This window comes from Candoia aspera, chromosome 12 (genome assembly GCF_035149785.1).
Source record: "Candoia aspera isolate rCanAsp1 chromosome 12, rCanAsp1.hap2, whole genome shotgun sequence".
NCBI classification, from domain to species: Eukaryota; Metazoa; Chordata; class Lepidosauria; order Squamata; family Boidae; genus Candoia; species Candoia aspera.
The window spans coordinates 14121274-14193362 of record NC_086164.1 but is presented as its reverse complement, the minus strand read 5'-3'; the positions used below and the strand labels follow the sequence as shown (position 1 = coordinate 14193362).

The 72089-nt window shown below is 40.6% G+C and overlaps 4 protein-coding genes across 6 annotated transcripts in view; 3 read left to right on the top strand and 1 right to left on the bottom strand.

The window, feature by feature from the left end:
- Positions 1-601, top strand: part of LOC134504414 (putative P2Y purinoceptor 10) — a 6540-nt gene extending 5939 nt beyond the window's left edge. For both annotated transcript variants that reach the window (XM_063313616.1, XM_063313615.1), the window contains exon 2: positions 1-601. This exon is cut by the window's left edge and continues 2031 nt beyond it. The gene's annotated coding sequence lies outside the window, so the exon portion shown is untranslated.
- Positions 602-2471: 1870 nt separating this feature from the next.
- On the top strand, positions 2472-11493 carry LOC134504351 (putative P2Y purinoceptor 10). Of its 2 annotated transcripts, XM_063313524.1 has the most exons (3): positions 2473-3060; positions 8116-8585; positions 8735-11493. In XM_063313524.1, exon 3 carries the CDS (start codon positions 8785-8787, stop codon positions 9877-9879), a length of 1095 nt encoding a protein of 364 aa, XP_063169594.1. In that variant the 5' UTR covers positions 2473-3060; positions 8116-8585; positions 8735-8784; the 3' UTR covers positions 9880-11493. The 2 variants fall into 2 exon arrangements, with proteins under 2 accessions (XP_063169595.1, XP_063169594.1); XM_063313525.1 differs by lacking the exon at positions 8116-8585 and having other exon boundaries at positions 2472-3060.
- A 15846-nt stretch (positions 11494-27339) lies between these two features.
- GPR174 (G protein-coupled receptor 174) lies at positions 27340-29466 on the top strand. Its single transcript, XM_063313367.1, has one exon. It carries the CDS (start codon positions 27396-27398, stop codon positions 28380-28382), a length of 987 nt encoding a protein of 328 aa, XP_063169437.1. The 5' UTR covers positions 27340-27395; the 3' UTR covers positions 28383-29466.
- Positions 29467-41185: 11719 nt separating this feature from the next.
- ITM2A (integral membrane protein 2A) lies at positions 41186-56077 on the bottom strand. The gene is made up of 6 exons (XM_063313464.1): positions 55895-56077; positions 49399-49530; positions 46960-47148; positions 45277-45387; positions 44778-44928; positions 41186-42239 (listed from the first exon to the last, which is right to left on the bottom strand). The coding sequence occupies exons 1-6, from the start codon at positions 55976-55978 to the stop codon at positions 42151-42153; spliced, it is 756 nt and encodes a 251-aa protein (XP_063169534.1). The 5' UTR covers positions 55979-56077; the 3' UTR covers positions 41186-42150.
- Between the last annotated feature and the right edge of the window lie 16012 nt (positions 56078-72089).

Sequence of the window (72089 nt, the reverse complement as noted above, 5' to 3'; positions counted from 1 at the left end):
TAAGCCTTCACATAGATTGAGCATACTGAAAACTTGCAAAAGAGAATGGGAATAAATTGGAATAAATTCCACAGGTATAAACAGGAGTTCTTCTCTGGGCTTCTCTTGATCTGCAACCTTCAGCTTATTGGTCATATGAATTAATTGCATTTTTTGTCCTATTAAAATGTATAATTTCACCAGTGAATTAATTGATCACAACTTTATAAATATGTACATACCCTATAAGTAAATAAAATAATTGCTCCAAAAGGGAAACGAAACAAGGGTTCTGTTTTCAGTATGTTCATTGCTTTTCAAGGAAGATGACTCCTATTCAGATATTTATTTTCTGTATTTGCATGCTTCCTATTCCCAAAGGCTCATGTGGTGCAAACCTATATGACACTAAGTGTGCAAGGCTATGTATTCAATTAGCAGTGATACAACTGTCTTAAAGAATCTCCCTTACTTGCAGCTACTCTTAAAGAGCAGGTGGCAGGGGTAGCTGTGGCCAGGAGGGCCTCTGCCCAGGTTCATCTTGGGTGCCAGATACGCCCTTTCCTTGACTGGGAGGCCCTTCAGACAGTTATTCATGCCCTGGTCACCTCACAATTGAATTATTGCAATGTGCTCTACATGGGGCTGCCTTGAAGACCACCTGGAAGCTACGGCTGGTTCAAAATGCAGTGGCATAAGCAGTAACAGGCAGTTTTTGGGATGCCCATCTGTCATCACTGCTGTGCAAGTTGCATTGGTTGCCAGCTTCTGAGTGCAATTCAAAGTGCTGGTTATGTCCTATAAAGCCCTGCATGGCATACAGCCTGGATATCTGAGGGATCCTTTGTCGCCAATCATTTTTGCCTGCCCAGTACGTACCAGCAGAGTGGGTGCATTCCAGGTCTGCTCCATTAAATGTCATCATCTTGGGGACCTGGGATGCGTGCCTTCACTGTCATGGCCCCTGCCTCTGGAACAGCATCCCCCAGAGATAAGGACTGCACTCTCTCTCCTGGGGTTCCAAAAGGCTCTGAAAATCCAGCTTTGGTCCCAGGCCTGGGGTTGATGTATTAATGTACTATTGTATGGAGTGGGGCTGTTTAGTTTGATCTGTGTTATTTATGAGGTCGTTGGGCAGTCGCAATACATTCAAATAAATAAATAAATAAATAAATAAATACCCTTCTTTTCTCAAAGTCTGCAAATTGTTCAGTAATCTGGAAAGAGATTGAAATTCTGTTCAATGGAACCACCACTGGATGCTTGGATAATTAGCGTTCAATGGCAGAACTGGTGGCCCTGTTATCATGCCTACTGAGATTGTAGCTCTGAAGGCAGGGACGGTCTGACTTAACATTATTGTGTATGCCAGTCTGGGAGTCTTTCAGACTGAAGAGAGAAGTATAAAAATGCTACAAACTTGGAAAGTTTGCCTAAGTTTCTAGTACAGTCCACATTGCAATTATTCATCCCCCATCTTAACAAAGTGATCTGGGTAAGTATGCACTTTCAAATATATACATGCGTTCTGGTTTCTCTCTCTGTGTGTGTGTGCGTGTGTGTGCTTATTTCTCTTTGTAGTTCTTTTTTTTTCTCCCTTTTTCATTCAGGTGCATCCTGGTAGTTATTTTTATCTTTTGACAGCCCAGCCGGCTGTTGAAAGAAAATACTTGCCATCTTGCTTGAGCAAAGAAAAAAAGCCACATTTTATGCATCCCACTGCCTATCCATGGCCAGAACTTTTAAAAAGCAAATCCAAGCAATGACAGTGGTTTAATATTATTAATACACACCAATGGGTGAGAAAAACTGAAATTCCAAATATTCTTTAAAAAAATCTGATTACTACCTATACCCAAATTAGCCAATCATGAAGAATAATCTGAATGATGCCACAATCCTACATCATGCCAATACAGCAGAAGTAAAGGATCATACAAGGACTAAAAACAATATATTTTTAGATAACTGGACTCTGGACCACTGACTTATGGGGAACCTATTTAGACAAATAAGTTTTACTTGGAAATAAACCAACTTAACCAACCTTGATGGATTTTGAAAACAGAGTGTGATCTGGTAACCACATTAGACCACCAGAAATCCCAGTGGTGTAGGCCAATCTGGGAAGTCAAAAAGTCAAGGAAAAAAATCCCAGAAGGTAATTTCAAATCACTTCTGATTCATGCCAAGAAACCCGCAGGAATGTGTTCATATAAGCTATCAAGACCCAAAGATGACTTAATTTATTTTTATGAATTAAATAACAAAGAAAAGAATGCCACATCCAAAAGAAAACAAAACCCAATTGGAGAAAGTCCCAGCTTCTCCAAGGAACGAAACTGCAGCTCTCAGGCCGTAAAATGTTGCTGCCCATCCTTATATACCAGCTCTACAAATTCTGTCTGCAAATAGATTTCTATTTCCTCTTCCTTCCAAGAGCTCGCAATGGCATGCATGATTCTCTCTCTCTCTCTCTCTCCTGCTGTACTGTAGCATTGTCAACCTCTGTTGTGAATTAGGTTGAGAGATAGCCCTTAGCTCCAAGTCTCCCAACAAAATTACGCAACAACAGACAGCAAGCCTGGAAGATAAGTGACTGAAGGTGGCCAGATGGCTTTGGATTGAAATGAGACTTGCAATTCGTCAACACAGTTCCTCTCTCTTGGGCGGGCTTTACAGCACAACCAGCTTCTAATGAGAAAATAGTTAGAAACTGTAAACTTGGACATCATGTGAAGAAGTGGGCAGCTTCTCAAGGGAAAGCTATCGTGGTGATGTCATCTGTTGTTTTGCCTCCTCTCCAGAAAGCTGTGGCCGTATTTTAAGAGGGGCAGAGAAACAAGATGCAGGATTTCCTTTCGCAGAGTCACAGCTCCGTTTGGAGTGCCACTCGCCTTTCTGAAGAACTTTTCAAGATGATGTTCAACTCGAGATGACCATGAAGAGGTTGAAGCTGCATGAGAAATCTCACAACTGAAATGAGTAAAACAGCAAGGCTCAAAGGAAGTTTCTTTTGATTTTTGTTGCTAATTCCTTTCTGCGGTCATCGTCATTTCAAAGAATGGAAACTGCTAGGAGGTAAGTCTGTTCTCCTAATACCTAGAGTGGGCTTCCTCTGGCAAAAAGCTGCAAACCGAGGCATCCTTATGTCTAGCCGATTCCTCTGAAAGCAAAGTACCTGATTTCAAAGGGAGTGTGCAGGGTTGCAAACAGGAAAGAGTTCAGTTATTGGATACACAGAAATATGTCACAGCATTTCTGAATACACTGCAAACCAGCGGGAAGCCCCACCCTTAATTAATTGCACCCATATCATAGATTTACAGTGGAAAACAAGGTTTTCCTGCCAAGGAAATCAACTGAGCAGCAAGGCTGTTTCTTTTCTTCAAAACGATTGCCCATTAGCAGTGACTTCCACATTTCACTCTTTAACTTAAAAATGTCCTGTTTTATATTACTGTAAAATTAAGATTTTCTTCAGTTTTTTTTTTCTTTATCTGGTGGAAAAACAGCACTTTACAAAATAAAAGAAGAATCTTTACCAAATCTTTAGAAGGATTTCTGTTCCATCTCTGTTGGAATAAATTTGTGACTATTGAGGATCAGAGGAAAGGTGGCATTTGGCTAAAAAAAGGATTAGGCTAAACTTCTGGTTTAGTATTTTCTTGGCAGCTAATGTTAATTTAAACTGTGGGTATGTGTCTCACTGGGTGTCTAAGGTCTACCGTATCTGGGATGCAAAAATGCAGAAGAAAGTATTAGACAACAATAAAAAGAAACAAATAATACTCATTCTCTTTTCCCCTTTAGTGGCTGTCTGGATTTTTGCAGTCCAGTTGTGGTAGCCCTTCCCTAAAGCTTCTGATTCATGCAGGGTTGATCCTTGAGGATAATGGCCATGAGTAATAGTGATCACAGTCCTTACTGCTGTGATCCCCTTAATTCAAAGGCTCCAGGAGCTTTACTTGGAATGGGTCCTGCATCTTGTTCCTTCCTCAAGTGTGCAAAATGGCACTTCTGCGCATGCCCATTTCAAAGAGGTCTGAAAGGACCTGGAGACACAGCCATACAGCTGTGTTATTGCTTTTTCTCCTGTGAGCCAGCAAAAAACTCTGCTGGTATAATTTGTGGCACCCTCTTTGCTGATCTCCATTCTGAGATGTTGAGAGTGAAGAAGGACAGAGGGAAGATCCATTTCCAAGGCAATGATCAGAAACTGTAAATGTAGCTTGAATCCAGATCAAGAAAGTGGTTGATGAAAATGCTCAGACAGCATCCCCCTCCCCTTAGTTCTCATAAAGATACAAGAAAAAGGAAGGAAAGCATATTCAGAATTACATGATTTTGTTACTGTAGACTCACCACTTTCTCAAGGATCTCACCCTGCTTGCTTGCTTAGGTTGAACTCATACTGAGTTTCATGAGACCTGAGTTTAGGTCAAGGTCCATCAAGTTCCCATAGTTTTCCTGAATGGAGAGTCGTGATCTTTTTGGAGGAAGGGGTACGTGACTGTTTAGCTACACAGTTTTGGAAAAGATCATAACCCCACATTGCAGAAGGGAAGTGCTCTCCCAGAGCAGTTGACGATCAGGCAAGTGGGGGAAAACATCTCTCCGAACAGTACAGTGAAAAACATCCCACTATGAAAAACATAAACAAATTAAAACCATCCATGGAAAACTGAAAGCTAATACAGCAGCTTAGAAATATCAGAATGTTGGGCTACCAACCAGGAAAGGGGTGGGGAGGATCCTTCAAAGTTAAATAATAGTTAAGCCAACCCCCCAACTATGCTCTTGAAGGGTTTGGATGAATCAGCAGCAAGAGAAAGAGAAGGAAAGTTGAACCTTTAGACTCACATAGCGCTGAGATACAAATGTATAAAAGTAGTCTGTAAACAAACAGACCCAAAATGGAAATGGGTTGACTTGGATGATTCCTGCAAATACAAATAACTTCTGTTCCTAGATGCATTTTATTTATTTATTTATTTATTAAATTTACATAGCCACTCATCTCAGTTGCATGTGACTCTGGGTGGAGACATAGTTAAAGCCCAAATAAAATCATAGGCTTCTACCTTTAAAAACAATTAAAAAATTAAAAGCTACATTTAAAAATACAATAATAAAAAGACAGAGGGGGGTGCACTCTAACCATATACAATATAACCATCTAACAGTTTCCACCGGCACATACACATTTTGAGGGCCTTCCAGAAGGTGGCAGAGTTGGAGCCAGTCTCACCTTGTGGGGAATGATGCCCCACTGGAGGGTGGGTGCATGGCAGAAAAGGCTGTCTTTCTGGATCCCACAGAATGAAGGTCCTTGGCCAACAGGACCTGCAACTTGCCCCTTCTGCCAGACCTTATGGGAAATGTAAATGGGGAGAGGAGGCTCCTCAAATATCCTGGCCCCATGCCATACTATTATTGTTCTTTTTCCAGAACATCTTCAAGTAAGGATGGACACCCTTCAGCCCCAGGACCACATGAGACCCCTTTTGTGGCTCCTGAACCCCCTACCCCTTGACCATGATGGTTTGACCCTTCATGGCAATTTTTTTTGCCAAATTGAGGTGAGCAGCACCCAAAAGCCAAAATGTTAGCATAATACAGAGTTCAAAGATATCTACACTTGTTCCCACAAAAACAGGGAAGAGGAAAAGCCCCCTTCCACCCACATGTGGAATGGGGCTCCGCATGCTGCAATCTCTATCCTTCAAATATTAAATGAAGTTCTCAGCCATCAATAGGATAGAAAGAGATCCTTAACCACAGTTGAGAGTACAGGCTAGCTTGGAGAAACTCCAATATGAGAAGACAATAGGGAGAGCAAGGCTAGATCAGACTAGAGGCTGATCTTGCCCAGCATTTTGCTCCCACGCTGGCCAACCATATGCCTTTTGGGAAACATACGGGAGGACACAAGCGTAATATCGTCATTCAGGCCCAGCATCAACAGGTACAGAGAAAATGTCTGACTTCTATAGAGGAGATGAAATATAGGCTGCTTAACCCATAGCCATCAGTTGCCTCAGCCTCTGTGGATTAGGTGCTTGAGAAGGACCCTTTCCTCCAAGAGTGAAGAAGAACCATTTTATTGGTTAGTAGGTTGGTTTAATGATTGATGGATTGATTATGTGCCATCAAGTCGTTTTCAACCTCTAGAAACCATGTAGATAGATTTCCTCCATGGCAATCTGTCCCCAACCTAGTCTTCTGGGTCTTCCAACAGTGCACCCATCACCACTGTACCCAAGTCCTTGCTCAGTCCCTGCTCAGTCCCCTTGCTGGTGGCCATCGTCTTCTTCTCTTTCCTTCCACCTTTCCCAGCATTAGAGCCTTTTCCAGAGAGCTAGGTCTTCACATAATGTGTCTGAGTGGTTTGTTTAATATCCCACTTTCGTTTTATACAACTCAAAGCAGCGTACATAATGCTCCCTACTCCTATTCCCCTCACAACTTCCCCTATGAGCTGGGTTGGGCTGAGAGAGAGAATAACTCACCCCAGGTACCCAGATGGCTTCCATGCTTAAGCAAGGAAGTCTTCCAGCTTCTAGCCCACCACCTTAACCACCAGCCACAACTCCCATGTCCAAAATCTACCCAGCCATTTGTATTATTTTGCTTAATAGTTGGCTGGCTCCAGATGTGTGTCCTGATCCAAACCAGGCCACTTGAGAGAGACTATCTGAATCGGAACTTTGCTGACACTTCTTGAAAGTTTCCCCTCTTCAAAGGGATTCTGAAAGGCTGGTGGCAGTATTGCTTTTGCTTTTACTTTTTAATGGGTTTCAAGAAGAAAAGGACAGAAAAACGCGATTTATCGTAGACCAGGGTAGCGGGACATGAATGGAAACAGAGTGATTTTCATACTGCAATCAAAGAGAATACCAGGGATTCTCCCATTAGAACGCTTTGGGGAAGGAGGGAGTCATATGGATGGTTATCGGCACTCTATTTTCTGCTTTTGTAATTTTTTTCTCATTTAAGCAGGAAAGCTTGAAGAGATTTGAGCTTCTCAGTGGAATATGAGGGCTTCAGAATTTTTTGCTGGCTTGTGATCCTCCTTGAGTTCGTACCCTTCCAGACAATTCCTATGCCAGAGCCCCACTCCTTTTTCCTAAAACCTTTCCTTTTTGATTTCAGCCCACTCATTCAGGCCTAATTGTTCCTCCCCCCCCCCCCCTGCTGTTCAATTGTGTCAGATCCTCAGTGACTGCCTGGACCAGTCCCTGCAGTTCTCTTGGCAAGATTTCAGAAGTGGTTTGCCATTGTCTCTTTCCTAGGGCTGAGTGAGAGTGACTGGCCCAAGGTCACCCAGCTGGCTTCGTGCCTAAGACAGGGCTAGAACTCACAGTCTCCCGGTTTCTAGCTTGATTCCTTAACCACTAGACCAAACTGGCTCTCAATTGTTCCATTAGAACAAGGGTAAAATCCTTCTAGTGATGAGGAATCACATCACACTTGGCAGAGGGAGCATGAGTCACAATGGTCAGAGCAATGTTGTTGCGAATGCTGAAATACTTACTTCTTTTATTTTTAAATTGATGTGGATGTGTTCATTTTACCCTGGATACTTTAATGGTGAACGTTATATGGATATTATTGTGTATATGTTTACCATGGGTATGTTACCTTACCATATATTTTTATCACGGATAGTGATGCCGCTACTAAGGTTGTTTGAATTGTGATTCCGAAAGCTGCCATAAGTTGAAATGGATTCGGCAGCATATAAATTGAATACATAAATAACTAATCAGTAATCAGTAATCAGTAATAAGCAACCCAATGTGAGTGGGGCTGCATTACGCACTTGGATAGGGCAAGGATTTTCTGCTTTCTTCCCAGGTAATTTTGGGGTGTGTGTGTCTATTTTCTAAACTGCGCAAATTTTATTGTAGGGCTTACCGCAGCCCTCAACACTCTTCAGCCTTGATTGAGATGGCTAAAGCTGTTGAGAATTTTAATTTGACAGTAACTAGAAGAGTATCAGCCCTGTTTATTTGCATTTGAAAATGTTGATCCAAAGAGGAAGAGCAGAGTACAAAGTTGAAATGTCCCCCACTCAAAAAAAGACAATTTGATTGACTCTGTACATTGTATTCCTTTTATCTATTCTGATAGGAGCCATCCTCTGTCTTCCCTAACTTGAATCCTGTGTTGATCCTTTTGATGAGAGTTTGAGACTTCTGCTATATAACTCATACAGCATCCTCAGGAGGAACAATCATTATGGCATCTTAGAATCAGCAGACAGGAAGGAAGAGAACTTATTTAAGGCTGGCTCATCTGGAAATGAATGAACGTGCCTGCCATTCATACTCCACCCTTTGGCATATAACAGACTTTTAACTCCCTGGTTAAAAATAATTATAACTTAGGTTCCTTCCTTATTTTAACATTGGTCACTCCTTCACTTCCTCCTTGTGATTTAATCCATGGAGCTTGCAGAAACAAAGAAGCCAGAAAACTGTGCCTTAAAAAAAAAAGAATTATGGATAAGAACATGGACAGCAGTTTTCTCAACCTCCAGATGTGTTGGACTTCAAATCGCACAAGTAGTTCCCAACCAGCCTGGGAAAGGTTGAAGTAAGGTATGTCTAGCTGAGCAGGGGTTTCTTGTTAAGGGACAACATGGTTTGATCAATGAACTTAGTATGGGTGCTCAAGGCTGCAGCCTTCCTCTCTCATCTGTCTTCCTATAGAAGGAAATAAGCATTTTCTCCTTTTTCTGTCCTTACAGGGATCTTCTCAGCCACAACTGTGTTCAGAAAGCCCACTGACCTGATCAAAATGCTGGGTGATAATTCTTCTGAAAATTGTTCTGATACTTCATTGGGTTTCCAGGCCTCCTTATATGCAGCTACTTACGTTATCATATTTATTCCTGGTCTGGTGGGGAACAGCCTTGCTCTCTGGGTTTTATGTTGTTTCATCAGGAAGGAAAGGAAAGCCATCATTTTCATGATGAATTTGGCCACTGCTGATCTGGCTCATGTCCTCTCCTTGCCTTTGAGGATGTATTACTATATCAATCACAGCTGGCCTTTTGGGAGCTTCCTCTGTCAATTCTGTCTCTACCTGAAGTACCTCAACATGTACGCAAGCATCTGCTTCCTCACCTGCATCAGTATCCAGAGGTATCTCTTTCTGCTTCATCCCTTTCGAACCAACAGCTGGAAATGCAGACATGACGTTGCCGTAAGTGCTACCATCTGGATAGTGGTAGGGGCTGCTTGCCTATCCCTCCCAATCCTAAGAAATCCTAGCTTAACCAACAACACCAATACCTGTTTTGCTGACCTTGGAGTAAAACAGATAACCAAGGGAGACTCCATACCACTGATGGTAGTAGCTGAGCTCTCTGGATTTTTGCTCCCTCTTGTAATAATCATTTATTGCACGTGGAAAATGAGACAGTCCCTGAAGGATCCTCAAGCTCCGTTGCAACAAGCCAGTGAGAAGCAGAAAGCTTGGCGTCTGATCTTGGGGTGCGCAGCCGTGTTCTTCATCTGCTTCACTCCCTATCATGTGAACTTCCCTGTCTTTATGATGGTCAAACAAGGTGTCTTTGGAAGCTGCTTGGTCCGTCACCGAATTTTGAATTTCCACGCCATTTCTTTGTGCCTTGCAAGCCTTAATTGCTGCTTGGATCCAATTCTCTACTATTTCATGACATCAGAGTTTCAGCAAAAGCTATTCCAACACAGCAGGGCTGCCATCCTGCACCGGTTCATCCGCTTAGAGAGCAGTAGGACTGCAGTTTCCACTATCAAGGAGCAGGAGGAAGGTGGGAAGAAAAATGAAAATATTTTAATGGCCTATTTTTGGTCTCTTCGGCCTCAAAGACTTGAAGGTGATAGCATGGAGACCCCTCTGTCTTCTTAGCTAATAATTGAGTCATAGAGGTCCATATCAGATAAATTCCCATCATTTGATTACTCAATCTTGATGATTCTCAGCTGGATAAATAGACTTGGATCTACTGAAAATGACTGTCTTTGATTTGTTGATGAGTGAGGTACAAGTTCCACTCTGGATGGCTCACAGCAGATGGTTCAAAGTGGTCATTGCTTGATGCAACAACCAATGAATTAAGCTTTGGAACCAACCTCTGATTCTTGAAGTAGGAGCCTAGTTCATGATGTGTGCGCTGCAGCCACAGATAATGTGAGAGATTGGGGGTTTGCTTTACAACAAGGCTTAAAAATATATCAGGTGGGTCAGGGAACCTGTGAGATCCTAAAGGGGAATCCATAAGCACACTGGGGTCCACAGACATCACATGGGCAATGTTAATTTCCTTGAACCCTAGGAAAAGGTTTCCAGGTCAGGTTTGTTTTTTTTTTCTGGGCAAATGCATTAAGAACCAAAAGGAACAACACCCTATAATATGGGCAAATAAAAAATAGGCTTTGTCAAATTGCTTACATGAATATAATGGCTGCAGATCCATCAGACAGGCAAGAGAGACTAAATTAGAAGGGGAATTATTTGCATCACTTTTCAGAACTTGCAACTTGAAAAAAGAAATAATCTGGGGAAATGCATATATATATGCAAAGATAAAAGCACATGCTGAGGAAAGAAATGCTTACCAATCCCCATGCCCCCCACATGCATTCAAGCATGCAGAATTATATCCCTTCAAGGAAATATGCACAAAATGCATGTGGTTAGCTGTGCAAACTTTTTCTGCAAATCTGTAAATGGCCATTATGGTGAGAAATTTAGAGCAAATGAAATTGGCCACTCCCATTTTTACCACCATTGCTAGCAAAACTTTCTCACTCCAGTGTTCCAGTTTAGGGAATCAGTGGTAAGAAATGAACAGCCCAAACCAAACCATTTATTTCTTTCATTAATCGTCATCAGTTAATCATCCCTTTTAATTGTGATGAGATGGAACTGCACTATTCTAATATTCTGCATTTTGTTCTTAGCTCTGAGATGCCAGGAAGTTGAGAAGGTTAGTGTAAAAAACTGAAAAAAGTGGGGTGGGAATTTGGTAAGTTTTTGTTTCTCAAAACAACACAATTTATTACAAGAAAGGAAATGACTGTATTGTTATGAGAAACAGAAACTTATCAAAATTCTGTTTTCCTCTTGATTAAGATGTTGGGAGGAATCTTTGCTTCTTTCCATATAAACAAATGCAAGTGGGAAGCCACAGCAGGGTTGGGTTGCATTCTTGGAAAAAGAAAGAAATCAGAAAGAAGGAGTGACAGGCTAGTCAGATGCCAAAAAAAGGAGATACTGAGTCAAATTTGCCAATGGATAAATCCAGCCATTCCAATCTGTTACTCTACAGATCTGTTAGGACTACATTTTTCACAAATTTGGAGATGGATGGCCACTAAGTATGAATTTACATCAAAACTGGTGGTGGGAGATACTATTTAATATATCTTATGGTAAGCACGGAATAGATTCAAACTTCCCAAATCAGTCTGTGAAATGGAATACAGTGTTCAGCGTCCGCAGGTATGCAGTGCGTACCTTAATGTGTATATTAGGAAAAAGGTGGGAGAGATGCTCAAACCTTAATTACAAACACACATGGGTTAAGCAAATCTGCATTCAAGGCATCTACAAAATGTATATGAATTTAGAAGTGTTCTTTGTGGGAATGATACAATGGAAACATTTGCCCAGTGGACCTAAATTTAGATGGGTGGTTTTTCTTACATCATTTTGAAATTGCTTTTATGATTTACTGCTAAATGAGTTTGTTTGAAGGAGGGGGGAAAAAAGGAAATCTGGATTTTAAAAAATGATTGCTAAGGAGATGTATCTTTAATGTCTGTTTTACAAAACCTATAATAAAATAGAAATTTGGTGTTGAAGGAAACAGTGGTATATGGCCTTCATTTTCCATCCTCTGCAATAAGGTGGTGGCTTCAGTAAGTCAACTACTGGGGATGCAGGTTTTGTTTTAATGGAGGCGGTGAGAGAATAAAACTTTCCAGTTGATGGCAGTGGTGTGAACATAAGGAGTTAAATGAATTTGATGATCTTCTGACAATGCAGGCTGCAGTTCACCTTGTCACTGGAAGGAATGAAAAGGATTGAAACATTTTCAACAAGAGCAGCAAACAGTCTTGTGGCATCTTAAACATTAACAAACGTATTATTACATAGGTTTTTGCAGATTAGATACTTGCATGTCTCTACTGAAACTATTTCACTGGATGAAAAAATCTCCACTGATTGCCAATGTTTTACCAGGCTAAGGTAAGGGAGGCAAAAAGGAAGACTTGGGAATTAGAAATTGAAGAGATCCTGAGACTGTAAATACTGTAATAAACTCATACTGTATTTCCAGGGCAGCCATTAGCTTCATCTACCCCCAAAGAATTCTGGATTATTTGACTATAGTTCCCTAACTATACCTGATGCCAGTTTAAGCCATAGGTCCCTTTGCTATCACAACAGCTCTAAAGTTACGCTGATAAAATGAAGAAATTGTGGGGAGAACTCAGAGTGAATTTTTCATGGAAGAAAGGACTGTAGATCATACCCTTCTTCACACGTCACATCAAAATTTCCTAGGAAGTTGGTCAAGAGTCAAAATGGTGAGTGCAACTAAATGATTGAAGCCCTGCATATGATTGAACCTTGTTCTGCATATATATGGAATCCAGCTACAAGCCAACTGTGTGTCAGTTTTTCATTGATGATAGTTAATGGCAAGTGGAGGTGTTTATCAGTTTCTTCGAAATAAAATCTGTTAAATTTCTCATTTTATGTAAGATATTATGCACACACTGCATGGATCTCTTCCAATATATTATTAAATTTAACTCAGAGTTCACCCCTAAGTCTCATATTCATACCATTCCAGATAATTTTTCATATAGCAACTTCTTTTTGCTACTTTTACCCCTTTTGGATTACTAGCTTTTAACTTTATGCAGGAGATTGTTTCCAAGCAGTTTCTTAATAAAATTTGCTGATAGGCAATTTACTATAGAAATCCACCAGCACACCACTGCCAATTTTTTAATGTGGCTTCCGAGGCCACACAAGTACTTCAGTGTGGCCGGATGACACCTGCAACGGTTGCCCATTGCTGCTGTAGAGGAGAATCACATATTTTGAGAATCATATATTTTGTTCTTTGCAAAATACAGTTTCAGGTCCTGGATTCTACTGCAGGCAGTATAAACAATCACTGTTTAAACAAGGGATGTTCCCTGTTAAATGCTGAGAAGATTCAGCTGTGTGCAATATTAGCAGAAAAAGTAAGCTGTAAGAAGCAGGGGATTGTAGATTTACTGCCAAATCATGGTCTGGGAAGCCTGACAGTAGGGTGCATGAATGTTATGTTTTCATACAAACTTAACATGTCTTTTAATATTTTATCTGAACAAGACCAATCCTGCACTCCTAGATGGCACCCACGGCATGCAAAACAATAGTGGTTTTTAGCCATGGGTTACTGAATAAACCACAGTAAGTTGGACTTGCACAATATACCAAGCCATATCCATGGTTTACAAACTACAGTCTCTGGATTTATCCAACACATTAAACCCAAAACAAAACACATCACATTTTGATGCAATGGGTGAAGCCAGCCACCATCTGAGCTGTTATGCTACTTACATGTCTACAAAGTTTTATTGAAATCCATTCCAATGGATAGTGCCTTGGGGACTGCAGACCCTTCCATCCAGCAGAACTACAGGTCTGTGCCTGATGTGATGTTAGAAAGAGAAGGATATGCTTGGGTTAGTCCCACTGATCAACCAAATGCTAATGTTTTGGGAGGTTCAATGGATGCCTATATCTAAGAGAAACCATGTAAAGCAAAACAGGATGACAAATGCATTAGTCTTTTCTTAATCATGTATTTTATCATTGCCACAGTAAAAGCATCTAATGTTAAGTCTGCCACTGATGCTCTTCATTTCAAGGGAAGCCAAATGTATTCTTGTATTTATTTATTTTAAATGATTTCTATGGCCACCCATCTCACAACAATGACTCCGGGCAGCATACAAGAATTAAAACATGAACCACCGCATACAACCCATGGCACTCAAGGATGTAGCACTGATTCCAATCTCTCTCACCCACACAAATACAGCAACAGCAGCACAGCTTCCATAACCCAAACTCATGGGGAAACAGCCAGGTTTTCAATGCCTTGCAAAAGGCTAACAGGAACAGGGCCGTTTGGAACTCAAAGAAAATTCATTTTAATATGAATGCTTAGTATCTCTCACCATCTCTGTGTGGTTTGCTTTGAGTCTCAGGAATCCATAAAAGTATCACATGACATTTTGAAAATGTTGCTGCCTAGTTCCACAGCTCAAACCCAGACATGCCTAGAAGCAATATTGGTTGTAGAAAAGGTTGATCCTGACCTAGATATATAGGGCTGGACAAGATCTTTTGGGCCCTAGAGGTTAGTTGGCTCTTTTGCTCTGATATTCTAATACTGTATTTATGAAAAGCAAGGCAAGAGGTTGAGCTTTTGAATAAAAAATGGGATAGAAATCTAACAAACAAGTTATTTGTGGATCTATTTTAGTTTGTCTGCTATTTGTTTTCAAGGAAGGCGGGGGAGATGGGCAGTGATAAATCTGATAAATAAATAAAAATAAATAAATAAATAAATATTTGTTCCTTGCGAAGCATGTTGTGAGACCAAATGCAAATAATGGGCAGTGCAGGAACAAAAGCTTCAATGTAATTTAAGGTCTGTTTGCATTTCAGTTTTAAAAATCTAATTACTTTCTACTTGAATTAAAAAAATAATAATAATTTAAACAAATGAATATGATTTCTTCTACATCATTTCCCTGTTTGTCATATGCAAAGAGACAATTTGGCAACTTTGGGTGTGGCCCTGGAGAATTGCACCCCCAAGACTTTGGAGGGCTCCATGCAAACCTTGCAAAAATTCTTGGGTCAGCTGTGACTGAGAGTATTCCAGGTCCTCAAGCAGAAGACTGTCCCCATCTCTGTTCTCTGATCTTCTTTAAATGGCAACTTTGAAGCAGTGGCCTTCTGCATGTAAACAGATGTTCTACAACTTGACCTATAGCCATCCCCAGAATAATGCTTTGGAGTTAAGGATGGATGAGAATGTCACTGTCCTTACTCTTTGATCAGAACTGAGCAACCTCGGCAAATTCTTTCATGAATGGGAGCAAAAAAGCTTCAGATGTGTGAGAGAGAGTGAAACCAGCAGATTCATCAGTCAATGCAGAGAACTTTCATTTCTTCAGTCTGGTGTTGAATTTCTGGGTATTCAGCCATGTTTTTGGTGCTGAGGCAGAGTGCCCATTTCTTTTTTTCCTAAAGAGGCTCCTCTTCATTCGCTGCGTCATACCATGAGAGCACATCATGCCACCCTACTACCAAGATGATAGCCATAACTACATGTACTGCATTAGGCTAACTAGTAGAAGTTGTTGTTGTTGTTGTTGTTGTTGTTAAATTCACCTGAAATTTGTAAATTTGGTGCCTTCCAGGTATGTTGGGACCACAACTCACAAAATTAACACCTACATGGGAAATAGAAGGAGGATACTAGGTTGAAGGATAGGAAGTTGGACTTCACTAACAGGATTCTTGTGTATTAGGCATTCACAAGAACTGCAAGATTGCAAGGTGTCTGTTTCCGAGATAGAAAGATAGATAGAATACCTTATTGAAACTGCCTATAGCTGCTACATCACACAATGCCCACACATACATACATTTATTGGGGCAAAAATGCAAGACTTCGGGGCAAATGCAAGACTTTGGCAAGACTGGAGGGGGGCTTATAGTGGAGAATCCATACCCACAATGACTAAACTGAAACTGAGAAATGTTATTCTTCTATTTAAAATGAGAACTTTATTCACTTTCAACGTATATAGTTGAAATTCAAGAAAGTATATCTATAGAACAAAGAAGAAGCTATAAAAGCGAAGAAACAAAAGATGGTATGACAATAAAAAAATATTTAGGTCATACAGATGGAGACTGAATGAATCTCTTTTACAAAAAGAAAAAGTAGTCAAAGAATGCAAGAAGTTAAAGGGCTACTTTGAGATTAACCTGGAAATGTTATTCTTCTAAAGGTCTTACCTTTTTCCTCCTGGCTTCGCAGGAGCAGAATGACCTGTGACATGGTGACATAATTTTCTGCTCTTTTTACATGTTTAATGGCTACAAGACTGCAGAGAAACCAATGAGTGCACCTCTTTTATTGCTTAAGTTGCTAGTGTTGTTAAAGTGGGCCACCCAACATCATTTGGCCCCTGAATTTCAGCAGTGTTAAATCCAAGGTCCCTGTTGGCCAACAGGCTGGGGAATTGCCTAGCCCTGATCTGAGCCAGTTTAGAAAGGAGGAACAAAACCAGCCTTTGAGCATTTCATTGCTGCAAGGACATCTTTTGCTAGCTGATAGGAAGAAGTCTCATCATCAAGCATGCCAACATGTTAAAAGCCCAAGCTGCTTTCAGTCTTAGGATTCTCATTAAGGTGCATTAAGTGATCACCAGGCAATAGCCACAAAGAATGAAAAATAGCTCTAATAGGCTCAATCAGCTAGCTTCTTGAGGGCCTCTGAGTTCATCTCAATGCAATAAAGTCTTGACCTTTGCCCTAGAATTGATTTTTAAAAAACAGATTTAGAAAGTGCAACTTGCAATAAAAGAATTGCAGTATAGAGAAGCTAGATAACTGATGCACTTCTGAGAAACCAAGCAAGGATTTCCCACAACCCAGCAAGGGTGTATGTTGATTTGCATAGCACTTAGTGGTCTTTGTACATTTTCTCACTTTCTTGATATGCACACAACACATAGTACACACACACACACTGCATTTTGTAAGCCACACAGAGCAGCACCTAACATTTTCCTATAAAATGAAGAAATGACCACATGAAATAAAGAAAATCTATCAAGTAGAAGAGACATAAATAAAACAAAATCCTTAATCTGAATGATAAATATTGAACAGTGAGGTATTGCTATCAGACCATCAGAGAGAGAACTGAGGCAGAAGAATATTTGGTGGTGGTGTTTTGTTTTTTAAAAAGATCCTAAAAGAAGAACAGAACAACTTCAGCTTAGTGGCAAAATGTATGTATCAAGTTAAGCTGTAAACTTAAGTTCCCAAAGCCCATTTTCTGGGTTCACACAGTATGTGGTGCCCAGACAAATAAACCATATTATTTCATGAGCCACAAATGATGCAATCCCGTTTTACCTGATCTCCATTAAAACTTTTTAAAAAGAAAATACAAACTTTTTTCTTTTTGTATATCCATTCAGTTGTATCTGATTCCTGGAGACTGCCTGGACAAGTCCCTGCAGTTTTCTAAGCAAGGTTTTTCAAAAGTGGTTTGCCATTGCCTCATTCCAAGGGCTGAGAGGGAGTGACTGGCCCAAGGTCACCCAGCTGGTTTTGTGCCCAAGGCAGGACTAGAACTCCCAGTCTCCCAGTTTCTAGCCTGATGCCTTAACTGCTACACCAAACTGGCTCTTACACCTCAAAATACCTCCACCCAAACTCTTACTCTCTTACAAACTAATATAAAGGAAGGAAGAAAAAAGAAAAAGAAAGAAAGCAAAGAGAAAGCAAAAAGTGCAAGAAAAGAAAAAAAAAGTCAACAAAAAAGAAATAAAGAAATAAAAAAGATACAAAGCAGCGGCTTCTGATCTTCTTCACAGCAGTTATAAGTACAATTATATTTTAACCCCCTCTCTAAAGTTACATCATAATACTCTCCTTTCTATAATCTATCCTGTCTAATCATCAAAGCCATATATCACAAGTTCGTTTTTTTTTCATTTTTACACAAAAAGGCCATAAGAGGTTTCCAGTCACCAATACATGCAGATAGTGTCTTTTCTCTAATCCAAAACAAGTTAGAAATAAGCCATATTATAGCTGAGCCAACTTCTCTGATGGCATCCCGTTTTACCGTTGCCTAGCTTTCTGCACAAATCCACCCATTAAAGACTTTTTAATCACTCAGCTGTCTTGGTATGGTAGAGGCTCCTGGTTCCTCTCTTTCCCCCAAACACATTCAGTTGGGATGAACATGTCCCCACACTGTTTATTCTAGTGACAGTGAGAACAAGGTCGGGGGCCAGCTCTTGGTCAGAACGTTGCACCTAAGGGCTTCCCAGACACTACTCAGGGCGATCCTAAAAAGGTGCCTTATAACATCAACGTGAATTTGCCCATCTTTGTGGCTTATGCACCACGAATTAGATACCCATTGATCTCCCCCCTAGCATGAGATCACCAGCAAAGAGGAAAACAGTGGCCTATATATAGACTTAACCACTTTCCACCTCAGCCATGCTGCAAGAGCAGAACTGTGAGCCTTGGGTGGGTTCTGCTTCACACTGCTTTCTGAAAATGGTCATCTCCCAGTATTAGTCACAAGGTGAGCATTGCCCCCTGGAAAACGTGCATCTGCCGTGCAGCTCCCATGAGAGGTTGGCGAGTGTCTCACTCTGACAGTTTTAACATCAGTGTTTCTTCGCCCGCTGTTTCAGCCACACGTCAAAAGCCTTCAGGAGTTGCAGTTTTGCTTTCTATAATAGGCAGAGGAGGAAAAAGCATTGCAGCAACAAGCTTCTGTTCTTACTGAGGACCTAAAGAATGCATCTGAAGCCAGGAGAGAAATTGAAAAGGTAGGATCCATGCTCTTTCATTTTATGCACTGGCTATCTAGCACACTGGTATTTCTTGTAAGGAGTTGGTAATCCTTCGTTCGAACTCCATTGGGTTTTCTTCACAGCATTTATATTTGTGAATGGAATAAAAATGGGGGCAGGGAGGAGAAGGGTTCAGTTCATCAGGAAAGAGTGGGGGAAACCCATCCTAGGAAATTCTTTCACAACACCCAGTAGGACAACTGCAAAGATCTATAGACTATGATACATTTAAATATCTCATCTATGGATGCACAATCTTTTTGGAGAAGGAAGCAAACAGTTAAATCTATTTGTAAGTATAATAGCGTATTTGCTATACAGTGTTCTGTTTCTGAAATGCAGCAGGCAAATGGGTTGGATTCTTTCTTTCTTTCTTGAGATCAGAAACTAAATTTGTGTCGGAGGGGAGGAAATAATTAAAGTAATATTGCTTAAGAGTTGCTATTTGCTTTCTTCATCCCATATATATATATATGTGTGTGTGTGTGTATAATACATACATACATAGTGTGTGTGTGTATATATATATATATTTAAAAATAATTGTAATGAGTTATCTGCAGATTGAGCTATGCTTAGAGTAGATCTATTTAAGTCGAAATGACAAGCCTGAAGTTTTATGAAATTACTGAATCTGCTCTAAGCCATAGTTAAATCTGGCTTAGATTTCCTCAAGGCTTTCCCACTTGATAAAGGAACTTAACTTTGGAGAAGAAATCATGCACTTGGAAAAGGGTTGACTCACAGTAGTTTCTTTTTGTTACTCTTGTTTGTAATATTTGCCATAGAAGCATAGCAGAAAAGAATTCCATCTCTCCACTTTGAAGAAGTGGTTTCATAGCCCACTTTCTTTCAATAATATCACTGTTGCCAGAATACCAGTTTGGTTAGGAACCACACATTTAACAAAGAAAAAAAATGGAAGCAAGCATTTGGGACGCATTTAATTTTTTTTTATTATCATTAAATTTTTCTATTGCCCATCTCTCATATAATGACTCTGGGTGGCTTACAGATAATAAAAATAACAATTGCTAAAAACAATTCAATATAATTATAACTATATATGTATATATATAATATAAAATATAGAATTCAAGATGGGAGATGAGTAGTAGATGAGTAGTTAATCAGTAGAACTTCCACATAGCTGTCATAAGTAAAAAAAATGCATTCATAATATGCAAAATTGCTTCTTATACAGTCTTCTGTGTGTCAACTGTTATCTTCTTTCTTAATTGCATTGATAACCCCCTTTCCACTAAAGAACCTACCAAGTGGCATGTGTAGCTCTCTGGCTCCTCAGCCCAATTTTTATCACTGCCACAATCTAATGAGGCAACTTAGCTTGAGAAATAGGATCTGACCCCACATGACCCAGTAACTGAAGGCCTTTTCTCACTGCTGAGTTACTCAGAGTTAGCAGAATGGTGTACTGGAATAACCAGATGTTATCCTCATTGCTCTACTGCCCCAGTAACAAGGTCAGCAAATAGTGTTGCTTTATTTAGTTATGGTGGATCAGGATAAGGAAAGGGGCGGTAAGAAAACCACCACCAATCCCTCCCCAAACTAAAGGTTAGACCAGGGTTTCTCAAACCTGACATGCTGGCTGGGGAATTCTGGGAGTTGAAGTATACATGTCTGAAAGTTGCCAAGTTTGAGAAACATTGGGTTAGACGGATACTTAGAGCGGTGGGCTTAGGGTCCCAAGGGCGGGATGCAGGGAGAAGTGGGAGGGAGCTCTTCCAGTGTTCCTCACTCCTTCTTTGTAATGATGACCTATGAGGTGGGCTGTTTCGGAACCTAGGTATACAGCTGTTATGAAAGAGCACCTAATCTGCGTGCAGAAATAGCCCAGTAGACAGGTAATGGATGCAGAGGAGGAGGATGGATGACACAGGAAGGAGCCATCCTGTTATGCTAACAGCAAATGGCCAAGAGGTCCAGTTCTGACCTTTTCGCCAGCAGCATCCAGAAGTAATCAATGAACAGTAGCCACAGAAAACCTGTGGTACAGCAGACTTCCAGAATCTTGCAATTGTTGTTTTTACACGTGGGTCAGTCTTCAACCTGGCACCTAGTGTCACCAAACCGAAGATGAAATGGATAAAATGATGCCCACCTCTGACCAAGGAGTATATAAGACACTGTGGGGTACAACTAGTCCTCCTTTAGCAATCACAATTGGGACTGGCAACTTGGTTGTTCAGTGCAGTGGTCTTTAAGTGAACCCACAACTGTATATATGATCTTACTTCAGTTTTCCTTTGCTTTACAGACCTGGTAAAGGTCATAAATGTGAGGATTGGTCCTAAAGTTACTTTTTCATCACTGTTGTATCTGCAAACAGTTGCAAAACAAAACAGTTACTAAATGAGGACTACCTGCATTGCATGAATGGCTATGGAAACTGCAGCTGCATCAGGCTGTCACCAGGAACTTTGCCTCATCAAGGAGGTAGTTGTAGCACTCTTGCATGAGTTCTCAGAGATAATCAAAACCATAAAAACAGCAAAAAGTACAGCCACAGAAAACTGCCAGATTGGAGATGGGGGAAGGATTGTACTTTCAGACTTGCAAGATTCTGTCAATGTAGCTTTGCAATAAAGTAGAATTAGCTCATCTGGTTGTGATTCCTATCTGGTTTATCTTGCAAAGCCAACATCAATCTTGCAAGTCTGAAAGTACAGTCTACCCCCTCTCATTTCCTTTACAGCCTGAGAAACTAGGGATGGTCTCTTTGGAGCTTCTTGCCCCACCCACTGTTCAGTTGTGGGCTATGCTGTCTCTTATCTGACTGTTCCCGTGGAAGCATCCCTTGACCCAGTCTCCCAAGGTCTTTCCCACACACCATTACATCCCCTTAAGGTTAAACAACTACAATTTGTTTTAAATGGGGCTGCCTTTGAAGACTTTGAGAAGCTGCAATGAGTGTGCAAGTGTGGTTATGCACCTTCTCATGTGAAAGAGTTGCTTTAGGCATATAACGGCAGTTCTGTGGGTACTGCATTGGCTACTGAAAGTCTTCTGGATATAGTTCAAAGTGCTGCCTTTAACCTGTGAAGGCCTATATGACTTGGGCCACAGGTATCTTCATGTATCATCTTCAGGTGCAATTGGCCCATATGGTTGTTCCTTCATTCCAGAAAAGTGAACTGAAGGTCCTCTCCATTCAGGACATGGGGGAGAGGTAGAGAAATATTTCTCTGTGGTAACCCTTTCCCTCTGGAATCGCTTTTCCCCAGAGCTCTGACTTGTCCCTGACCTCTTGTTTTCAAGAAAGGGGATCAGAATAATGTTGCTTAAGAGAGCCTTTGGGATGAGATTAAGTCATAGAATAGTTACCAGTAGGAAGTGTGTCAATTGTCTGGTTTTCAATTGTAAGTGTGGAAACCAGTAGGAGTTGTGCTGGAATGCAGTGGTGTACAGACACTATGAAATTAATAAATAAACATAGGACTTTGGTGCTTGGAAATTCATTTCATGGATGAACCAGTCCCAGCCAATGCAACCTACAGCATGTTCTCAGCATTCAAAATGTGTCTATCCACCCCAAAAGACAAACTAATGTCAGTTTATTGAGTCTTTTACCTAACATTTGCCAATGTTCCACCAGCTCATTCTTGGCCCAGATGCCAAGTTAGGAGAAAACACCTGTCTTTAATTTTGGATTGTTGTGCATCAAGTCTGTCCACATTGCCCTTGGATTCAACTTGATCTCTCTTAAAAGTGTAACAAGGACATTTTGAAGCTACTGTTGTACAGTAACAGCTAAACATTCTTCTTTTCCCCCTTTCTTTCTACCCCTGCCAAAGTCTTCCTATCTCCCTGCTTTTATTATAATGAGCAAATATCAATACCCATTTGGCAAGAGGGTTTAAACAAAATGTGTTTTACAGTAAAAGGTCTGTAATTCCCAATGGCAAGCATGTGGAAGTTTAATTACTGCCCTTTAAATAGGAGAGAAATGGGAGTGGAGTAGGAAAAATAAGTTAGGTATTGGAGGAAAGCTATAGAATGTGTTTTTTCTGTTGTTGTTCAGTCATGTCCGATTCTTGGAGACTGCCTGGACAAGTCCCTGCAATTTTCTTGGCAAGTTTTTCAGAAGTGGTTGGCCATTGCCTTCTTCCTAGGGCTGAGAGGGAAGGACTGGCCCAAGGTCACCCAGCTGGCTATTTTGGGCCTAAAATGTAACAAGAGTTGGAGGGGTCATTGTCTTGTTGTTCTTAATGTTGTTGTTTTCCCTCAAACCATTGAACGTTGAGTGATGGGCTTTGTCTATAACAATCAAAGCCACCTGAAGGGTATCCATTTAGAAGCTTTTGTTACTAATGGAACTGGAACACACTGTTAAAGACTCTATAGATCATGTATTCTGACTCATGCAATAAAGCAGAATAAATAATACAGCAAGATTATATTTACCCTGTACGTGATTGATTGATGAGCTAATTGGAGACGTTTCTCTGAAGTTCTATCACTATCTCAGAAGATATATTTCTGTTATGGAAGTTGTACTTTAATCCAACTCTTCTCATGCCAGATCCCATAGCATTGCTTGCTTAAACTGGACATGTTGTGGAGCTTGCCACCCGTCTACCGATAGCAGCCTACTGAAGTATACAAAACCAGGACTAGTATATCTGGTCTGTAGAAATCTTGAAGACTTTGTGGTGGCAGCAACATTTCTTTGCAACTTTGCTGCCATCTAGCAGTCATCCAGATTGGTGCAGGCCAGAAAGGGTAGACCTAATACAAAACAGTAATATTATAAAGTAAACATTTAGTTGTACAGCAATTTTAAAGTCTTGCCATGAGATAAAAAAAAAGACTAGGTAACACAACATACATCTATTCTAGGAAAATTTTACTCATGGGGCAATACAAGTCGGCAGATGTTTGGAGATGCCATTTGTCATGAGCACCGTTGAGCTGAATGCATCAGCACAACGACACACATGACAATACCACGGAAACAAGAGTAAGGGATTAAAAGATAAGCAAAGCGACGCACAACAACAGACACAGACCCCGAGGAGAAGGGAACGACCCCGGCCGGAAAAACCAGTCAAGAGAACACAAAGGGGGAAGAAAGAGCGACAAAGACAGGGCGGATCACGAGGCACACCTGAAGCTGTCAGCAGGAACGCAAAGGATATCGCCCAGCTGAAAGCAATCACCGGCCGGAGGAAGAAAACGATTATGAGCGAAGCCCGGGGCACCAGCAGGGGCCCCGCGACCCCTCACCTAACGGCAACGAAGCATACAGGACTTGGGGGGATGACACAACCCAAGGAGGGGGGGGCGCTGACTGCACTTCCACTGCACTTTCACATTCCATAGTACGGTGATATAATGGGATGTGAGAATAACCTTAAGGAACAGGAAAAGCCTCAGCCAGGGCAAGAGTCAGATAAGAGAAACTTGAGTGCAAAGCAGGAATGTAATTTGAGAAAGTGTCTCAGACTTGACCCTCCCTAGTTCTCTTGAACATAAGGGCAGGGAGAGGAGAAGCACATCCAGAGTTGCAAGGTTCTGTTACTGTCACCCTATAATAAAAGTAGATTTAGTATTCATAACTTTGGTGGTCAAGTCTGGTCTCATCCTCGAAGGGCTGACAGGCAGCTGCATTTTGCACCAGTGGCAGCTGCTTCTAAAGAGCACCCAGAAAGTGGTGATTTGGGGATGGTCCATACCAATCAGCAAGAAATTGCAGCTGAGAACTGCTTGGATACATGAAAAAAGGCATCCAATAGCTTTAATATTGGACATAAACTGTTTCAACTTCTACCACCAGGATGGCGCTACAGAGTACCGTATGTCAAAACTTCTAGTCATCAAGTTTTTTTCCTCATGCCGTTGCTCTCTTGAACTCCTAATTAATGTAGCATGAGATAATGATGGACAATGTATGGTAAGACATGACTGCTGTGACCGGTAATGCTCGTTAAATGTGAACATATGTGAGACAACAGATGCAGTACATTGTCCCTTAATTCTCCCTTTAAATATGAGTTAATAGCCATAGTATTATTTTCCTTCAATTCTTTTCTTTCCTTGATTGTACAGTTTTAGTAAATAACATTATTGCTTTACTATTATTTTCTGATGTTCTGTAAATATATTGAGAGCTCTTGCACCGAAGTCAAATTCCTTGTATGTCTAATCATGCTTGGCCAATAAAGTATTCTATTCTATTCTATTCTATTCTATTCTATTCTATTCTATTCTATTCTATTCTATTCTATTCTATTCTATTCTATTCTAATGGTATACATGAGCATACGTTTATTGCAATTCAAAATGACATTATTATTATTTACTGTACTTCTTGCAAAGGGAGCCCATAACAATACAACACAAACACAAGATATAAGCATACAGTATAACAAGAACTAGGTAACAGAGATGATGGTGATGATGATCTTCTAAAAGTCACCACCATTTTTAGAGTACTTTCAGTATGTCACTAGTTGATCTCCTCCAGCAAATTTGTTGGCAAATGTCCTCATTACTGTAAAGGGAACAGCCCGCTCCAAATCAAATATAGTGATGTCTAATATCATTATTGGGGAGGGGGAATCCTAAAATAACGTGGTGAAATTATTCTACTTCTCCTCCTACAAATCTGTTGTCTATTAAGGTAGATGTATAATAGCCTTCCAATGAATAGAGGAAAAATAATCCAACTGGATAGGATGCACAAAGTTAAGAAATAGTGATTTTACTATAAGAGAGTTAATCCTACTGCAAGAGACTTAAAGAAAGAGGAGCATCTTCTGCAAATCTCATAAATCAATTTGTCTATGTGCCATCAGGGGCCTAGAGTAGTAGACTCAGGGAGAGAAATTGTCTGGTTTAGAACAGACAGCTGGAACCTCTTGAAATATAGCTTGCCACACTTGAAAGATAATGAAATAAGGCCCACCTGCCTCTAAGACTGTGAGATCTCAAATCTAAAAGGATCTGCCTATTCAGTTGCTACCACCCCTTTCATACTATTACATGAGGATGATGCATTTTGACCAAGAGGAATGGAAGCCACAGGAGACAGTTTGAGAAGGGGACATGAGTATTTAGTGGAGGGCAAGGACATCATGTGTCATCATTCCAATGGCAACTATTACATACCTGTGGTGTCCTTGGTGCTCTCTGAGCCTTGTTGTTTTCTTGCAGATGTTTCATTGCCAGACTGGGCAACATCTTCAGTGTGAAGAGGGAGAGGGCCTTGCTCTCTGTTTATATACCATGGTTTGTCCAGCTTGTGTTGGTGGAGGTGTTGCTCTCTTCTTGGGAATTCCTTGATTGGGCTGTTATTTGCTGCTTGGTTGATTGACTGAGTTAATAGTTCCTTGATTAGGGTATATTGTGCTGTCTGATTGTTCACCTGGTGTTAATCCTAGTGTTTACCTTTGCATATCTGGGTGTTGATTGCTGGCAAGGAGGTGTTCTGGACTTTCGGCTTTTCTAGCTGGTATTACATACCAATCAAAGAGAATATTTGTAGCTCAGGGTTGAACTGTGGAGTCCTTGGTGCTCTCTGAGCCTTGTTGTTTTCTTGCAGACATTTCATTGCCAGACTGGGCAACATCTTCAGTGCGAAAAAACACCTCCACCAAAACAAGCAGGACAAACTATGGTAAATAAACAGAGAGCAAGGCCCACTCCCTCTTCACACTGAAGATGTTGCCTAGTCTGGCAATGAAATGTCTGCAAGAAAACAACAAGGCTCAGAGAGCACCAAGGACTTCAAAATATTACATAATCTGTGGCAGTCATGATGCACATGATATCATCATGGCTTGTATGGGATGTTTTTCAAAGGGGAGACATCCAGTGTGATCCCAAGCCAAACAGAAGCAGCCTTATTTTCTCACCTTTCCCTCTGATGCAGGCAGGTGGAATGTCCCATGAGGGAGGCAAATTGGGATGGGAGGAGCCAAGTAGCCATTTGTGTAACCTCTGACAGTGGAGAGGACCTTGAGGTTCTAACTTGTTCTCTGATGTATCCGTCAGAGGTGAGATGAGTTGGTTAATGGGACTTAAAACCAAGTGATCTCTGAGACACCCTTGATCAGAATGCCTTGAATGAGAACAAAGTATACAAACTCTTATTGGTATTTTCTTCAGCTGCAGGTGTTCAACTGTCTGGTACTGCAGAATATCAGCTGTGAAGATCCATTTTGGTATGACAATTGAAAAGGAATAGAAGATCTTCGCACAGGTGGTAGCTGTGATGTCTCTGATGATATTTGGTTCTCCTTGCCTCTTGTTCACAACGTGCATTTTGGATTTATCTGTCTTCCCTTTACTCAAGAGAAAAACTATTTGAGAAAGTGGACTCAAGGCTTCTAATCTGTTATAAAGCTTCTCCAAAAATCAGGTGGATACCATAATCAAACAAGGTTATTTTAGGCAAAACTCAACAACATAATGAAAGCTGAAGGAGGATCCAAAGATAAGCACCTAAGGTTTAGAGAAGCAAAAAGACCCTAAATGAGTATTTTGATTTTTTTTTAACAGCAACAATATCCATTTTTGCAAGCTTGCAAAGGAAAAGATGATGCAACAAAACCAGGAAATACTCAGATTTCACATTTGCGGTGCCTCAGCTCACGCTATAGCCTTTTCATGTCCTTCCCCTGAGAGTTCAAGATATCTAGAACTTTAGTCAATCCCCTTACATTTCCCCCAGCCACTCCACACTTCACAAGAAAAACCATGGCGGCCAATGACTCAAACTACAGCGAAGGTGAGTTTTTGAAACATTTCTATGCCATCATGTACACAATCATCTTGGTTCCTGGGCTGATTTGGAATGTTTTGGCTCTCTGGGTCTTTTATGGATATAGGAAAGAAACTAAACGAGCCGTGATTTTTATGATCAACCTTGCACTTGCAGACTTGGCACAAGTTTTATCTTTGCCACTAAGGATTTTCTATTACTTGTCTAAAAGTTGGCACCTGGGGAAGGGACTCTGCATGTTTTGCTTCTACCTCAAGTATGTCAACATGTATGCAAGCATCTACTTTTTGGTTTGCATCAGTGTGCGGAGGTTTCAGTTCCTCATGCACCCTCTGAAGTTCAGTGACTGTAAGCGCATCTACGACATGTACATCTGCATTGCTGGATGGATTGTTGTCTGCATTGGCTGCTTACCTTTTCCCCTTCTACGCCTCACCTCCAACGAGACTTGGGCCAGCAACAAATGCTTTGTGGATCTTCCCTTCAAGACTGCAGATGAGCCTATCTCAATAGCAATGATGTCCCTAGGTTTGCTGGTTGGCTTTGTTACCCCTCTGCTGATCATCCTGTATTGTTCATGGAAGACAATCTTATCTCTCCGAGAAAAGAATCCTGTTTCCCAAGACCTTGGGGAGAAACAGAAAGCCTTAAAGATGATCCTGACTTGTGCCATTGTCTTTTTGATTTGCTTTGGTCCTTATCACATCAGCTTCCCTTTGAATTATTTGGTCAGGTCCCAAAATATAGAAGATTCTTATGCCAGAAAGGTTATTTTGCTCTTCCATGCAATTGCCTTGGCCCTTGCCAGTTTAAACTCATGTGTCGACCCTGTAATTTATTACTTTACTACAGATGAGTTCCGAAGGCGGCTTTCAAGGCAGGATTTACAAGACAGTATCAAGCTGCATAACATGCGCTATGGAAATACAAATGGTCCATCCCAAATAAGTCTAATTGAGTGATTGGTATTATGCTTTTTTGTAACACCATCATCTGATGCCATGGTAACTTGGGAACAGCACAGATTTACAGCATATTTTAAACATTTGACTTTGGATGTTGACTTTTCCTTGCACATCTATCAATACTAACTTTAAATACTTTTCAACATTTATCAACATCTGCAACTAACTGTAACCTGAAATATTATAGCTGGATAAATAAGCCATAGCAGATTATCCAAAACGGACAAAGAGCCAGTCATAAAGTCCCTTGAATCTACTTCTTCACACCTTTATCCAAGAACATGTAGAGATGGAACTGTTGTAGATTCAGTTACAATTGGTGCTTCTTGAAAAGTAATTCCTACAACCATTGCAGTGGTAACTTGTGTTTCCATGGTTGTTTCAATCAAAATCACCAAAAACCAGTAATTGTGGTTACTCTGGAGATCCCAGTTTCAGGAAGGTATTCTCTACATAAATACATCCTTAGATGTATTACTGAATGTCACTTGGAGACCAAATATCCCGTCCAAAGTGCCCTATTCCTAAAAGGAGAGGTATTCTATGGTATAACTAAAAACATAGTGCTAAAATTAATCAGGGAAAGGAATGATAGAGGCAGTGATGAAGCCATTATGATAATCCTGTATCAGATATTAAAGCCTTTTTATTGTATTTGTAGCATCATAACTATATCAGGAAAGCCCAACTTTTTTTTCAGAATGAGGACCCTGAGTGGTAGTTTTCTGGCATCCTAGTCTAGCCTACAGCCCTAGGATTTCCTTGGTTGTGTCCCATCTAAGTACTATCCTGCCCCAACCATGCATAACTTTTGAACCCACCCAAGATCAGCCAGGTGGCCCCCGAGTAATTATAGTCTTAAATACAGTTAACATGTATGTATCTAATACCAACACTCACTGTCTAATCAATAATTTTAACCTTTGTTTAGATTATAAATTGCAAATCAATAGGAATTCTAGAAATCACATTTAAATTGTTGGGGGTGGGAGAAACAGCACTGGGATCTCCATTTTTGACCATTACTCATGTCAAGTAATTTAGAGCTGGCCTTGGGGAAGCTATTTTGGAGGGATGGAAGAAGCAAAACATTGAGAAGGAACTTGGACAAGGGATCAATTTCTTCAAGGGATGGAAAAAAGTATGGGGGGAAAACTCAAAATAAGAATTTTGTTTAAGGTGGGATAAGAGAAACTTGGACGGCCTTTCAACATTCTGTTATTATACCCTACAACAATAAAGTAGCAGTCCAGAAATCCCTGCTGTGTGTTTCTTGACTTAGTCTACTTACCTCGAAGGGTTCACATCAGTCTTGAAGGACTGCCCAAGTTTCTCTCTGTCCCATTTTATACTAAAGAAGATCAAGATGGAATTATGTTGAGTTTCTTTCTCATGCTTCCTTCTATTTCTGGCCTGTGTAATCTCTAGTCCAAGTCCCTCCTTAACAGCTCACTCCTTCCCCCTTTAACAGCTCTCTCATACTTTATACCTCATTTACAATACATCACTCAAAATATTATTGGAAGGATAAAACCTCTTGAGGGACAGTAGCATATGGGATGGAAAAGGGACCGAGATGAAAAGGAAGAAAAGATACACTTCTGATTTCTCCCTTGATCAGGACTATGAAGTAATGCACACAGTTTTTCTAGAGTTTCAATTTTATTTTGTACATGCCCAAAGTACTGTGAACTGTTAATTTAAATGTGTCTGAAAGAAATAATTTATACATTCCATTTGTGTACCTTAATACATTTGTTGTATGTGGTACTATATGTGTATGTAAAGTCTTAGTGAAATATAGTTTGTGAATAATGGAATAATACTGTAGATGAAATAATTCATAGAAAAACAATGGTTTCACCCCAGGAGAACATGTGCTTTCTCTCTTTCCTGATGCTATCTTATCTATTTTGTCTTTCAGAGTGTAATTTTACCTCTTTAGGCTTTGATTTTTTGTTCTAATGTTTGTTAGCTGCCTTGTAAAACACACACACACATACCTTTAAAAGACAGGATCTAAAAACACATTAATTATCTTCCAGGCTGAAAAGATGATCTATGCCAGTGTTTCTTAAATTTTTTGCTCTCTTTTTGGCCTCTTTCCACTTTTAAAATTTATAGAGGATCCCAAAAGAGCTTTTGTTTGTGTGGCTTATATTTATTGATATTTACATATTAAAAATTAAAATTGATGCATTTGTAGAATATTTATTGAATCATGTAAAAGTAACAATATTAAACCCATTAGATGTTAACATACTGTAAATAAAATATTTTTCATGGAAAAAACCCTATTTTTTTAACCAATAAAAAATAATGGGAGGAGCGTCATTATTTTAAATTTTTGCAAATATCTTCAAGATCTAGCAAATAATTTTGGTTTTGAGGGCCCCTGAGTGGGTCTTGGGGGAAACCACCAAGGGTCCTTGGGCCATACTTTAAGAAACACTATCTATGCGGTCTTTTTGGAGAGATGGGAGGAATTAGAGATTACTAGTGCAATGTGGTAAAAGTGTCTTTCTTTAGCAGGGATAGAATGAAGTGAGATCACAACAGAATGTCACATCATGGCTCCCTGCTCAGAATTCCAGCCACTTTTCCCATTTCCCTTCTTCCATCTCCTACCCCTAGCTACCTGTCAGCATTCTGCAGCCCCTGAGCATGACCTGCCCTCATTTAATCATTTTGCTAAAAAATGTAAGAGCAACTCTGTAAACACCAGAGCTTTTCCGAGTCAGCTGATAGCTCATCCCTTGTGCTAAATGTCACCTTGGAGAATTGAGATGTAAGGATTGCATACATGTCCTTAAGTGTTTTGGTTACTTGTAACTTTCACTCAAAGAACTCAAGCCACAGGTTTCTTCCCTGCTTCCTATTCATCTATTCCTAACTCTTGAAAGAGTGTGTGTCTAGCTCAAGGCCACTTGTCATGATGGGTTTCATGGCTGAACGTAGATTTAAATCCAGAACTTCTTTGATGGTCTCTCCAAACATGGTGCTCTCCTGCTCTTCCCATACGTATTCCAGCATCCACTGCCAGTGTAAATATTTGGGAGATATTCTAGCATGGTCTAACCTGGAGACAGTTCCATCTACACCAGATAATCACAATGTGCTTTGCATGAAACTATATTTCAAAAGTTTCTGGAGACCTTTGATAGATCTGAAAGTGGCAGCAAAGTCACAGACTGGTATAGGCCACTTGGAGAAGAATGTGTTTCTTTTGCAACAGTTATACTACCTTGTAATTTCCTGTCAGGGTTCTGATTAAGCACCGTTAAATCTATCCATTGCTTTCCCAACTTTTTTCCATAAAAACCTACTTGGTCTTTGACATCTGCTGTTGCGAATTCCATCAGTGGTGGAGATGCAGCACTGGCACATGGGGGAATCTTTCCTGGGGGTTGCACTAAGACCATGAAACTCCCAGATGGGTTCACACAACATGCTCAATCTTATACCCAAGTTAATAAAACTTAACTGCTCTATTTGCATAACATGATATGCCCAAACAAGCCATAAGATTGCTTAACATGACAGTGACATGCATAACAGGATTTATTGACCTGCTGCTGTCTTAAGATTGTTTTGTCTCTTGCAACTTCTTTTTGGTTTTGTGGTTGAATTACATGTATTTTGTTCATCATACCATCTCTGAGCCTGGTTTTGTTTCCTTTGCACTGGCAGAGCCATTTAGAAATGTTTAATGATGCAGTGAAATGAAGTTGGGCAACTTAAAATACTACCCAAACTATGATGCTCTCCAGATGTATGGGCTTCAACTTCCAGAATTCTCAGCAACAGCTATGCTGGCTGGAAAATTCATGCAAATATCTGGAAAGCATTTAAATTGTAGAAAGCAGCATGAACCAGCTGTACTCCTTAAAAAGTTGAAAGCAACTCAAATTCTTTTTCTGCTGAATCTAGAACATGGTGCCCTCATCCCTTTCAGCAAGCAAAAGCCACCTTACAACTGCATTTTACTTCCATGCCAAGGAGAGTAAGGCCCTGTCTTCTAACCGCTTCACTGGTCCCATACCCAACCTTTTCTATTTGAGGCAGTTGCTTCATCTTATTATGGGCTGCGTCTTCAAAGAAATAACACTGTTGAATCATTTTAAAACTAATTTGAGAACCAATGAAGTTCTTTTTGCACATTTACTCCACCCCCACTTTCCATTATTATTTCTGGATGGAACAACTAAAAAAAAACCTCACCTCCCACCAGTTCTAGCCCACCAAGATGATGTGACAGATAACACTCACTTCATGTTGCTAGCAACTAGTCTGTCTTTATCACCACTGTGTCAGATGAATAGAAACCACAGCTCAAGGGAACAGTGAAAAGTAATGTTGCAATAGGAAACAGAAATCAAATGTGCCAAGGCTGAAGCTGAAGGCAGGAAACAAGGCGAGATGGAGCATGTTACTGCAATGTGGTCATGAGAGATATGCCGTGTGTCTGAAAACAAGGTGATTTCCCCAGATTGATTTCCCTATCAATCTGTCCTCACTTGCTGGATTCTGCATTTCTTGGCCATTTGGCAAGAAGACGACTTCTAGAATATCAAAGACCTCAGTGCAACCAGTAGAGGCCTTTGTGAGAACCTAATTTTATTTGCCCAAGCAATATGGCAGGATTCTTTATGGGGAACCAATTGAATTCTTGCTTTTCTCAGTCTTTTCAGACTCATTGGCTGAGTTTGCCCAGCATATTAAACTGTTAGATGGATCAGGTAGTTAGGGATATCCTTATGTTGGGGAACTTGGGTTAATATTCTGTGTGAAGCAAAACATCATTTAAGCTGTTACAGACACACCCTAACTTATGTAACCATTCTGTTCCAGAAAGCTCTGCATAACTTGATGTTTGTCTCATCTGTGTGCCATAGTACTTTGCACTGCATGCACAACACAACCTTTTTATATTATTAAATATTTTTTTAAAGGAAGATAAAAACTAATAGAAACTCACAGAAAGTAAGAAAAAGAAATCAAAGAGAAAGCTAAAAGCTAACAGTGGAAAAAAGAAAAAAATAGAAAAGAAAAGAAAGATAGAAAAAGTAGCTTCTGATCTTCTTCACAGCAGTTATAAGTACAATTATAAATTTACCTCTTACTCTATGATTATAACATAACTCTCTTCTTTCCATAATCTATCCTGTTTAATCATCAAAACCATAAATCATAAGTTCATTTTTTTTCTGTTTCACACAAAAAGCCTATAACACAACACAACTTCTAATGTACGTTGGAAATTTTAGATGTCGCTTATGGAAACATTTGTCTAAAGCTTGATGGTAACTGTGTTTAGTTAACTGGGTGTAGGATGAATCCAACCACGATTCCATCTTCTGGGAGAATCTCACAGTGATACATGAAATGCTAAATACTCTGTTGATATCAATGGCTCTATTATTAATTAATTAATTAATTAGTTAAATTTATATCACTGCCCATCTCCCCCAATGGGGGACTCTGGGTGGTTTACAATAAATAGCATTAAAAACTTAGCCACGTAAAAATTACATTAACATATACATAAAAACAAATGTAAAATCCAAGTGGAGATGGAACACAATCACTAAGAGGTGCTGTGGCGCCAGCTATCCCCAGGTGGAGCTATCACTCTGCCCCTCCCAAGCAAGGTGGCAGAACCAGGTCTTAAGTTTCTTCCGGAAGTCCGAGAGCGAGGAAACCTGTCTCAACTCTGGGGGCAAGATGTTCCAAAGGGCGGGCGCCACTGCAGAGAAGGCTCACCTCCTGGACCCCGCTAGATGAAATTCCTTTGCTGATGGGGTCCGTAGCATGCCCTCCCTGCCTGACCGGGTGGGACGGGTCGATGTTATGGGGAAGAGACGGTCCTGCAGGTAGCCTGGTCCCATGCCATGTAAGGCTTTAAAGGTGATAACCAACACCTTGAATTGGACCCGGAAGCAAACTGGTACCCAATGCAGTTCGCGTAACAGTGGTGTCACATGGGCTGATTTTACAATATTTATTAGCAGTTGTCCAGTGTAATTAAATACACACCCACAACCATGTTAAAATTTTAACACTTTTTAGGAGCGTGCAACCATTTTCAGACCAAGAGCTTTCCACTGATGTGACATGGGTCGTGCTGCAAAAAGTAGGCCAGGTCAAAGAAAATGAGTGCTTACCTGTTTCCCAAAGCTTAGTTCTTGCAGCAAAAAGAGGTGAGATTAACCTTAAAAAGACTAACAATGTTACGGCAGCATAAATTCACTATAATTGTAGCATCAGCATATCTGTTAATTCCAAAGCCTAGGCCAGATTAGGGAAACTGTTGCCAATGGAAATGGGGATGACCACCAACTTAGATGGTCTCAAAGGAGGGTTCCTCCTGGATGTTCAGGCAATCTTTGACAGCCCCACTCCCTTCTAGCACTGAAGATGTTGCCTAGTCTAGCAATGAAATGCCTGCAAGAAAACAAGGATCAGAGAGCATCAAGGATTACACAGTTCAACCCTGAGCTACACATACTTTCGATTGGTAATCTTTGACAGTTTCCCACTTCCAGGTCTCTGGGCAGCCTGCTTTGAATACCAATGGCTGAACAGTGAGAAAATGCTACTACCCTCCTTGTTCATAACTGTGAACTTCCTAAAGGCATCCAGTTGGCCACTGTGTGACACAAGGTGCCAGACTTGGATGTGATGTGATCTGATCTAACCTGAAGGTCTTTCTTATGCTCTTATAATCGTAAGAATCACTTCATGGCTCCTGGTTGGGTGTATCCATTTAAATCAGCAATGGGCAACATTTGGTGGCTGAGGATTACAGTTAGCAATTTGAATAGAGTATGGGGCACGGGAAGTGGAATAATGATGTGAAAGGGGAGCAGGACTCTAACCTGTCTTTAGTGGGTCTGAGGAAGAATGTTGTGTTTCTGTTTTTAAATGATAATAAATCATAGTCATCTTCTAGCAATTGAGGCTGGGAAGCTTCCTGTGGCTGTCTGCATTAGTCACATGTGACACAAGTAAATTAACTCTATTCTTCCCCACAAATCTATGATCTATAACAAACCAAAAACAGTTGGCCAAAACTGAATTCATCTTTTAAATTCACCTAAGTCATATTATTGCTGCTCTGATGTTAAGCACAGTAGAGAAAGCTGTAGAAACTAAGAGATGCCTACCACAGAGCAAGTGGGACAGATGACTTATGACAGAAGTGAACCCTGAATTCAGAACCAGTCTGAATCTTCAGCAGAAGATGCCTTCTATGTCTGAAAAACTACACGGTTCTCCTTCCCAATCTTTCCAACATTGATCTAACTCCTGAATCTTTCTAAGTGATCTCATGTCCTTCTTGGATTCCCCCTCCAAACTGGAGCCCTGGCCTTTCTTTCTCAGCTGTAGGATCCCTGTGGTTCATGCAGCTGGCACAAACTGCAGACATATTCTTTGGTGGTGGCAGCTGCAAATCAAGCAGCCAAGCCTATTTTTGCTAGAGAAAAATGAGCAATTAAATGAACTGGATCCAGATGTGATCTGCCATGTGTCAATGGCAACCTTGTAGCTCCAACTCTCCTGGCATGCAAGAAGCCCTGGGGCCCAACTCTACAAAAGGTCCAGTAGCCTTTTCAAGCCAGACAGATCTTTTTTTGGCAGAAGATGGAGCTGGAACAGCAGGATGTTTTTGGGCAGAGTAACTGGACCCCCAAACACCCAATCCAATCATCACGCTAAAACAGTACATTGCCCAGGGGAGTAACAGAGAACTCCTATGCTCAGGGGTCAGCCATCTTTTCAGGCACCCATTGCATTTTCTCACACAATGTTCCCAGTACCCAATTCTTTCCCCTCACGCCTCAAACTCACTGAGATTTCATGCAATGTTGGTATTTTTACATCAGATTTCACAAGACTCGCAAATTCTTGGCTATTCCTACAAGAGACTGAGATCACACAGAAAATCTTGAGGACTGGGGCAGGCAGGAGTGCCTCATAGGAGTTCACTGGGGGTCCTGAATCTTACAAATGCCACATTACCATCTCCTGCACATGTATCCTAGAAAGTCTAAATCTCTCTGATTGCTCACAAGCTTTAATCTTGTATGCCACACCATGGTCCAAACAAAAGGATGCTTTGAAAGGTAAACAGCATGGCTTTAACCACCATAATTTGGAGGATAGCCTGATGGAACACTGGTGCTTCAGAAGGTTAACATCCTGCTATGGAAATTCCCCATCCAAAGGTGTCTAGGTGTCACTTTCACACTGTAACTTCTGCACCCCTACACCTTCTCTCTCATACCCCTGTATTTTGCTCAAAAAGGTCAAGATTCCATCAAGTCAAATCTGGACACTGAGAGACTACAATCATACAGTTTTTGTGGCATGATACAGACATTATTTCCCACTGCCTTCTTCTGGGATTTGTTTTTCAGCCCCAAACTTCCTGGAGGTCTCTCATCCATTTACTAACCAAAGCTAAGCTTGCTTAGCTTCCAGATCAATCAACATTGCCTAGCTGCTACTTGTTCAACTTTAAGCTGAACTTGAAATCTATTTTTTTAATACATTGCCCGCCCACCCCAACTGCAGACAGTGAAATATTTTAATTCATTTTCGGTGCAGCACCTGAACAATTCAGAACACAGAACATTTTCCACTGCCTTGGCATGTATAGCTGGTGCAGTGACTCACTCTACAAAGCAGGCAGACAAGCTGCCCACAAAACAGCTGTGTGGAGAATGCTCTTGTGATGGCCCCAGCTACCACCTGCAAACTACAAGCAGCAAAATGACTTCTTTGTAGGGTTAGCATGGGGCAGTGATCTGTGCCTTCTGGGTTAGGGACCCAACTAACAGTGGGCCTCAGAAGGGATGATCCATTTGGTGGGTCTGTTTTTAACTTGGCTTGAAGGTTAAAGGGAGGGAATAGGAACATTTTGCCTTACACTTCTCCTTCTACCCTTAAAAGAATCCTGACTTCCAAATCAAGCAAAAGTAATGATGCTGAAAGTGCCCACTTTGCTGGAAAAATCTACCAGTTCAAGCTCGGGGTGCTACTGTAAAAGTTCTGGTGCCCCATTAAACTGTAGGTTGTCATCCCTGGCAAACCGGTTGGCAATATTATGGAGATCACCCGGAGCCCAAGTATGCAATAGATTTCACCCTGTGATGCTCATGAACTCAAACATTGATCTACTGAGATAACTAACAAGAAATCTTCTAGGCAACATCTACCCTAAAATATCCCCTAACACCTGCCCCAACACCTAAAAAGTTTCCTTTCAGTGGTAAGAAAGAAGTGAACATTCAACCCATACTTTTCAGAGGAAGTGGAACAGCAGCTCTTATTTTTCTGACTTAGGAGATTCATGTTGAAACTAATTATGTAAATCCAAAACGTTTTACCATAATGTGTCAGATGGACCTGAGCTATTTACAGGATGTCTCATCCCCACCGGAGTCTCAAATTTTTGCAAAGTTGTAGCAATTTCACTCATCTGAGATCTTACAGGAGGTGCTCATTTACAAGATTTGGTTATACAAGTTATTCTGGTTTCAGCTTGTAAGGGACACAGGAGCCGCTGCACTGCTGCTGCAGACTCTTTCATGCACAATTTTAAGTTTTAGTTCAGGTTTGCATTTTTTCTTCCTTGCAAAAGCATCAATGGATTAAAAAGGCAGGCTTGTTTTGGCTTGTTTGCATAGCTTTCTGAGTGGAATGCCAACTGCACCGGAGAACAGGTGTTTCCCTATCAGTATGAAAAAGAATGGGATGCCACCACACCCAAGGCCATTTGTATCTTCCTTTGCAAAGAAACTGGCCAATTCATCTAGGTAAAGTACAGAGGGCCATTGATGGTCAATGACAAATAATGTGTTTCCAAAACCCCACTCTTTGAGTCATTATTGGGCCCTGCAATAGTATTGTTTGAGTTTACTTGTTGCAATTGTCAATGAAGTTGTATTTGCTAAGAGATAAAGACACTGCATAAATTTAGGTTTTTTGAAAGCATTTAAGGCAGGGGTCCCCAAACTCTTCAGCTCATTGACCCCTTCATGAAGTTTCAGATTGTTCATTGACCCCCAAAGGTTTATTATATGAAAATAAGTTAATACTTTAATAGTACTACAAATAATAAAAATATCAACCCTTGGGAATCAATATTGACCACTTTGGAGAATCTTGATTTAGGGGAGTATCAAAGGGAATGTGTGTCAATCACAGTTGAATTATCAGGCAATGCATGTCAGGATTGAATTAACTCCTGGATTTGACACTTCTTGAATAAGAGATGCACTTCTCACGTGTAATGGTATGTGAGACCGACCTTGGGAGACAGGGAAGAAATGCTGCCTTGGGAACAATCAGATAAGAGAGGGCTTAGCCCACAGCTGGATAGTAGGCAGAGCAAGAGGCTCAGAAGACACTCTTCCTAGTTTCTCAGGCTGTAAAGGAGATGGCGAGAGATTTGTAGTTTCAGACTTGCAAGATTCTGTTAATGTAGCTGTACAATAAGCAGAATTAGCTCATCTGGTCTGTTTCCTGTCTGGTCTACATGGGAAGGCTGACATCTGGAAGTCTGTTAGTCTGCATTTTGAGAGATAATGTGATTGTCAGGGTCAAGACGGTCCAAGTGGTGCCCTCTAGCTATGCTGAACTCAACGCCTATCCTTGCCAGCTGGCAGATCTAGAATGGGCACGAAAATGAGGAAGTGGACCACGCAGGAATTTGTTATTTTACATTGCTTACAAATGATGTGCATCAATAACCAACATGCAAAGCAGGATTGCTAATTACAGGCTGAACTTTGGCTCCATGCTGGATTAAATTTCTTTTCTGCATCTCCTATCAAAGAAACAACCGATCTTGGAGCTGGCAAACAAGCTATTTTTGCACTGTTTCACTAGCTGCATCCGAAGGGCCAGTGAACCCTGCCCCACCTCTTCTAGCACCAGCAGCTTTGGGGCTGATGAAGTGGCTACAGAGACCTATGTCTTTTTTTTTGTTCCCTACTTCCCTTTTGGATCAAATTAGAAATTTGATTAGGTCCAAGGTGAGCAGCCTCTGAAGTGGACTTGCAATTCCACCTCCCAACCTTTAGGTGGCCATGGAGGCCTTCCAGTGAATTACACCACCAAAAGCTCTGACCAGATTTTTGGGCCATCTGAGCAGATTATTGCTCAGTGCCCTGTCTAAAAAAATGTGAAGTCCAGGGACACGGTCTCAAAAATTGGGGGTGGTGGTTGGGTGGACCTACAGGACCCTAAAGCGAAGAAAGAACTATTGTATGGACATCTGCTACTCCTGCCTTCTCAAGATTACGTGCTTTTACTCAAACTATTTATTGCATTTACACACTGTCACGCTCCAGACTACTGGCCCTCCCATTGAATACATGCCAACTATGTTCACTGAACAGAGAATTGATTTTCTTTTGATTGCCAATGCCGCCATCTAGTGGGCACACAGGATTTTTTTTCTGAAGGCAACTGAAGGTGTTGCCTAGCCTGGCAATGAAACGTCTGCAAGGAAACAAGGCTCAGAGAGCACCAAGCACTCCACATTTTTTTTCTACTCAAATGTTGGGACTGGAGGAAAATTACACTTAAGTCACTGGTAGTTTGCAAAGCATGCTGAGCAGACAAGTTCCAGCAAGATGACTGCCCATACTCCTCCTCTGCAGCCATTAGTCCTAGGAAAAATGACAATGTAATTGATCCACAAGCCAACACCTGTAGCACCACAAGGTCACTGTTGTCTCCTTATACCCATGGTCCAAAAAAAATTCCCTTGCAAATTACTCTGGAATGGTAGAGGAAAATACCCATTTTAATTCCATCCCATCAGAACTGTTTGCAGAAAAATAACATGCAACAGTTCATCCCCACAACTACTTCTTGGAAAGCATTGGCTGATACCCCTCCAAAATTTGCCATCAAATTATGATTAATGCAACAGAAGGCAGAATTATAGCGCACTTGTGAAATGTATATAAACAATTGATCGGCTTAATAGTAAACCAAACTAAAGTAAGTTCTGTCTTGCGCCCTTTCCTGGAACAGATCAGGAAGCTCCAAACTGGTTAACAGAACTTGTTTACTGGCTCTACACAATAAAATAGGCATGGTGGAATAAAGCTACCAATGCTGCACCCTTCCAACGCAGTAGTGAAATCTGGAATTTCAGTAACATCTTTTAAAGGACCAAATGAAAGCCCAGAAGCTTAGGAAACTTGCATGCTGTGTTGTGAATAAGCTGACCTAGAGGATTTTGCATTTGCATTCAAGAAAGGAGACAATGATGCAAATCTACTGGAGAGGATTTATGGCTAACAAATAAATCACAGCTGTTCCCAACAGAAAACTGAATTCTGCAACATGAATTATCCAAATCACAAAGGCACACTTTTTTTCTTGAACTATCTACTAATCTTTTTATATATCAACTGAAAAGGCAAGGAAACCTAATGCTTAGCAACTAGAAGTGTTACTCAGTCACTCCCTTGTCATCCAAGAAGGAAACAGTAACTTCAGAACGAACACAATATTCCACTACAGCTGGGCGCACCAGCACCCTTCCAAGCACAACCCCTTGCATACAGGCTTCAAGACATGGACAACATCATTCACATCCTGTTCAGGAGCCTCTGGACTCACACTGAAGTTGACAATTTGGCATGTCAGTGGACACGAAAGCATCCTGAAAGAAAAGTGAGAACTATACCAATGCTATAGAGTTCATATCCCTGTTAAGTGTCCTCTTTCCCCAATTACTTTTGCAGTCGGGAAAAAAATGGAAGCCACCACCGTAATCTTAAGAGAAACATTTATTAGAGGGTTGCAGAATCTGCGTGAAATATAAAGTCCCTTATAAAATACTCAGTTTGCAGCTCTCTAGGAATCTCTTTACTATCTCAGACCACAATCATACGCAAGGAGATGATCTCTCTAGTAATAGTGGTAACTTGCTTATAAGGTCTGCTCTAGAAGTTTCACAAGATAGGAATTTATAGCTATGGAAACACTGATAACCGGACCTAATAAAAATGTTAATTACATACTTTTGTATTTAAGATGTTAAGAAGTAGGTCCAGCAACCCAAAATACCAATGTAAAAGCTTTTAAGAATAAATGTGCTTGGCTATACAACTAAATAGTACAACAAACAAAAGAGGGAGGAATTAAAGTAATAAAGTCAGCTCAAGATAGGTTCCAAATATACATACAAATTTAATACAGTAATTGCACAAAATGAAAAAAGCAATGTTAGCTGCTTATGATTACCAAGGTTAAAGTTACATGCTTCACAAATGAAGTTTAAATAAACCCTTAAAATCTTGATGTGTCTTTTCTGTTTCCCTAGGGGGAAACCAAGTGCAGAACAATTTTATGGATCTAGAAACCAATGTGCAAACTAGAGATTAATGCATTAGTTTTTGTGGAGTGTCAAGTAACAATTAGATTATGTTTATGCAGGAATTGGTATTTGGATTTCTATTTGTTTCTTAAGTCTGAAACAAGCATACAGATGTTTAAGAGGATAATCAGTTTTAAAATGTTACTATTCAAAATTGAAGTAGCTGAAAAATTTAGCAGCACCACAAGTTTCAAATAAAAGCCTATTGTGAATTTAAAGGGTTTTCTTTTAATCTAAGCAATTCATAGAAAGGAAACATAAGGCTTTTGATTATCACTGCACATTTAATTCTGAAACTGAAGTTGTAAAGCTCGGATTTTTAATGAAGATGCGTGATTGTCACTTTCCAGCCTACATATTTCACTGCTGACAGATCTTGGTTTCAACAATAAACACATTTTCAAAGTGTCGGATTATGTGGCACTTTTCAGCTGAGCGCTTTTGAAGGCCTAGAAAGACAGAGAAAAAAACACAATGCCAATTACCCAGGGAAGCGGAGCAGGTCAGACAGAAGAGGATTTTCTTTCCTGGGCAAACTTTTTACAGGCTACATATGACGCTCCAAATCCAATCACAGCATGGAACTGAAAGGGTGCTCTTCCGGATGACTTGTTTTGCTACAGCACTGACAAGGTTTCATTAAGGAACAGCTGACGGATTATTACAATAAACTGTTTTAACATTTCACCTCCCTTGGGAACAGTACTTTTGATTGCTAACAGGGAATCTACAGCTTCACTTTTTTAAGAACAACATTAGGGAGAGGAGAAAACTCTGTAAATAACATAAGCATATTTCTGCAGGAAAGTATTTTTCTTGGAATTATCTGTTAAAATGGATAGAATGAACACAGTACTGCAAATGCAGAATTTAAAACTTTCTTTAATATGCAAGAAAACATTGCAGAATAATTTAGTTGTTTCCAATCTTTGCAAAATGAACTACTTAGGATCAGTTATAGCAGTGCTTTTTCAAACTTGGTAACTTTAAGATGTGTGGACTTCAACTCCCTGAATTCCCCAGCCAGCAATCTAAACCCCCCAGTCCCAGGTCTGAGAGCAAAGCCTATGCAGCCTGCCCCATGCTTCCCAGTGCACAGGTGCAAATGCAATACAGAAGGGGAAAGCAGAAATACAGACAGAGAGTACATTAATTTACAATGTGTAAGAAAGAAATTAAACACCTTTCCACTGCTAGTAAAAGGGCTAGAAAGAATTCCAGATATTGTACTTTGCAGATTTTCCCTACTTTGTTTTACTATAGCATTGGTGAGATTGGTTAGCACAACTTAAGAACAATTAGGATTATTCTTAGAAGGCAGGGGTCAGCAACTCTTCCAGGCCGTGGGCGCTACTGCCCTCTTTCAAAAAATATTGCAATACATTCAAAAAAATGAGCCAATGTATCAGTAAATAAATAAATTTCCACATTTAAAAACCCCCATGAACAATAAATCACTAAATCTTGCTAGACCACAAGCAAGATCTTGCAAGATCTGTCCATCTCTGTCACGTATCTATTTCTGAGATCCTTGTCTTTGACCATAATACAGATTTGATTTGAGATCCTTAAATGGCACCAGAAGATGCCATGGGCAGCATGAGGCAAAATGCCCCCAACTACTGACCCCTGTCATAAGAGAAAGAAGATGAACTTGTGTTTGTCATGTCTGTCATGCTGCATGAATGGTGTTATTATTCAGTACTCACAACGAGTTGACTGTGACTTGCTAATTCCACCTGACAGGAGTAACTCTGCAGTGAGTCTAATTCCACCCCCAAACATTAGCTTTCAAGAGGCAAGTGCCGATTTCCAAAAAGGGGGAATTAAAGTAGTCAGCAAAGATGCAAAAAGGATTTAGGGAAGCTCTTTGGAGCATGAATATGAGTGCCAACACTGATAAAGTGGCTGTGTAAGTCATCTCAGCTCTTTGGAATGCGTATGAATACATAAAAGTACTTAAAATAGGAGCAGCAGGATTACAGATGTGATAAAAAAGCTCCTAGAGATCAAAATATCTAAAGCACAGCCAAGCACTCTGCTCTTGGTTTAAATGTCTCTATAAGCTGAGGATGCGGAATGGTGCAAGTAGCACTACTCTCCAGTATCCTTCACTACTCAAGGTTATTGAGCATTAGCTGTATGCTCAACAAAAGACGTGAGTGATGGTATAAACACTGGGTGTGACAATGTGATGTAACATGCCCTTCATTTCATTAGCTAATGCTAAGTAAACCAATTCAAGTCACATTCCTTCTCACCACACCCTATCCCATCTACGCAAAAAAGTATCAGCCAGGAAATCACTGCTAATCCATTTGGCATCACAACTCAAATCTTATAGCAGCCTCATGTCCTGGAGATCATTCGCTCTTTTCTGCCTGACTGAAGATACAGCGTTGGTTCTTGATTCCGTAAGAACCAGGCTTGGCTGCAACTAGAGAGCAGACTCTGGGCTTTACTAGAGTTTAATTCAAAGTTTGGGGCTAAATACAGCAGGCCCCCAGTTTAAGAACTAGTTCTGTTCCTAAGTCTGTCCTTAAGTCGAATTTGCACATGAGCTAGAACAGTTATTTAGCATCAGTTAGTCAAATGCTTGTCTTAGTATATAGTATATATTTTACCTTTCTATGCATATAAAACACTTAAACACTTCCAAATAAACTAAAACATCTTAAACATAGTAATACACAAAGCAGTATTGTGCATTTAACCTGAAATATTGTACTTAACTCAAATTCTTAATGTAACAGTCTTTATGGCAGTCTGTTCTTAACTAGGAGTCATCTGTAAACCAGGACATTCTTAAACCTGGGACCTGCTGTGTATGTGCACTAGGAATGATAGCTGGCTCCTAGTGAGTAATTCCTGGCGGAAAATTCCTCATTTAAGAAACCAAAAAGTTTACTGAGCTTTTATCATTCCCACGTCAGCTTTCCCCCTTTTAAGATAGAAAGTTGCACAAATGCCAAATCTAAAATACTCACCAATGATCTTTTCTCTACGCTGAAGTCTGAAGGTTTCCTTCCCTACACAGAGCTGGTAAATGAATACACCCAGATCTAACACATTATCAATCTTCTCAGTCACCACCATTTCTTCACGAACAAGGTAAGTTTGAGGCAAGTAGGAACCAGTCTGTGGGGAAAAGAATACCATTCTTAACACAGACATTTGCAATTATTTCAACCAATGCCCAAAGTTTCACCTGAAGGCAATTAAAAATGTTACAGACGGGTGGGAGACTGAGGACAGTATAAAGGAAATATGCTCAGCAACTGGTGAGCACCTGTAACTTCAGATGCTCCCTTATGACTTAAGAATACCAACTCATCAGCTTGAACAGGATTTGAAAGGCCATAGGTTCACCAACCCTAGATCACAGCAAATCTGGAAATGATACAGCACGGTTATTCTAAGCGTTCTCCATGCAGATGTGTGTTGCAGTAAGAATATACATCCATGCTCCATCTAAGTGTTACCTACCGCTAATTTTGCAAAAAGGTCTATCAGGTTCCGTGGTGGCATAACGACAGAGGTGTTCAGAGGGATCACGTAGCAGTTTCCAAGCTGGAGATCAAGGTACGCTGTCAGCAGCTATAGGAATATAAGGGAAAAAATCCAGTAACAGATGATGGATTTCCACTTCTGCCAACTGTTTCAAATCAGCCCCTTATAAAAGTGTACATGTACTTTACAGATTACTGTAATGAAATCAACGTAGTTGATCTGAAAAGCCAAAGCAACTAAATTTGAAGCGTTGTGCTGCATCCAAAAATGGCTTTTTCAATGGAACAAGGTCCTCAAGTAGGAAGCTGTTCTCACAGCAGCAATCTGTGAACGTATTTCCTTTTTGCAACCCAACATCTCTAACCAGAAAAACAATAAACTCCTGAGATAAATGTTGAAGATTGCTTTTCATGAATCACATTATCTTGTGACTTAGAAGTCGAATTGAAAAAGAGAATTATCGTATTAGTAGCACTTTCATGTAAAACAGCCAGACATTCTGAGAGTTGCAGACCCAACGTATCAAGGAGGTGTCAGGAGGGACAAGCTGCATTAAGGGTATGGGATGGTGTATTGAAGCCTCATTTACTACAGGATTATCAGAGATCCAACTGCTGCATGAGGGACTGCATGGTAGGTAAATCCAAGGTAATCGACTGAACAAGAATCAGATTAAAAATAGAGAGGAGAAAACAGAGGATAATATTTGATCTTTTCCACTTGCAACATTCTCAGTGAAGAACACTGAAACTGAAAGCTCCCCACCCCCTTACGCTAAATTAAGATAAACAAGGAAGTGAAGAGGATCATCTCTTTTCTGGGGTTCCAAACTGGTAATGTTGCTGGCTGAAAATGACTATAAATATTTCACAGGATCACCATTTAGGCGCAGTAAGACAGTGGCTCCATTAAGGCCTACTGGTTAACTGTCTATGCTAAGCAGGTCTAAGCCTGATCACAGTCCCAATGTGTTTTGTGAACTGCAACAATGCTTTCAGAAATAAGCATCTCTTATTGCCATCCAACTGTGTGTATAGGACTGCACTGTCAGCCCTTTAAGGCAGACCAGATCCAGAAACAGAGGAAGTCTTCCACAGGAAGACTAGAACTATACTTTACTGAGAAAGGCCAGAATAAGAGTCTTGCAAACCTCTGTATCTTCCCTTCCTTCCTTCTTATATTCCAGGGAAAGGGTGGTGGTGGTGAGTCCTTTTGTGAGACTCTCCCTCACCTCTCTGGCCTTAATGCATGCTTTTTCTACACCTAGTGTTTCCACAGCAGCCTCTAGATTCCTGCTCCAAGGTCATCTCCATGGCTTTCTACACGTGGTAATGCTAAAGGCACAGGCCAGCTAGCCCAACTTGGCATGTTCCCAACGTACTCCCACCGATCACAGCCAGATCTGGCAAAGATTAGGGATGATGGGAGTTGCAGGCCAAACTAGCTGGAGCAGGTCAGTTTAATGAAAGCTTCCTTTAAGATACAGAAAATCTCTACTTCGAAGAACAAATCATTCTTCCTTCATTTGGCAATACAATTTCCTAGAAAGAAAGTTGTTGGGCAAATAGGGTTCCTATTCTTGAGATTTCTCCCAAGAAACACTGAAAAGAACTCACAATAGGATTGGGATTTGATTTTTTTTTTTTTTAAAGAACTCACTCTGTCAAAATCATGCACAATGGCTGCTGGATCACTGTCAGAGAATTTTGGAACAGGAACATCGATGATGGCAATGTTATCCACCTCTCTGATATCAATTCCTTCATTGACGGGCAGGACATGCGGCTCTGCTGCCTGATTCTGATTGTCTTCTCCCACGTAACACATTCGACCATGGAACGTTTTGCTCTTTAAAAACAGAAGTCACCAGCTATAATATTTATTTAAAGACACATTAATTTATTTAGCTAAACTGTCCTGGGATTGATCAAGCAGTTACTCCTGAAGGGGCAAAGAAAGCACTACTAACATTCCACTTCTCTCAAAACTAGGCTAGTGGAGCAAAGGTTCCTCTGAGAATACCAACCCCAGCCCAGTTTAAGCCTTTCTGTTACTCCTGATGAGCCACTAGAGGTACAAAACCCTTTACCTATCAAGGTGATTTGCTGGGGGATGCACTGAATGCCAGCAGGAGCTGGAAACCAAGATAGAGCAGCCCTTCTGAGGTTCCCAAGCGAGAGACAGATCTTGCAACCGGCTTTTGAAATCAGATTAATGGCTGAATAAAACTGAGTCGCCCACTCCTGCCCTAGTTTGTCCCTGTAACAAATGCTAAAATAAAGGGAAATGCTGCAAGGAGGCCTGTTTATAAAAACAGTATTCCTATGCCAAACTGGAATGCATACAAACAGTACTTCTGCAGCATCTACTGAATTATCAATGTATCATAGATTAACATACTAGGCTAACAGTATGTTAATACATTTAACATTAAATAGATTTGGCCACTTGTTTGCTACAGTATGAACCCATTTAATTGTTTGCCTGTGTTGCCCATTTTGTGAAAACTTTTAGAGTTTTAAGCAAATAAATTACTACACCTGACGAATTATTCAAAGCAAATCCAAATGGAGATTTTTTTAATGACTAATGGTACCTGGGACATTTTACTCAGAGCGTAACAAACTGAAAATATGTGCTTCTGAGCTAACAAATACAAAGGCATCCCTTCACAGAAGCCTATAGGATATTACATCACATAAAGCATAGTCTTTCTGGTTTATTCATAAAAGAACACGCTTCCACTTCACTAAGTAGACTGCAGATTGTTTTAAGAGGCATTCTAGCAGTATTATCCACTTGGGAAAATGCTAGTACAAACATGCTGGAAATAATTTCCATACCTAGAAGCAATGCAGAACAGTACCATAAGCCTGGAAAGTGGTAATTGAGATGCGTAACATCTTAACAAATCCCTTTTGACCCAATGTTTCATCTACTGGATTCTGTCAATAACATGGAAAGCTACGCCCATTTAAAATGCAGCCATGTGCCGTCCACAGCTGCAAGATTTATGTTTCTGAAGCAGACCAAAGCAAAAAGTATGGCTGCTAATGCTAACAAGGATGATGTCATTTTAGATTAAGCTGAATACAGCCTTTTAAAATGCTAACTACCTCAGGATTAAGTCATGTTTGCATACACCGGCAAACAAACGTGTGTGTTTTAATTGGACAACTTTTGTAATGTATTTAGAATGGATTTATTTGAGAACTCAAGGTGGCTCTAGCACCTTCAAAGATGGCCTTTCCAGGGCATCTCAAAGGCAGACCTGCATATTCCTGTGATGTGCCCTAGCATGAGATCTGCCAAGGCAGCCATGGAAAAGAGAAAAATGCAGCCAGTTTACTGCTGAAGATCCTGGAAGACCACAGGAGGCACCTGCCATGACGTGCACTGACCAGCAGCTGGAAAAGGACTGGGGTATGTCAACATGCCTTTGACTTGAGTTCTTGGATCACAAAACACGAAGGAGGAGCACAAAGGGAACTTCCCCTTCTCAAGTCATTTATTTTATGCAGAGAAGACATAGAATGGGGGAGTGACTACAGCCCTGCATAACCATGTCACTTCTTGATGCAATTACTGTAAAGTGCTTTATGTGGAGCTATCCTTGAAGATGATCCAGAAATTTCAACAGGTGTGGAAGACAGCTGACCACTGGCTAATGCTGCAATATCATACCTGTTATGGCAGATTCTTTGGTAACTAGCTATTCAAGGTATGAGTTATCACCTATAAAGCCTTGTAAGACTAAGAACTGGCTACCTTTGAAGCCACCCGTTTGGGTAGAACCTACTGCCCAACTTATATAAGCAGTGAGGATCTCCTCTTATCAAGGAATGGCCACCCAAAGGGAGGCATTCTTTGCTGGTGTCCTCCTCCTAAGAAATAGGTTATTCCCTGAGATCATAGTGCCCCCCTCCCCATTTCCTTCCAGAAGATTGTAAAAATTGGATTCTTTTGGAAGATCTTCAAGGACTAGCCATTATTACTGTGCATACTCTTGAACGTATGCTGCCTGGAGTTAGTCAGACTGAAGCAACTAAAAATCAGGGGAAATAAGCACGCTCTGAACGGCTGTTTGCTTTCTAATACCTTTTGTATGAAATGCTTGTAGATGCAGGCTCCACCAACCACTACCCCAGCTAAAATGAAGGCAAGTCCCAAAAGAGTCAGCAGACATCTTCCAGAGGAATTTTCACGGCTGTGTGTCGCAACTTCTGGATCCTTTAAAACACAGAGAAAAGATTTAAGTTTTCTATTGTCTTAGAGATAAAATTATCTTTGATTATTCTTTTTCCTTGAATTGACAGGGTGACATCACAATCCCAAGTGAAAGACAATGTGGGAGACATCCATGTTTTGTTCCAAGATCACAGTATTTGCCCCAAATGCAAAGGTAGGGTTCAACTCACATTCCGTATCACTATGAAAAGCGACTTCAAGGGGTGCTCAGAATTCTTTGAATTCTGTGTATTCTTTTGCATCAGGGTAAGTTAAAAGAGGAGCTATACAAAATCAACAACAAAAAGTGAAGCCTCACAATTCTGTGAAGCCAAAAAAAAAAAAAAAGCTAGAGTTCTCCAGAACCTAAAATATGCTGCTCAAGCAGCTTTGGGATCCAATGAGCAATTAGAACCATTTCTGGTCTTCAAAATCTAAGAAAAAGACAAAACAAGTAGCCCAATTGTCTGAATATCTTCAGCAAATTAATGGCTTGGATTCTATTTGCATTTACTGTATTAAAATTTTTATGGATCTATTCCGCAACTATCAACAGTCCATATGGGTAAATATAAAGTATGAAGGTGATTTTGCTCAGGTAATTGAAAAAAAGTGTTTTTTTTTTAATCTGCTTTAAATGTGACACTTGGATAATACAAATACTCTAAATAAAAAATAATGCATAAAAAATAATGCATCTTGTCTAGAGCTATTACACTGAGCTAGAATAAAGCAAGACAAAAGCTAATAAACTATCTGTGTAAGAAGAAACACAGATTTTTTAATACTTCACTAGGAATTCCCAACAAAAACTTCTGTATCAGCAACTGACACAAATGCTTAGATAGCATTTGATAGATCAAGGTAGTTAAGTATCTTTGCCTACAGAAATATTCTATTTGCTTGGATCATTCAATCTGAAATTCACTTACCTATGTATCTTATGACTTCTGTAATAGAACAAAGGCTCCAGGGAGCATATTTGAAGATTCATAACAAAATTCCCACAATAAACACACAAAGATTAACACCTTTATCACTACGCCTTTTTAACTTACGCTTTCTGCAAGGCTTTTTTTTTCCTTTGATAAATGAAATTAGAAAATAAGGTATTATAAACATTGTTTCAAGAGAGCCAGGTTGGTGTAGTGGTTAAGGCATCAGGCCAGAAACCAGGAGATCATGAATTCTACTCCCACCTTAGGCTCAAAGCCAACTGGGTGACCCTGGGCCAGTCACACTCTCTCAGGCCTAGGAAACAAGCAATGGCAAGCCACTTCTGAAATCTTGCCAAGAAAACCTCAAAGAGCTGTCCAGGCAGTCACCAGGAGTCAAAATTGACTTGAAAGGGGTGGAGGAAAACAACTTCTCAGGAGAGGAAACTGGAGTCATTTATTTTGCCTTTACCTTTACTTGAAAACATTTAACAATGTGAGATGGTTCCAAGTCCATATACTAGAAGTGTAGTTCAACAAAACAATAAAAACATTAGTATTCTTAGCACTGCACTTATCTAAATTCGCATTAGAATGTTATCAGCCACAGAGATGCTTAATTTTCTGATTGGTAATCTCATTCATCAATAATCAGTCATATACATCTACTTAATATTTAGTACTAAATGAAACTGCAAATTGTCCAGTCCCATACCCCTTGGTACACTCATCTTTCCAAGTATCTTCAAGCAGAGACTCCTTACAATACAAACAGCAACACTTTCAAGTAGCCCACTTACATAGGATATGTAAGTAGTTTTAACACTGTTAAAACTGCTTACATATCCTATGTCTCAAATTAAATGCAAAAGGGGAAGAAATATCTTCAAATATTTATTTACTAGCTTTATATCTTTTGTTCAGGAACTCATTATATGAACAGCACTCTCTCCTCTCATTTGCCCCCACAACAACATTGCTGTGAAGTAGGTTAAACTGTGATTGGAATGGCCCCCAAAATAAGCCTATTCCAATCACAAGGGCATACAGCATAAGTATCACAAAGGAGGGCACGGGCGATGGTCAGAGACACTGCCAATCAAGAGCCTGACCGAGACAAGACTACTTTCGGGACTGGTCACAAAAACAGAAGATCCAACACCCTGATACTTTACTGCAACTCTTGCTTTTTTGGGAAACCTGATCTATTGCTGCCACTTGCTGAATGATATGAAGATTCACAACTGCTGAATTGCAAAGAGAATCCCTAGCAATGTTTTTGCTTGCAGAAGCTTCAGATGAATTGCAGCATACTGGAAAAGCCGGTCTGCCAGTTGCTGTTGGAGATTTGGGGGGTGGGGAGGGAGAGGAGAGGAGAGGCATGCTACGTGCACATTTGGGCTCAGCACATTGCTGCTTGACTTAAAATGAAAGTAGATTAAAAACACAGGAAACATCTGTGACAGCAAACAAAGCAACTTTCCTATCTGATGTTTGATAGAGCTCCTTACAACCCACTTTGCCTTGTCTCTGGCCACCAGACAGGAAACTAAGATTGTCTAACCAAACTGGCACTAGGTGAGGTGACATTTGATCTTTATCATGCTCTGCTATGGGAAATCCTGGGTGTGTACACAGAGCTGGCCTTCATATAAAACATGCTTAGGTACATACTTAAGACTGGTGTTGCCAACATAAAGCCCAAAGGCATTACTGTGCTTGCACACACCTCTGTAGGCACTGCCAACCCGCCCGGCCCACCCAACCTCATACGCATTAATTACTGTAAAATGGGAAGTCTGCCTATTACAAAACAGAGATCCAATCTCCAGCATCATCTTCATATCCAAGAATCCCTCTTGGTCTTTTAGAAAGTAAAAAATGGTGAGAGGATTCTACCATTACTTTGTTTGGAAAGCACCCACCTGCCCAGAAAAACAACAAAGAAAACAGGAGTAGAAAGGAGTGTTCAGAGAGACAGGGGTAGCATTTTGACAAAATGGTGCTTTGGAACTATTTATGTCTCCAATGGCAGGGATTTTGTGAATAGGCAAGTTAACCCAGGAGCCATTCAAAAAAATCCCAGTGGGCCCACCAGCTGGAGAAGGCGGAGTATCCCCATCTTAAGATACGGGTCTAACCATAATGGCGAGACACCACCGCATATCTGAAGATCTACAAGTTTGGAACCAGTTCCCTAGGACTCCTACATTAATGCATGATTTTTTTTCCCACTAAAACTGATACAGGGCAATAATCCAGTTGTGGGACTCTTTTCTCAAAACTCACACTACACCTAATGGGGCTTCTGAAGACAGGAGCTCCCCCCCCAAAAAAAAAAGCTTATTGTGAATGTTATGCTATTACGTTTGGTTTTACAACATCCTGTAATCCACCATGAACCTAGGTCCAGTTTCTTGGGTTTAGGGATTTTACTTTGCACATGCTGAATTATTACAATGAAAATAAAACCATTTCACCAAAATCCACATACCATATTAGATGGTGAGAACATATAAATATTCCCTGTGCTGTTCTTTAGCCCACTAGATTATATTTTGCCATACAGTTGTGGCTACCATATTGCAGTCCTAGACTTTTTTCTTTGAGCAGTTTAAAAATTGATGTTACACTTTACAATTTCCTGAGTTTAAATAGAACTCTACAAGTTAGTGGAATGTGGTTAGTGTGCACCAGCACTCTGAAACATGGACCACTGGTAAAACTATTTCATATGTTTATATCTTATATGGCTTTATACATGTATTTTGCATGAGATTAAGGAACTGTTATTTGCAAGAGAAGAGCAATCTCTGTGCACTCCACAGCAGAAGCATTTTACAAGGCATTTTAAAGAGAACAGTGTAATATCAGACAAGTATGTGAACTCAGCCATTAGGGACAAAGCATCAGCACTTGCCACAAAGCAGGGGCTTTTAACTGCCTGAAATTAACCTGTATATACAAGCAGCATAAAAGAATGTTTTCAGTATCTTCCAAACATAATCAGGCACAAACATGTATACTGTCAACAAAGCAGCTTTTACTTTTTATAAACTGGAATGAGTCAGAGTTGTTTTGCAGGCAGACACAGGAAATCAGATATTTTGCAGATTATACCAGCATTCCCACTGAAAATAAGCACCACTTAGACTAACTGTTTGAACCAAATGCATGATTTAGACAGTTCTGAACTCTGCATATGCATGCACAAACACAGATTAAGCATTCTTTGCGCTGTTACTAGTTATATACCTCAGGAAATCTTTCAAACTTCCTTCCAATGCTGGTCAAAAATCCCTACCAGCATTGGTTTTACATGCACCTCAAAATCTTTCAACATGTGGGGTCAGTTCTGAAGGAAAATTTGTTTTGAGGACTAGCAGGATTTCAAACTAAAATGCAAATTTTAACACAGGCCTCCAAATTTACCATGCAAAAGCCAAAACAGAAACTACCAATTTCAGTAGTTCTGACCTGGTGAATTAAATATTCAATTGGATTATACCCTAACCAAAGATGGACTATTGCATTGCCATCACCCTCTCTTTAATAGCTTTTCAAAAAAAGAAGAAAGAAAAGAAAAATGGATTTATTTATATATCAAATAGTTCCTAAAATACCTTTTGAAGCAAACTATAAACATCACATATTATTCCCATATAGGGGTAGCTTAAAAAAACCCTACTTATTCGATTGTAAAACAAGATTATCCCTTTCATGCAAATAACAAGTGTTTTGCAAAGGAATAGGAACAAGGATAATTCGAAAGCATTTGAAATGGGCAGGCTGCTGCAGTGAAAAGGACCATCAGTGGAAGGGCCAGGATTTTAAAATAAGTGAAATGCTACAACCCAGGAAGAAAGATGGACTGCAAATCTACAGTATCATCCTCATTCTGTTCCACGGCTCCTTCATCTTTTTTTTTTTTTTTAAGAATCTCAATTTAGAAAGTTTCATGCTGCAAAGTAAAGCACCTCTTCCAAGCCTAATTTATATACTTCCAAAAATGCCTCTAGGTCCCACCCCTTTAAAAATCCCAGAACTGCTATCACTCAGCTTAGAAAACAGAACTAATGAACACTCCTCCTGTCTCTTCCTCTCCACCTTTAACAGGACCCTCAACACCTTCATCAATCTGAAGGGCCAACCCATGAACCAGAGCAGGTTCACTGGTGGGTTGAGATCCTCAAATTGGACTGGAAAAGGAAGGGCGGCTATCCTACGAATGAAAATGTATTTATGTCTGTCGTATACTTTTCTATTTATACTAATTCATATGGCCGCCTGCCTTGCTAATGTGACTCTACTAACACTGGTAGAGTGGTAGTCATACTAACACTAAAGTCTGCTACTGTTTTAGTATGATGTTTAGATATATAAGGGGATGCGGTGGCGCTGCGGGTTAAACCGCTGAGCTGCTGAGCTGGCCGATCGGAAGGTCAGCGGTTCAAATCCATGTGACGGGGTGAGCTCCCGTTGCTAGTCCCAGCTCCTGCCAACCTAGCAGTTCGAAAACATGCAAATGCGAGTACATTAATAGGTACCACTTCAGCGGGCAGGTAACGACATTCCATTTAGTCATGCTGGCCACATGACCACGGAAACGTCTACGGACAAACGCCGGCTCTTCGGCTTTGAAACGGAGATGAGCACCGCCCCCTAGAGTCAGACACGACTGGACTTAATGTCAAGGGAAACCTTTACCTTTACCTTAAGATACATACATAACCACCTTTTCCCCCCCATGAAATACGCAGGACAGAGAATTCAGGAACTCAATCACAGGCACGGGATTCAGGGACGTGGGGAAAAAAAAAGACGCCTGGGCGAAGCTGGTGTTATGACGGTGGCTGTTAAACACCAGTGAAGACACGATAGGTTAAAAAAAAACAAGAATTCTCTGGAGCCCCACGAACCCCAAACGGAGAATTATCCGCACGCATGCAGCGCAGCTTAATTTCCACTGACTTCAAGAGGAAGCCCGCGTACGCGCAGATCCAGCGCTGCGCCGAGTGCAGAGTCGCGCGGGGTCGGTGCAAGGTGCACACGCCCCGGCTGCGCTCCCAGCCAGCCAGGGAGGCCTTTGCCCAACTGGCCGGGGGGGGGGGGGCGCCGAGGGGCCATAGCCATTTCTTCAACCCATCCATTTATTCAATCAACGAACAAACTCGGGCGAACCGGCTGGAGCCGGGGAGGGGGAGAGCCAAGGCGGCCCCGGTGCCCCCCTCCGCGCTCGAGGCTCCCCCTCCCTTCCTCGCACGGCGGCGGACTACGAAGCAGTCCCCGCGGCGGCTGAGGAACCTGGAGGGCCCCGCCGCCATTTTGCCCGGGGGGGAGGGCGGGGGAGGGGAGGGGAGGGGGAGCGCGGCGCCGGGCCTCGCGCGCGGTCGCCCCGGCACAAAATGGCGGCGCGCCGCCGCTCTCCTCACCTGCTCGGCTACCAGCGCCTCGGCCGCCCCCTTCTTGGGCTCGTCCTTGTGGGCGAAGGGCGACTGGAAGGCGATCTTCACCATGGCGGTGGGGGGGGCGGCGGCTGCTGCTGCTGCTGAGGAGGGGGAAGGCTCGTTCGCGGCGACGCCGCCTCCGCTGTCGCTTCTGCCTCCGCCGAGTCCGGCCGCCGCAGTCGCTGCTCCTCCGGGAACTGCGCAGCGGCCTCTCCCTCGCGCGGTGGGCGGAGCCTGCGGAGGAGGGAGAGGTAAGTTTTATGCGCACGCGCGCCGGGGAAGGGCAAGCGCGTCGGCGGCCCCCGGCGCTTGCCAGGCTGGGAGGGAGGGAAAGGGGAATTGGGCGCGTGCGTATTCCGAGCCTCTCGCTCTTCAGCGGAGCTCAACACAGCCAATGGAAGACAAGGCGAGGGGGGGGCAGAGGAGGAGCCAGAGCGCCCCCTTTAGGCGGGAGGGTTTTTTAAACTTCCGAGTTAACAGCAACAACAAGGAGGCTCCAGCTGATAACAGGCTTTGGCACAGCTGCAAAGTAACCCACAGGGTCTGGGCCTGGGGTGTGGTCTGAGCCAAACCTGGTTCGGCAGACCTGGGAAATAGGGTCAGTTTGGTAAGCTGAGGTTGTCTGGTGGCTGGAAAAAGAAAACCGCCCACCAGATGTCAAACTGCAGATTCAGGAGAGGTGAATGGGTGGCTCTGGAAGGTCCTTAGATTGTAAAAATGAAAAGGTTTAGAAGTATCTTCCTGTATGAGCTAGATTCCATAGTACATTATAGGAGTTGAGCCAATTCTTTATGAATACCCAATTAATGCTATATGAACCTTTCCTTCCTTTTTAAAGTTCTAGTTCATTTCAATATGCATTTTGTATACACATATTTTTATCTGTATTATGGCTGTAAATTTTTCTTTTCTTGCTTATCTTACTATAAGCTATGAAATAATCATGTTTAAAAAATATAGCGTGGGTAAGCATGTGCACAAATGCCATTTTTAAAATGATGTGCCATCGGGTCATTTTCAACTCCTGGCAACCACATAAGAGTTGAAAATGACTTGATATCCGCCCCAAACCTTCACCCATAAACTAGCCAACTGCATGATAATCTGGTGCCATCCTGGCCCTGTTATAAACCTAGTGTGGTGTGTGATTCCAGCTGCTGCTATTATTATTTTATTTTATCCTACCTTTTTATATATATATAATTTAAGGCAGTGAATATACCTAATGCTCCTGCCTCCTATTTTCCCCACAACAACAACCCTCTGGGGTGAGTTGGGCTGAGAGAAAGTGACTGGCCCTTAGTCAGCTTTTCTAGTTTGTGAAGTGTGTTTTTATAGATTAATGTGTATTATGACCTGAATTGTGGTTTATTCAATAAGCCAAGATTAAGCCAATCAGCGAAGCTGCCTGTGGGGCTGTTCTGGTTCTGGACAGCCAATTCAGTTGTGGATGTCAAGACTGAAAAGGGTCCTCATCTTTTAACTTCCTAAGACCTAGTTTTTAAAGGAATTGGACTGTTGGGGATACCCTTTGCTCCATGCAAGGATAGCAAAGTTGGGAGTGTTGAGTGCTGGTAGCCAGGATGAACAAATGGCTGATGTAGAACAGAGTAGGCAGAAAGCAAGTGTGCTGGCTGTGTTTTGTTACTAGAACCGTTTTGTGCCCTTAGCAGTTCTTAGAAATTTTGTTGAAATACAGGGAGGTTGGTGGTGGGGTTAGGCAAGAAGAACACATTGCAACACACTGCATGTTCAGTCAAGGTCCAAACAGTTATTCTATTTCATCTGCACAATTGAAAAGCTATCTTTCATCCTAATCTCTCCTGACAAAAAGCAAATCTAAAACTGAACCCCCAAGAAATCTGATAGCATTACTTGCACTTTACCCCTGGTTGGGTTCCCAGGTTGTATTAAGATATGTTTTGCTTAAACATGGTCTTCAGACTAAACCAAAGTTGGATGGGTTCATATAAACCATACTAGAAGCCAGGGTTTACAAAAAATGGCTGAGTTCATTCCACACAGCACGCAAAACTAAGCAAACCGTGTATGTGAACACAACCAGTATGTTTTGTCTGATTTTGGCTTAGCATGACAGGTGACCCAGTGATTGTGGCTTATGAATTATGTGAACTCTGGGCTTATCCCTATTATGTGTGAACTCTGCTGAATGTACCTTATTCAAAAACTTGGAACGTATCTTGAAATAATGATATTGTTGTAGGGCTGAAATTTGTTCCCAAACTCTGAGTCATGAATGGCATCATCGGAAGTGGACTAACATCAAAAGAAAGTGTGGGGCTTCTCTTTCTTTCTTTCTTTCTTTCTTTCTTTCTTTCTTTCTTTCTTTCTTTCTTTCTTTCTTTCTTTCTTCATATTCTGTGGGTTTTTTGAAGTAGGAACGGGAATCCATCTGCTTTAATTTCTACCCTTAAGCATCTTCCAACCTGAACAGGCTAAAATTACATGGCTGAAATTTGTTAGCCAAATGGCCAAAATTTAGCCATGTGATTTTGGGCTGTTTTTGAGGTTGGAAGGAAGAGAGTTCCACAATAGAAATGGGAACAATTTACCTTTCAGAGACTTCCACTTCCATCTTTAAGGTTGGGGGGAATAATCATTTTGCAAAAGTTCAGCCGTTTTGCATATGCAGATTAGAGGTGCTCTGTGTAGATCATGGCTTAGGGTAGTGTTTCTCAACCTTTGCAACTTTAAGATGTGTGCACTTCAATTCCCAGAATTCCCTAGCCAGCAAGGGTTAGGGTGGCTGGGGAAGGCTGGCTGGGGAATTCTGGGAGTTGAAGTCCACACAGCTTAAAGTTGCTATGGTTGAAAAACACTGGCTTAGGGCAAAGTCTCAGTTAGATCACAGTTTAGGCCTAATCGTTATTTCTTTGCATTATATAAACCTGCCTAGATGAAATGACTAGGACCCTTTCTTGACAAAGCCAAAGAAAACCCGAGTGTGTGCAGGAACCCATTTCTTATTTTATTTTTATTTTTATTTTTGTTTTATTGTAATTTTTATTTTTTAAAAATTTGTTTGCTGGCCAGAGTCTCGTGGTGAGATGGGTGGCTATATAAACTGAATGAATGAATGAATAAATAAATAAATAAATAAATACAAACTGCCCAGAGATATAAAGAGCTGTAGGCTAAGTCACCCTTTCAACATGTTCTTCTATTTCCTGTACTCTAACCACCTTTCTGACTGTTCAGATAAGATTTATCTAGTTTTTGAGTTTCTTGTATTTGCAACCCAGGAGGTGGAAAATTACTTTAGAATTGTTGAGAGACAAAACAATGCATCAGTTGCAGATGGGTTATCATTAAGGAAACCACACATAAAGTGTGACCAGGGAGGAAAGGCGTATTATATTTAGTATTTTAAGATTTCTGAAGATTCATGCATATTATATTGTTATTCCTGAAGATCTCCTATACCTTCAAAACCTACTTCTCAGCCTGAAATAAAGTAATAAAAACAGAGGATCCGTTGAAAAGTCTGTGAAGATCAGCTCAAACAAACAACCTTTTATATTGGAATCTGAAGAGCAGTCAATGGCTGGGTTCAGATGTCATGCTAAGCCTTAATAGAAGTCTTGGCTCAGCCACTGTAGCCTATAAACCACAGATAGGCTTAGTACAATGGTTTGTTCAACAAGTCTTGATTAACAAGCTATAGGTTAAGGACGTATAAAACATACCACTGATTGGGTTGAATCGCAGTTTAAGCTGTGTTCATATCACATACTGAATCATAAACTAACCATTCACATTTTACCCACCTATTTTTTGTGACTGTGGGCTGTGTGATTAGTTTATGGTTCTGTGTGTCAGACAAACTTAGAACACTGAATAAGCCATGATTAGATAGTATATAATGCAAATACAGTCCAAATCTTGCTTTAAACCATTTGGACTGAATCATGACTTAATCCATTGATTTTAGTTAAGTCTGCACCAAGCATGACAAAACATGAACCCAACCACTGTTACTTCCAGTGTGGCTTCAATCAATTTACCTATTTTAAATATTCCAGTATATTTTTCAAGTGAACTTTTTTTCAAACATATAAAATAAACATATTTTCATATACTGAAGGAAACATGACTTAGCTTTTTCCCCAGTCACAAGGGAATAACAGGAAGTAAGGATTTCAGATTTTGCTGAACTTCTGCAAACTTTGTTCTTTGTCTTCAAATATTTTATTGCATCTGTTCCCAACCTTATCCTTCAGTCTTTCCTGACTTGTTTTTAGCAAACAAGACATCATGATAACTCAGCAGTTTAAAAGCTCTGCTTCCCTCAAATTCACTTTTGGATTTGGTTCTTTCTCTGCAAGATATTTTAAACTTTAACCACCTTTATCCTAAGCCTCATATTTCAGAGTAAGCCCTGAACTCAGCTGGAATTATTTCTGAGTAAACTAGCATAGGTCTGTGTTGTGTTAATAATGTCATTTGGCTTTGGTTCGTTATGTTGTAGGAACTTTACTGCTGCAGTTTGTACATCATGGTTTATGCCTTAGTGTGAAGTACAGCCTTTAGTAAGCCATGTTACTGTGAGCTGCTGCTTACATGGATGGGACCTTTAGTATTCATTTTCAAGCCTGTTTCAACCATTCAGAATGCCTTCAACTTGGCACGAGTGGCTGACATGGTTAGTCAAGGGAAATTATGCCTTGCAGTGGCTATGGTGAAGGGGTCATCCCCATGTTTCCTTTAACTGTGGCTTGAAAATGTCCTATCACCCCTTTTCTTAATGCTGTGTCCTCCTTACATTGCCTTCACTTTGTCCCCAGGGATTGTAGCATTCTTTGTGGTATGATTCTGGACTGGCTGCAAGGATTAGGAGATGGAAGTTCTTGGGTACTCCAATGTGCGATGCTGCAGGGCTTGATAATATTCCCCATGTTTTTTAACTTCTATATTAAACTCTCTAAAGAGTTAGTTTGGGGTTCAGTCTATTTGGGGTGAGGTCCCATCAATATGTTGATGATATCCTGTTTGACATCTCCATCCCAGGACAAGCTGGAGCTGCAGTGGAGGCCTTTACCTGGTGTTTGGATGCTGTTGGGTGAGACAAAGCAAGCTAAAGCTGAAACACAGTGAGATATTTGTGTGTAAGCTCCTTGGCTCTACCCAATGTCCTACATTGGCTCTGGTTGGGATTGAACTCCTCCTGAAGGTCTGGCACTTGGGTGCTTTCCTTGACCCATGGCTCCTTCTTGAGAAGTAGAGGACTTGGCCCAACTTCAGCTTCACCCCTTCTTAAATCAGGAAGCTTAGTGAGTGTACCCTTATGCCCTTACCAACTCACACTTAGGCTACCACAATGTGCTGTACTTGGAATTGCTTTGAAGACTATTCAGAATCCACATTTGGTTTCTGGCTTTTGAGGGTGGGTGAGGGCCACTTTAACAATATTACACATGGGTTCCAGGGCTTCCTCAGCTGCCAATGGGTTTCTGAGTCCAGTTCAAAGTGGACAAAGCTTTGGTCATAATTTGTATGACCCAGCTCCCTGTTACCTTTTGGAACTTGGGTTTGCTAGTCCATCATTCTGCACCCTGTGAAAGGTAAAGGGATTGTAGGACCAGGGGCCGACCTTCTCAGTAGCAGCCTTGGAACTATGAAATAGCCTGCCCCATGAAGAACATTTAGCTCTAACCTGTTGGCTTCTGCAAGATTGTAAAAAAATTCTACTTTAAATGAGGGTTTGAGCTCTCCTAGCATTGGCCTTGTTTGTTGGATTTTTAAATGGTTGATGTCTTGTGTGTAGGTGTGTGTGTGCCTTGGAGTCAGTCTTGACTCCTGGTGACTGCCTGGACTAGTGCTTGCAGATTTCTTGGCAAGGTTTTCAGAAGTGGTTTGCCATTGCCTCTTTCCTAGGGCTGAGAGAGAGGGACTGGCCCAAGGTCACCCAGCTGGCTTTGTGCCTTAAGGCAGGACAAGAACTCACAGTCTCCCATTTCTAGCCTGGTGCCTTAACCACCAACCAAACTGGCTCTCAAGTTCTTTAGGGTGAATTTTATGGCATGGATTTTACTTGGTGGGTCTTTGGTTATCATGCTTATTAGTGGGTTATTGTACTGTGTACTTCTATAGTCTACTCCTATTATGGTGATAGGGTGGGATACAATTTTTTGTAATAAATACTTTCCAGATGTGTCATAGCTGGAAGTACTCGGAATCACTATCCCAAAACATCGGGGGAGCCAGTTTGTGAGAAACCTGCCTTGAATTATTGGCAAGGATTTTTTTTTTCAGCTGCTATCGAGGACATAGGGAGTGGCCTTGAAGGAAAGGAGGAGCAGCTGCCACCAGAGGATTAGATACGTGGAGCTTAAGCTCAGGCCAAGAAAACACTTGGAAAAATGTCTCAGACAAGGCCTCCCTAATTCACATGAAGATAAAGTGAGGGGGGGGGGGAAGTACTTTCACACTTACAAGATTTTGTTAATATAGCTGTCACAATAAAAGTAGTCCTGACCCAATGGCTTGGTTCCTTACTCTGGTTAATCTTGTTGGGCTGACAGCAGCATACGTGTAATACACAGAAAATAATATCCACCTAGGGGTACAGTAAGGAATGTAGAGGTGATCTATGAAAAGGTAACTGAGGTGGGTGTTCATCATCAAACACAAACGATGATGATGACAAATTAAGAGGTGTTTGTGTGTTTATGTGAATTGCAGTGACAAACTAACATCTCTTCCCCTTCCTCTTTTTTTCCATTCTCTTTCTTCTCTATTTTGCTTCTCTTTTCTTTGCTTCTGTTTATAAAAAATATAAATTTTGTTTTATGAAAAATGACATGAGAAGCAAGTAAGAATGAGGAGGAAAATCCATATTATATGAAGAGCAAGCCATATAATATCTCTAAATATAGCTTGTTTGAAGTCATAGGGATGCAATTTTTTTTAGGTGAGAAGAAACAAGAATGGAAATCTGAAGAGATTAGAAAAAAACCCCATACAAAACGTATGTTTAATGACTGGGTTCTACTAACATAGCCATCTGTAGCTTGATGCTCTCCAAACATATTGGACTACAACTTCCATTGTTCTTCAAACAGCATGGACATTGGGTTCTGTTTGTCCAAAACATCTGTAGAACACCAGATGAGAAAAGCTGTTTTAGCCAAACAGTTGAGGCAGTGGTAGGGAATGTGCAAAAACATTTACTTGAAAGACTGGATTCTTCTATTACTTTTCAACATTTATGAAAAATCTATTTCCAGAAGCTACCAACTAGAAATGACCATGGGCCAAGGGCCATTCCAGAAAGATAAAAGAACTTCAGCTAAGGAATTAGTATAAAATCTGTGTATGAATATTGGACAAGTGGATGTGGATAAGGAGAGAGAAGAGGGAGGGGCAGAAGGTTGAGGAAGAGAAGGAAAAGGAAAAACATTGACAAGTTAAGATGTTATAGGATAATGTCATTTGCTATGATTTCCAGCACCAACACTTTGTATGTATGTGTGTCTGAAAATCCACTATGTGGTCTGCTTGTAGAACAGAATGGATATAACCTTGAAGAAGGACTGCATGAGCTGTTCAGTAAAATGACAACTCAATCCTGGCAAAGAAGAAGGTGTGAGAATAACTCCACCTGGATTTTGTTTGGTATAAGATGGAGCAGAGAGAAATGGATGGGTTTTCAAGATTCTGTTATAATATCCTACAACAATAAAATAGTGTTCCTGGAATCCCTGCAGTGTCTGCTTCTTGACCTGGCCTACCTCAAATATCTGGCATTGCTTTATACTCTGAGCTAAATCATGGTTGTTTTAATGAAGGCTCGTTGAACAAGCCACAATTGCTGGTTTCATACGACACACTAAATCAGAACCCAAACTTTGCAATGCCCTTCCTAGCAAGGTACAAGAAGTCTTTTGAAAGCCAGGCTAAAACATTTTTCATAATATTTTGGTGTTCTTAGGATTTGTAACTTTTATTATTGTTTTGATGTTGGTTACTGAATTGTTTAAATGTTTATTTTGTTCAATATTTTATGCACCATTTCTAACAAGTTTTACCAGACAAGACTGAGACTGATCTGAAAATGGATTTAAAAATGACAGGCTACAAGAATGATATGGAAAAAGATCCTACACTGGACATACAAAAGAAACAAGTTAATTAAAAGGGATATACAAATAACAAACCAAGAGGGTGACCTGGATCATTTTCCTACGTATATTAGATTTACAAAAGAGGCTTGTTAAAGCTTTGAGGAGTTTTGTGAGAAGGGACAAAGAAAAAATGAAAAGAAATCAAGTCCTAGAACATTATTTGAAGGGACTAAAGATCAAGATTGTTAAAAGTAAAAGGAAGGAATATAAAGCCGGTTTATTTGATCAAGGTTAAAGTAGATTTTTTGTTATCTCTGGCAAACCTTAATGGACTTTTGCTGATCAGGACTGAAACGACGAGGCTTTAAGGATTTGTTTCTAGATAAGAAATGGGATATGGGAAGAAGAGATCATTTGTTGTATTTTAAGAGAAGGTGATAAGTTACTAAAACTATTTATACGTGTTGTGTTGAAGGGAGAAATATTTCTTTATATATTTCTTTTCTTTTTCTTATTCTTTTCTATTCTTTTCTATTTTTTTCTGCACCTTCCATTTTTTCTTCTTACTCTTTTATTTTTTTTAGTTTGTATCATAAGTGAAATTTTTAATAAAATTACTATTAAAAATATTTTATATACCGTTTCTGTGTGTGTTACCTATGGTTCTATTGGATTGGTTTAATTGTAAACTGCTCCTGGAGTTTTCATGGGAAGCAGTATGCAAATATTTTAAATAAAGAGATAAAACCAAACCCACCATCTATTGGCTCACTGTGGTGCGAAGCAGCCCAAAGCTAAGTTGGGGCTTGTGAAGATCTTAGGCTTCTGGTTTTCTCCATAGAAATCTGATGTAGGAGATGCAAACTTTTGCTGACTGTAAATAAAGACCAGTATCACAAAATGCTAATTCCTGGCACATTTCACTGTTTAGAGAAAAGGGGCAAGGGGGGGGGGGGGAATAAGAAATAGGCTTTATTTATTTTATACTGGCCACACGTTGGTGTCTTTGATTTGTCTACATTTGCAATTTCGCCTTTTAAGAGTTATCCGAATTCTCAAAATGGGATTGTTTCTGAACTTTTGCACCCCACTATCATATCTGCCTTCCCAGACACCCTTTACCTGATTCCTGAATTCACCCATCTTCTGGGTGCGTAATAATACCCTGAAACATGACTGACTAAACAGGCTTGGTTTGCCCAACTTGCTAGGCCAGCTAAAACAAACAAACAAGAAACAAAAACTCCCTTAAAAAAATAACAAAGGTTAAAACTAAGGCAGTTTAGAAGGTGGTGCAAATAAAGTTGCTAGATATTTGGTTGACTGGGTTAAGTGTGGTGGGCAAATCCTGCCAAGTAAATGCTCACATGTGCTTAAATGCCATGTGGGACGAGCTTGCTCTTTCCCTTTCACCAAATGATTACTCCTGGGAGGATTTTGTCTGACCAAGTGGCCAAGAATCTTGTGATTCAGTAAATAAATGAAGCATGTTACTTACTGTTAAATGGGCAAAGGGCAGATGTGCTGGTTTTAGATTAGGAGGCTGTTGGTCAGTCTGGTGTCAGTGCAACCTTAGCCTAGCTGCTGTTATTTATACTGTATGTTTCCTTGGTCATCCACCTGCCTCAAACTGTGCTACTGTCCAGAATGGGCAGGGCCCACCAAGGCTCCTGTTCCATTCTTCTTACTGAAAGCAAATGTGGAGCAGTGCTGACGAGAAGCAGGACAGCTAGGCGTGTTCACATGCTGAGGGACACCTCTGGACTGAGATACGAGCATTGGCAGTGCCCAAACAATGCCAGTACCCAGTGACAGATTTGACCCAGTTCTTCATTTGAAGAATGTTCAAGATTTCTCCCAGTGGGAAGAAACAGCTGTGAACAAGTCAGTTTCTTACAGCTGCCTTAAGTCTAGTCCTGCTTCTGCACTTGAGAGAAATTACTCGGAAGACTTGCTTTTCACACATCTTCAGAAATCTAGTGGTGGAAGAAAATGAGGAGAGAACTTTTCTTTCCAACCCAAGCCACCCACAGCTGGAAATTTAACTTTTAACTTTTTCGTAGGCTTCTTAGAAAGTGATGGGAGAGTGTGGTGGAGAACAGTTAAAGCTGTTTCAGAAGAAAATCATTCTCTGCTAAGCAACATGACCGCAGTAGCTACTCACCTGCTTTCCTTTGGTGTTCACAAGTGTTGAGTGTTGAATTCTCCATTTCCTCCTTTCAGTCACATTTCTTGCTGGGACCACCCTCAATGGCTCCATACCTAGAAAAGTGGTTTCCGCTACCAGAAATCATTCGGGAGACACCACTTACTCCATGGTTGTCCTGAAGAACAATAGCAGATGGTTCTTCTGCTCCCCATATGCTAAGTGAAGTTTTTAGCTTAGAAAATACCCCAACACGTCTGCTTTATCCCTAGGCTAATTACTCTGAATTTTTCAACACCCACTTGCTCAACAGCTTTCTTGCTGTGTGGTGTCTAACCTTTTGCCCAGAATGAAAAATAACTTCTTGACCAGTTTGTTGAGTGCTGAAAATTGCCTGGAATGTGGAGTAGCAAAGAGTCATGACCACTGTCCAACCATGGCCAACTCCGAGGATTTTTTTTTTTCTCTAGCAGATTCTTCTGGATTTTTTTACACTAGGAAATGTACCTGTGGCTGATGATGCATATTAGCTAGGAGGAGGGCAGCCAGATGGACATGCAGAATTAACTATGCAATTACTCCTCCATTGCTTTTATAGCTGATGAAAAATATCCTTGGCCCCCATAGTCTGAGATGTCTGGCTAGTTATTTGTTGAAAAGATCAACCAGTTTGTATGCACAAAAATACGTTTTCCCCCCTTTAGTGCAAGGTTTCTTTGGCATTTTCCCCCCTTAGGAGTTCTCCTTCAGTCTGAGGAAAGAGAAATTGCTTTCATCTTTACATGCAGAGGAGAAGAACATTTTGGAAAATTCTCATAGGTGGTGTCCTTGTACTGTATTTATTTAGTGACAAGGTTTCCATAGGGTATGTGTGAATGTTCTACCTTTTATGGGCCAACCCATTGATTGGACAACTCTTTAGCTCCCTGGCTTCCCATGTTCCCATTGAATCCCATCAGAAAGGAATTCCTCTCTTTACATTCTTGACATGTGGGCAGTAGGGTTGTCCGTGTCTGTGTATGTGTCAAAGTTTGCTTGATGGCAGGTACAGCATGAGATCAAAGTCCTGTCTATTTCATATGTCTGGCATTTCTTCCCAAGGATATATTCCTGGCCACCTTGTTCACCCCCCCTCAGAGATACCTAAGCCAAATTACAGTCCCTAAATACGGGGGCACCTTCTCTGTGGCTGAATTTGATACCCTTCATACTGCAGTCCTACAAGGGAGGTGCAAAGCTGCTCCATTTGGTGAAGGATTTGTCCATGCAGGGAAGGGGCTATTGAAACCGTGAAACACATTTATTATATTTCCCGCTTTATGTGGGCACACAGCCATTTAAGCAGATTTCCTGGTCATTCTGATTAATTTTACTTACAGTTTTTACTTTCGGATATTCATAACTCTGTTACTCCAAATGTAGCTAAATTCCATTATAGCATATTCAAAATGCACAGCTGATTGATTGATATGCCCAGTTAATTTTATGATTTGTTCTTTTATATACTGTATATAATCTGTTTTATACTATTAAGTTTTACTACATGACTGCAATACAGATACTTCATTTTATTTTGAAGGACTGTACAGTAATTTATCCCTGCTCTAGTATGAGTTGGTAGATAGATTTTTTTTTTTAATTTCCCAGGCTAGGTCTGGGAGAGAATGATGGACATAAAGTCACCCAGCTGGCCACCCTGCCTAAGAGAGGACTAATCACATCAAATCAAATCTTTATTACAGTCATAGACCAGCATGTAAAAGAGGACTATAATCTGGGTCTCCCTGTTCCAACTCAATCAAACTTTAATCGCTACGCCACAAAGACCAGAATTGTGCAGGCAATAATTTTCCCTGTGACATTTTATGGAAGCAAAAGTTGAATGTTGATGAAGTAGGATAGAAAGGGTATCGATGCTTTTCAACTTTGGTGTGGGAGAAGACTACTGAGAATACCATGGACAGCCAAGAAAACAAAGAAATGGATGATAGAACCCATCAATCCAGAGTTCTCCCTTGAGGCACAAATGACCAGGCTCAAATTATTATATTTTGGACACATTATGCGAAGACCCAGCTCTCTTGAGAAGTCCATAATGCTGGGGAAAGGTGGAAGAAAAGAGAAAAAGTAGACAGTGAATAGACATGATTCCTGTAGAAATGGTTACACCATTGGAAGATCTGAAGGACCAGGCTGGGGACAGATCATCCTGGAGAAGATCTAGTCACTAGACACCAGTTTGATAGTATATAATCAATCATGCATGCATGCATGCTCGTGCATGCACACACACACACACACACATGAACACCTGTTTGCTAGCATAACAGGTAATCTATCCCCTCCCACAAGGCAGATGGCAATAGACAGCATTTAAGGAGAACAAAGTGGAATCAGTCTTTTTGTTGTTTGGGGAACATACTGAAAATAACCTACTGCTTTGTCAAAAGTAGAAACACCACAAAACACCTGTAGTAACCTTAGATCTTTGTTTCCAAGCAGCAAAGGACATCAGATGCAAAGGTCTTACATACTCCCACCTGTTTCTTCTCTCTTATGTGCTGTGTTTAAAAACATGGGCTGAATCTTAATGAATCCAACCAAGATCCACGTGCTGTGCTGCGTCACTCCCACAGCTACATTGCCATTCAACAAGGGTGTTTCCTTTAGACCTCTGGTGGACCCATTTTTTGTTTCTTGCTTCTGCCTTAAAAGGTGTCTTTCCCCATTTGTTTGGCAATGGCCAACAGAACATATCAACAACAGCTAAAAAATTAACAGGCAAAAACTCCAAGCTGTGGAGAAAATTAGCATGCAGGAAACCTCCATCTGCAGCGAGAAACCAGCTCTGTGAGCAGAACGGATTTCTCAGTCTTTTTCCCATGATGTTTGTGTGTTTGCATGTCTATCCCTGCAAACTGAGGTATCTCTTTCTGGAAAGAGAACTGAAGGCTACAGTTTTCAGCAACAGTTGTTTTACTACTGTGTCGAGGTCTGGAAATACAGTGATGAAATGATAAATCTATTGCATGATTGGAGAACAGAGATGGATGCAATGCAGGGAGGGGGTGTATACTGCAGCTTCTTACATTTGTGGCAAAAGGAAGTGTCTGATTTTGAAAGACAATGATGATCTTCCTTTTTTTGGAATGAGCTCTGAGCTATAGTTAAGGACATGCAAATCTATTCCATTTTTTAAAACAGGAAAATAAACAGGTAGTCCTCGCTTAACAGCCATTTGTTTAGTGATGGCTTGGACTTACGACAGTGCTGGGAAAACTGACTTACGACCAGTCCTCACACTTATGATGTTGTAGTGTCCCCAAGGTCACATGATCAGAATTTGGGCACTTGGCAACTGGTTCACATTTATGACCATTGCAGCATCCTGTGGTCATGTGATCACCATTTTCGACCTTCCCAGACGGCTTCCAGCAAACAAAATCAGTGGGGAACTATGTGATTCATTTAACAACTATGTGGTGTGATCAACACCAACAGTGATTTGCTTAACGACTGCCACAGAAAAGGTCATAAAATCGGGCTGGATTCACTTAATGACCACTTCACTTAGCAACTGAAATTCCATTCCCAATTGTGGTTGTTAAGTGAGGACTACCTGTAGGTATGAATCTTTTTAAAATGAACAAACTGCATCCTGTTTTATACCAAGTTGAAACAAGGCAAAAGAGACTAGAGCAGTGATGAGTAACTAATGGTTATGGGTCAAATCTGGCTCCCAACACCAAAGCTGGGTGAAATTAGGGACCAAGATGTTTAATGTTTGCATTGCAATTTTTGATTTTTCCTTCGTTCAAAAATAAGGGTGAAAGAAGGCAAAAAAAGAAAATGGAAGGCATTTTTCCTCCCTTACCTGTGCTGCTGAAATCTGGCCATTTTGCTACCAAAGTTTGGCCAGATAATTTTGAGTGGTCTGTGCCATTTTGGAAAGAAAAAAAAAAAGCTGCAAAATAGGTGAACAAAACCTTCTTTATGTGCCTATTTTAAACTTTAAAATCCTTCCCAGCTTGCCTGAAATGATATCAAAGCAAATGGCCTTACTGGGACACCACTTTGTCAGTGCCAGAAAATGAAGGGAAAAAAAAAATACAGCCTTAGGTTGGAAATATGCATATAATAACACCCTGCCTTATTTTTTAGCAAGTATATCCCACCTTCCATTTCCTGCAGCAGATTCTGGTTAGTAGATATCAGAGTTATATTTTAAAAAATAGTTCTTGTAGACCGAATGCCTGAGTTTGAGAAAACTACCACATGAAATGCAAAAATGCAAGAGAAAAAGAAAAAGAGAGCAAGCTAATTGAATGGAGTTTTTTATGGTAAGAAGGGAAGGGAAGGGAGGAAGGGAGGATTTCCATATTTTAAAAAATCACTCATTTAGGATTTCAGTAGACAAATTAAGATGCTGGTGTATCCTACACAGACAACAATTCTTTACTGGAGGAACTGTTTCAAAATCTCCTCTTTGAAAGGTTGTGCAGTATAAAGGTAAAAAAATTATAAAGAATAAATAAATACATAAATAAATAAATACAGAATGCAGTGGAGTCCTTGAAGTTGCCTATCACACAGGAAAGAAGGGTCCTCATTTTCTATTACTAGTCATTTTCTCCAAAATTGCACGTACAACTATATGTTAGCATGTAGACAGTTGAGCCTAATTTGGGGGCAAGATATTGTGTCTTTTAAGTGATGCAAATATTGTGACTGGGAAAAAAGAAAGGTTTGAAGAAGGGCATTTCTGCAACTGATGTTAGCAAGATTGTCTCTTGGCATAAAAAAAATATAAAAGTACATTAGAGAATAATTTGAATTGTTCACCCTTAGCTGGTGCTGAAGTCCTCCTTATTGTCATCATCATCATCATCATCATCATCAGGAAGTAATTCAAAGTCAAATTAACACCGGGAAAAGCAAGCTACTCCATGGCCAGTTTATGCATTATATTGAAGGAAATTGATTGATTGATTATGTGCCATCAAGTCATTTTCGACTACTAGCAACCACATAGTTAGATTTTCTCTAGGAGGATCTGTCCCTAATCTAGTTTTTCAGGTCTTCCAAGGGTGTACCCATCGCTGATGTAACTGAGTCCATCCCACCTTGCTGCTGATACTCCTCTTCTTCTGTTCCCTTCCACCTTCCCCAGCATCAGAGCCTTCTCCAGAATGCTGGGTCTTTGCAAAATGTGTCTAAAGTAGGATCATTTGAGCCTGGTCATTTGTGCCTCGAGTGAAACTGAGTGATTTGTTCGATGATCCCTTTTTCTTGTTTTCTTGGCTGTCCATGGTATTCTCAGAACTCTTCTCCAATACCAAAGTTCAAAGACATCAATATTCTTCCTATCCTGCTTTTTTGAAGTCCAACAGACCAAAATTTAACATGGCTATGATTGAAATCTGGAATACTTAAGAAAGAAACTGAGGGGGCAGCCACAGCAGCTCAAGGACAAGCCCTGAAAATCAATGCCATCACAGCCAAAATTGAACATATTTTCAACAATGCCAAATGCTGATTATGTAAAATTAAGGATGGAACTGTAGATGCTCTCATTTAATGACCGTAGTAAAATCACTCATAGTGCAGTGTCATAAATGGGTCACAAAATTGTCCGTTGGAATTTTTTGTAAAAAATCCAGCTTTACTGTGTGTAGAAACACTGGGTGCCTGAAAAAATAATTGTGGGATTTCAGGATTTAAGCTGATGCCCCCTTAAAACATAACACACCAGGTGCTACTGTTATATAAAAGAAGGTCCATTCATTGATGTGGCAGTTCCTGGAGACAGTCAAACTGATGAGAAACAACTGGAGAAAATAACAAAATTGTTATTTATGAACTGAGGTCAAAAGATGATAGAGAAAAAAATGATTGTCATACTAACAGTAATTGGAGCTCTTGGTGCACCACCAAAGGATTCAGAAATATT

Bases quoted from the DNA above. Each gene is read 5' to 3' on its own strand.
- GPR174 (XM_063313367.1), top strand. From the start codon at position 27,396: ATGGCGGCCAATGACTCAAACTACAGCGAAGGTGAGTTTTTGAAACAT.
- ITM2A (XM_063313464.1), bottom strand. From the start codon at position 55,978: ATGGTGAAGATCGCCTTCCAGTCGCCCTTCGCCCACAAGGACGAGCCC. The intron at 47,149-49,398 runs GTATTAGAAAGC...CTGTTTTTAAAG, and splicing joins ACAAGCATTTCATACAAAAG to AGCAAAACGTTCCATGGTCG. The intron at 44,929-45,276 runs GTAGGTAACACT...TTTTCCCCACAG, and splicing joins ACCTTTTTGCAAAATTAGCG to ACTGGTTCCTACTTGCCTCA.
- LOC134504351 (XM_063313525.1), top strand. From the start codon at position 8,785: ATGCTGGGTGATAATTCTTCTGAAAATTGTTCTGATACTTCATTGGGT.